The 72,089-nt window shown below is 38.2% G+C and overlaps 2 protein-coding genes across 2 annotated transcripts; one reads left to right on the top strand and one right to left on the bottom strand.

The window, feature by feature from the left end:
• Nucleotides 1-12,122: 12,122 nt before the first annotated feature.
• LOC121256286 lies at nt 12,123-21,286 on the top strand (the record flags this gene model as incomplete). Its single annotated transcript, XM_041157031.1, has 5 exons — nt 12,123-13,536; nt 18,456-19,360; nt 19,442-19,882; nt 20,099-20,141; nt 20,730-21,286. Coding segments are annotated over 5 exons (3,360 nt in total), but the record flags the coding sequence as incomplete, so codon positions are not given.
• A 13,005-nt stretch (nt 21,287-34,291) lies between these two features.
• LOC121256287 (protein MAK16 homolog) lies at nt 34,292-43,070 on the bottom strand. The gene is made up of 9 exons (XM_041157032.1): nt 42,878-43,070; nt 42,635-42,744; nt 42,037-42,155; nt 41,850-41,947; nt 41,206-41,293; nt 40,989-41,123; nt 40,748-40,856; nt 35,597-35,736; nt 34,292-34,678 (listed from the first exon to the last, which is right to left on the bottom strand). The coding sequence occupies exons 1-9, from the start codon at nt 42,937-42,939 to the stop codon at nt 34,634-34,636; spliced, it is 906 nt and encodes a 301-aa protein (XP_041012966.1). The 5' UTR covers nt 42,940-43,070; the 3' UTR covers nt 34,292-34,633.
• Nucleotides 43,071-72,089: the final 29,019 nt, after the last annotated feature.

The following is a 72,089-nucleotide window of genomic DNA, read 5'->3' as shown; positions in this document are numbered from 1 at the left end:
GAAACATAGGCATTTTCATTAATCCTAAGCCTAAACTATGAACCTAAAAGCCCAACTTCATTTCTAACTATTGATCTCAACATCTTCTAGTCCTAACTAGACTTCACCTTCCTTAACTTCATTTTCTTTAACTTCACAACCATGAATTAGAACCGCATCTCAACATATTACGTCCAACCTCATGGTCTTATACTTCCGTTGTATCCTTCTATATATATCACACTCCATTTCTAATTCATAAAGTGAGTTCTCATACTTCACTTTAACATCCAAAGCATTGCTCAAGTTTTACAACTTAATCCCAATACACCATGAGATCCAAACTACAATTACAATACCCTTCTTCCATAAACACACAATTTAATCCAAGCATAATTATGCAATTATAATCCTACTTTGATACTCATACATCATATGTTTATGGTTGAAGTCAACATCTACATAGCTTTACAAAAATCTGTCCAACACAATTAAACCAATGCATAAAATTAGGGCCATGATCTTAATTCTAAATCATGCAATGTGATGCCCTAGATTTTCACTAAAATTCCATTCGTAATGTTGACGGATATTATTTATCTATTTATTTATTTATTTGGGTTATTGGCTAAGTGTTGGAAAAATTCTTTCGGCCACTTTCTATTTTTTGTTCGATTGGATCTTGGAGTTCTAAGTTAAAAGCCCACAAGAGAAAAATAGAAGAAAAGGCCTATAGGAATTCGGCTCATTAAGGACTTTGGCTTTGAAAGCCTCAAGTATACCCACTAGGCAAGGAGATGGTGCTACTTGGCTTCGAGGAGTTTTTGGTCATTTTTAGAGCAGCACTTCTCATTTGAAACTTTGGGAAAAGACAAGGATGACACTTGTCAAGCATGCATTGGATTTCTAGAAGAAAAAGTGGAAGAAGCAAAGGAGGATTCGGCTTTCTAGAAGAGTTGGTCAAGTGTCATGCATGCAAATGAAAGGTGAAGAGTTTTGTCTTGGGAAAGGGCAAAATCTTGCATAAAGAAGTTGGAACCTAGGGAAGAAGCACCCAGGTTAGCACATTAGTGCCATTTGGCAAACATGCTTGAAGGTTTCTAGAAGAATCTAACGAAATGGAGGATGTAGGGTTTGGCACACACCTAGGGCACATGCCCATTTCACCTACCCACATGCCACATGTCTCACATGCACACCTCACATCTAAATACATTGAACCTAGATATAAAAATGGATGAGAAAGAATGAGGGGACATGGTTTCAGGAATCCCAATGGACTACACAAGCACCAACAAGATTTGTGAGTTCCAAAAAGATTTTGCATCGGGAAGACAATTTAACATCAATTCATAAGAACATCTTAAAATGTTTTCTTCGCGTCATTTAAAACATCAGTTCATAGGAAAATTTTAAAACACTTTCTTCAGGTCATTGAAAGCATCGCTTAAAGCATAAGGCATGAGACATTCATTTCCTTTCCTTTGTAATAAAAATATTTTCATCATCTTTCTTATTTCGATGCACATGCATTTTTATGAAAAATATACATTTTCATGCTATACTACATATAGGAATAATCAATAAGTTTATTGAGAGAGCATGTATGGAAATCTCATGACTTAGAACCTACGTGCATGCATTACCATATACACATACACACAATTATAATCGATAGGGTGCTTAACAGGGGCTATCAAGAAAGGGCTTGTACATACTATATTCGTTTACTCTTTTCTTTAGAAGAACATTTGCAATAAGAGAAACATTCTTTCTTTAAAGAGAACTTGGTGTAAGAAGCATGGTCATAGCTACTTACGTCTATGCTCCTCGATTCTTCAATCATCAATATAGGTCCTATTCCAATAAATGGCATAAGCGTGTTAATACTCATACAATATTCTTTACCCCTTCCTTTAAAAGAGAAAACCACGATACCACAATCTAACGTCCCTTCTATGCTTAGCATTAACCTAAATGACTATTCTTCATCTCAACTTACAAGAGAAATAACTTAAATATTAAGGCATGCTAGCTGTCGATGGAAATGCTATTTTAAAAGCTTACAAGAAAATGTGTTACGAATTCATAGGCTTCAAGCAAAGCTTCTCAATAATGGGCTTTGAAATAGATTTACGCATCTCAAGTAGGCTAAACAAGCTTAAGAAACATGCCCTTTAAATCACCTTATGGTCTCTCATTATAAAAATGTTAGCTTGTCAATATTTTGGACTCTTGGATTTGGTAGAATTTAACTAGCTCGTTTGTTTTCAGAGATGAGATGAGATTAAAGTTTAAGTTGAATAAAATATTGTTAGAATATATTTTTTAAAATTATTTTTGTTTTGGGATTTGAAAAAGTTGAATTGTTTATTTTATTTTGTGTGGGGATTTGAAAAAGTTGTAATGATGAAGTGAGATGAGATGAGATGTTTCCTGAAAACAAACGAGGCCTAAATGAGGGAACACAAATGGGTTGTTTTTACATCAAGACATGGCATGACATGGACTTAGGAAATACTTGGACAGTTTTACATATCCTAATACATCATGTACAATTAATCCCTTATATCTAAACTAACTAAACTATAACATATTCACCTAAGCAATATATTAATTAGTTTAGATAAAACCTCCCATTAAAATTTAAGTAGTATAAAGTATAGCAAAAGTTACCCATTAAGAAACTTTAAAACCTTTAAACACACAAGCTTATGTTTTACTCACTTAATACATTTTAAAAGCAAGACATAAAATTATAGGACCAAACAAAACCTTTAAACCGAACCTCTAGCATCCTAAAAGTAGATTACCAATACCTCAACACAAGGCACATGGTACCAATATATATAATTTAAAATCACTTTAATCATCACCTATGATTAAACCAAGTTTAATAACAATATAGTATTTTCGAAATATAGAAAAATACATAACAAAACAACTATAATACTATTCGGTTTGGGCCAAAAATAGGGCATACATATTTATTTGCAATATAGGAATTTAACTACACTTTAACATAAGCTAAAACAACTTAATAAGTTTCCAAAATCACATTAAAAATAAATAAGTCAAATTAGGATTTTTACCTTAAGCTCTTAGTTTCTTTCAAAACAAAAGTGGAAGACCAAATAGAGGTATAGCCGTGTGGATGAAGAGTAACACGATATCACTGTTTAAACCGAAACATAAAAAATAATCAAAAGAAAACCCACTTGATTAACCATGGCTAAATTCGAAATACACAAGGGAGAAGGATTAAGGATACTCTTACCTTGCCATTTTCCTCTTGAGAAGAGGGAAAAATGGATGCTTGCCTTGAAGGAGATGAGAGGAGTTTGGTTTGTTGAAGAACAAAAGAGAGGAAAAGAAGAGAGGATCGACTTTAGCTTAGATGAGAAGATGAAACTTTTCTTGCTTTTTCCTAAGTGTAGCCAACGGGTTTGGGGAAGGAATGCTTAGGATTAGTTTTATCTTTCTTTTCTCCTTTTGTGGCCTTAATCGATGGGTGCTAGGAAAAGTCAATTCAATAGATTCCTTACGAACCTTATGGGTCAAAAGATTAATGGCTTGCCTTAGAAGCCTAGTATGGGTGAAAAGGGATTTAGTTGTTTTAGTCAAAGCTTATCATATAAGCTTGGACGATAGATGGTGGAGATCTATCCACCTCAAGGATGCTTTTCACCTACCAATTAAATGGTAGAGAATACTTGGGCCATTTCTTAATTAAATAAAATTAAAGGGCTTAAGAGAAAATATTTCAAAGTCTTAAAAATGATACCCTTGATTTATTTTAATAATTCATATTTTAAAAAAATAAAACATACTCATCTTAAAATAAAATAATTAAAAGTAATAAAAATCTTTATCTCAAAATATTTAACTTAAAAAATTAATAAAATGACATAAGGACCTACGTAGTAGGACTCGGGTATTACAGAGAGCCACCTAGGAAACATGCATAGGAAGAAGAAGTTTCTTACTTAGGGACGAGTAAGAGACAAATGGGAAAAGGAAGAGACACATAGGAAAAGGAAAAGAGACATAGAAAAAGGAAGAGGTGCATGGGAAAAGGGAAGGATGCATGGGGAACACGTACCCACATCCTACATGCCTTTTGCCACTTGGCAAGCATGCACGAGTCTACAAAATTCAAGCCTAGGGTTAGGATTTATCAAATGGCAATTTTGCCCTAGAGATTTATTGAATCTGGACCATATGGGGGAGCATGCCCAAGGAGCCTCTTAGGATTTCGAATTTTGACAAGATACCACGCCACATGTCACTCATGCAGAGGATCTTTGGAATTTTCCAAGGAGAGACAATGGAGGGGCTTTGACACATGGCGTTCAAATTTCCAAGGAGCCACACCACTTGGCAAGATTATTCTTTTCAAGAATACTTTGTGTTTCCAATAGCCTAACAAAAGGCGCCACTTGTCCTACATGCATCAGAAAATACGTCACTTGTTCTACATACATCAAAAAAGACACCACTTGTCCTACATGCATCAGAAAAGACGTCATTTGTCCTACATGCATCAGAAAAGATACCACTCATCCTTCATGCAATAAGTCACTAGCAACCAATGGGATTTTGTTGGAGAACTTCTATATAAAGGGAGAGGAGTCACACACCCAAGGGCTTTTCTCCTTGGTCATTCTCAGATTTTACATGCTCTCATTCTCTCCACTGATATAAACCCACGGGAATGAAATCCCTTGAACCTACAATCAATTTGAAAACTCCCCAAGAAAGCCAAATTCAAGTCAATGGATGGAAAAATCTAGACCCGAAAAGAACTCGTTTCAAGAACCTAGATTATATCAAAATCTAGACCCGTTGAAGAACCCGTCTCAAGACCCTAGATTACAAAGGAGGAACGCCACAAAGGTTGTGATTTACCTTTGATAAGTTCAAGAGTTCAATCAAGAACAAAAGGAGAAACCTCAACTCACAAATGACATTTAATATTGTCTAACCTTCAAATGAGGCTACAAGGAGTATTTAAACTAAACCTAATTAAAACCCTAACCAAAATAAAGCCCATTTTTACCCAAAATGCCCTAATGAACAGTGTCATGCTACAGTACCTGTGGCTACAGTAACGCTACAGTACCTCTTGAAACCTAAATTCCTAAAAAGTAACTTTCCAAATAAGCCCTTGGCCAAAATACAAGAACTTCTTGAATCCTAGTTCATTGAAAATAAGACGCGTGGGTCAGGCATCTTTAAGCCCACTTATTCTAAACTAATAAAATAAATCATTTAACCAAATTGGAAGTCTCCAATAACAATAGGCTCTATTTCTAAGTCATGTCTTCCACAGCTTGAATCAAAGCTGGTTCTCCTTCTTTGAAGCTCATCTTGAGTGTTGGGCTCTTGCTAGCTTCATCCTAAATGGATTGCACCAATCCGTGCATTACTTCTTTGATCTTCTTGGCCCTTGATCTTGTAATTGGCCCATCTGGAATTTGCAAATGATCTTTAAGAGTAGGCCCAACTTGGTTTCCATCATCCACTCTCTTACATGACCATTTAGAGATTTCCTCCACTTCCTCACACTTTCCTTCATGCCAAACAAGGGAGGTGATATGAACCCGCAGGAATGAAATCCCTTAAACCGACAATCAATTTGAAAACTCCCCAAGAAAAGCCAGATTCAAGTCAATAGATGGAAAAACCTAGACCCAATGAGAACTCGTTCCAAGAACCTAGATTATATCAAAATCTACACCCGTCTCAAGAACCTAGATTACAAAGGAGGAACGCCATAAAGGTTGTGATTTACCTTTTATAAGTTCAAGAGTTCAATCAAGAACAATAGGAGAAACCTCAACTCACAAATAACATTCAATATTGTCTAACCTTCAAATGAGGCTACAAGGAGTATTTAAACTAAACCTAAATAAAACCCTAGCCAAAATAAAGCCCCTTTTTACCCAAAATGACCCTGACGAACAGTGTCACGCTACAGTCCGCACGGCTATAGTAAGGCTACAGTAATGCTACAGTACCTCTTGAAACCCTAATTCCTAAAAAGTGACTTTCCAAATAAGCCCTTGGCCAAAATACAAGGCCTTCTCAAAAACTCTAGTTTATTTAAAATAAGATGTGTGGGCCAGGCATCTTCAAGTCCACTTATTCTAAACTAATAAAATAAATCATTTAACCAAATTAGAAGTCTCTAGTAACAATTGGCCCTATCTCTAAGTTCTGTCTTCCACAGCTTGAATCAAGTGGATCAAAGCTGGTTCTCTTTCTTTCAAGCCCATCTTGAGTGTTTGGCTCTTGCTAGCTTCATTCTAAGTGGATTGCACCAATCCGTGCATTGCTTCCTTGATTTTCTTGGCCCTTGATCTTGTAATTGGCCCATCTGGAACTTGCAAATGATCTTTAAGAGTAGGCCCACCTTGGTTTCCATCATTCCCCCTCTCCTCAAAAGGATTCGACCTCGAATCTTCACCTACATCAAATGGAGAAAGATCAGAAACATTGAAAGTAGCAGAAACATTATACTCGCCTGGAAGATCCACTTTATATGCGTTGTCATTAATTTTCTCAAGAACTTGGAAAGGTCCATCTCCTCGAGGATGCAACTTTTTCCTTCTTTGGGCTGGGAATCTTTCTTTGCGCATGTGAACCCAAACCCAATCTCCCGATTGAAAGATGACACGCCTTCGCCCTTTATTGGCTTGGAAAGCAACCCTTTCATTCTTTTGGACAATTTGAAGTCGTACCCTCTCATAAAGTGACTTCACCAACTCCGCTTACTTTTGTCTATCCAAGCTACTCCTGCCATCAACAGATAAAAGCATCAAATCCAAAGGGATAAGTGGATTAAATCCATAAACAATTTCAAAAGGAGAATATGAAGTAGTAGTATGCATGGTCCTATTATATGCAAACTCTATAAATGGCAAACAATCCTCCCAAGTTTTTAAATTATTCTGAACAACAGTGTGTAAAAACTGAGTTAAAGTCCTATTAACTACTTCAGTCTGACCATCAGTCTGTCGATAACAAGTAGTGAAAAATAAGAACTTAATACCCAATTTCCCCCACAACACCTTCCAAAAGTAGCTAAGGAATTTAACATCCCTATCAAAAACAATACTCCTAGGTACACCATGGAGTCGCACTATCTTTCTAAAAAACAAGTCAGCTATGTTTGTAGCATCATCTGTTTTATGGCATGGAATGAAATGTGTCATCTTACTAAATCTATCCACAACTAAAAAAATAGAATCTCTACCCCTTTTTGTCCTAAGCAACCGAAAACAAAGTCCATATATATGTCTACCCATAGTTCACTAGGAACGGGTAAGGGTTGTGGGGCAAAACCTTAGATTTGGCCTTTCTACATGTAATGCACCTTCCACAAATACGATTAACATCTCTCTTCATCTTAAGTCAAAAGAAATGTTCATGCAAAATGTCTAAAGTTTTCTTGACACCAAAGTGTCCCATTAATCCCCAACCATGTGCCTCACGCACCAATAACTCACGCATAGAACAACTTGGCACACAAAGATTGTTTTCCTTAAATAAATAACCATCATGCTTGTAAAACATACCAAATGCCGCTTTATCACATGCCATATACACATCAGAAAAGTCAGCGTTATCGGCATACATTTCTTTCACATATTCTAACCCAAGCATTTTACTCCTCATATAAGTAAGAAGTACATACCTCCGGGATAGAGCATCAGTAACAATGTTCTCCTTACCTTGCTTGTAACGGATGATATAGGGAAAGGTCTTAATGTATTCCATCCATCTAGCATGCCTTTTATTCAACTTACCTTAACCCTTGAGATGCTTCAATGATTCATGATCGGTGTGGATCACAAATTCCCTTGGCCATAGGTACTGCAGCCAAGTCTCTAATGCACAAACAAGAGCATAAAGCTCTTTGTCATAAGTAGAGTACTTTAGGGATGCCCCACTTAGCTTTTCACTGAAGAAGGCTATGGGCCGCCTATCCTGCATCAAAACGGCTCCAATCCTTATTCCTAAGGCATCACATTCAATCTCAAAAGCTTTGTTAAAATCAGGTAATGCTAACACAGGTGGAGAGCACAACCTTTCTTTAATAGTGGCAAAAGCATTCTCTAGATTAGCCCCCCAATGAAACCCAACATTATTTTTAATTACCTCAGTGTGTGGTGCAGCAATAGTGCTAAAGTCTTTAACAAAACGCCGATAAAAGCTAGCTAAGCTATGAAAGCTTCTTACCTCAGTGATACTTGATGGCCATGACTTTCTCTTCATCCACCTCAATACCTTTTGTACCAACAACATAACCAGGAAAAACAAATTTTTCCATGCAAAAGACACATTTCTTGAAATTAGAATACAACTTTTCACATCTCAACACATCAAACACATAACTCAAATGCTCAATATGTTCATTTAAGTCCTTGTTGTACACTAAGATATCATCAAAGTACACAACCACAAACTTGCCTACGAATACACGTAGGACATGGTTCATTAATCTCATGAAAGTACTGGGTGCATTTGTAAGTCCAATTGGCATAATCAACCATTCATAAAACCCATACTTAGTCTTAAAAGCAGTTTTTCATTCATCACCCTCTTTTATTCTAATTTGATGGTACCCACTTTTAAGATCAATTTTACTGAAAATACATGAGCTATGCAATTCATCAAGCATATCATCCAATCTAGGAATGGGATGGCGATACTTTACCGTGATATTGTTGACCGCCCTGCAATTAACCCACATCCTCCACGTCTCATCCTTCTTTGGCACCAGTAGCACTGGTACTGCACAAGGGCTCATGCTCTCCCTCACATACCCCTTGCTCATCAAATCCTCAACTTGCTTCTAAAGCTCCTTTGTCTCCTCTGGATTACTCCTATAGGCTAGTCAGTTTGGAATAGCAGCCCCCGGCACAAAATCAATCTGGTGCTCAATGCTTCTAATGGGTGGCAACTCATTTGGCATCTCTTCCGGGAATGCATCCTCAAACTCCTGTAACAAAGAAACAGCCAAACTAGGAAGAGACTGGTCAGTTTCTTCAAGAGTAAGATAAGACTCTTTATAGACAAGAAAAATCATAGGGCGATCTGTGAAGAAAGCCCTCTTAACCTCACTCTCTCTTGCATAGAAACTCACTTTTACCTTTCCTTTTTCTCTCTGCAGACTCTCTTTCTTTTTTCTCTCGTGGCTCCACTCTTTTTTCTTTACTGTCAGCCACCTCTCTACTTTCTTTTTCACTCATTCTCTTGTGCTCATTTTCACTCTTACTCTTCCTTTTTTGCTCAATTACTTTTTCACTCTTTCTTTTTTGATCACTCTCATTTTCACTCTTTCTCTTTTGATCACTCTCATTTTCACTCTTTTTTTTTGAGCAACCTCACTTTTTAATTTCAGTTGGTCCTCATAGACCTGGCTTGGAGTTAAAGGAGCAAGCTTGATTCTTTTGCCCTCCTTTTCAAAGCTGTACATGTTCTTGAACCCATCATATGTCACCCTCCTATCATACTGCCACGGCCTCCCCAACAAAATATGGCCAGCATGCATAGGCACAACATCACAAAGTACTTCATCCTGATACATCCCAATAGAAAAAATAACTAACACTTGTTTGTCCACCCTAACCTCTCCACAATCATTCAACCACTGCAATTTGTATGGTCTATAGTGTTTTAAGGTTGGTAAATTCAATTTCTCAACCAAAGTAGTGCTACCCACATTAGTACAACTCCCCCCATCAATTATCATACTACATACCTTATTGTTGACATGGCATCTAGTATGAAAAATGTTCTCTCTGTTGCTTTGCATCATCCACCTTAATGTATGCATTGAGAGCACGCCTGGCAACAAGAGACTCACCTGTCATGGGGTATACCACTTCATCATCATCACTAGCATCAACCAACTCAGGCACCTCATCACTATCATCCTCACTCTCAGTTATCACCTCCTTATTGTCACGCATAATCATTACCCTCCTATTTGGACATTGAGAAGCAATGTGCCCTGAACCCAAACACTTAAAACACTTAATATCTCTATTCTGTGAAGGTTGGGATTCTCCCTTGGGTTTGTTGCTAGTTCCCTCATCTTTTCTCTTAGGTGGTTCGGTCTTTTTCTTTGCTTCAGCTTGATCATTCCTATCCAACTTTGATTTCCAAGTAGTGCTAGAAACCGAAGTGTACCTTGTTGTCCCTTTTCTACCTCTCCACCTTCATAGCCATGTGTACCATGTCCTCTATGATAGGAACCAAGGTGGGCCTACTCTTAAAGATCCTTTGCAAGTTCCAGATGGGCCAATTACAAGATCAAGGAAGCAATGCAAGGATTGGTGCAATCCACTTGGGATGAAGCCAGCAAGAGCCCAACACTGAAGATGGGTCTTAAAGAAGAAGAACCAGCTTTGATCCACTTTATTCATGCTGAGGAAGACATGATTTAGAGATACGGCCTATTGTTATTGGAGGCTTCTAATTTGGTTAAATGATTTATTTTACTAGTTTAGAATAAGTGGGATTGAAAATGCTTGGCTCACATGTCTTATTTCTTATGAACTATGTTTTTGGGAAGGCCTTGTATTTTGGCCAAGGCTTATTTGGAAAGTTACATTTTAGGAACTAGAGTTTCATCAATTTATTGTTGGGGTTACTGTAGCCGCGGGTACTGTAGCCGTACTGTTCATCAAGGGTAATTTTGGGAAAAAGGGGCTTTATTTTGGCTAGGGTTTTGATTAGGTTTGGGTTTAAAAACTCTTTGTAGCCTCATTTGAGAGATTAGACAATATTGAATTTTATTTGTGAGTTGAGTTTTCTCCTCTTGTTCTTGATTGAACTCTTGAACTTATCAAAGGTAAATCACAACCTTTGTGGCGTTCCTCCTTTGTAATCTGGGTTCTTGAGACGGGTTCTTCAACGGGTCTAGATTTTAATATAATCTAGGTTCTTGAAACGGGTTCTCATCGGGTCTAGATTCTCCATCCTTGACTTGATTTTTGGCTTTCTTGGGGAGTTTTCAAATTGATTGTGGGTTCAAGGGAGTTCATTCCCGCGGGTTCATATCATTTGGTATTCAGAGCAAGGTTTCCAATCAGGTCTTATTCTATCTTTTATTTCTTGCATATTTAATTCTAGGGCTTCATTGTTCTAGGATTGATTACAAAAAAAAAAAAATAGTGGTGGTTAGCAGACTTCTTCACTATTGTTAGGGTTGCTGAAAATCATTGTTCTAGGGTTTGTGTTGGCTGAAATCTCTTGTTCTAGGGGCTGCCGTATATCACTTGCCCAAGGGTTTCTGAGTTATTGTTAGGGTTTTCTCAACTGCTTATTCTTGTTTGTGATCAAATCAGTTGGTGAAAGGAAAAGAAAAGAAAAGAAAGGAAAAAAAAAAAAAAAATTCGAGGATTTTTTTCTTGAGCCTTATCATCAAAGGGGGTGATTCTAGTTGGTATCTTGTCTTATTGTTAACTGTTTCATTCGTATAATTTCCTTGATTCACGTGCCATTTTTTTTTCATTCCTTCCGTGTTTCTCTTGTTCTTGTTTCTTGGACCTAATTACTAGTTGGGATAAAACAAAGTTGCTTTGTCTTGATTGAGTCAATTAGTTCTTAAAGAACTGGAGTGGGAAAACTCTTGAGGTAAAAGGCAAGAGAGTGTGAGACTATTATCGAAAAAAGCCAATTAAGAGTGAAACACGAGTGGAGTGTCATTATTCGAGTGTAAACACGTGAGGGAGTGTGTGAGGTTTATTTTTTTTTTTTCCCACTAACATTCTTTTGTGTAGTGCCTGATAATGTCTCATCGGAGTAGCGCATCACCAAGGGGGAGAGCAGATAACTCATCCTTTGTGTTGCAAGCCATGCAACAACAGTTTGAGCGGTTGAACTTGGTGTTGGGTGAAGTGAGGGATAGGATGGATCATCAAGAAGCAGCGATTAGAAATCTACAAGGTGGGAGGGACAGGAGGCGACGTGAGCATAGAGTTGAAAATCAGTATGAGAATGAAGGAGATGGTGAGGATGAGGAAGACTTAGCATCTGACGTTGGGTCGGGTAGAAATAGAAGAGTTAGGCATGAAAGAGGATTTGAGGGGAATCTAAGGGGTCGGGATGGTGTAGATGGAGACCTTGGTAGCATCAAAATGAAAATACCACCTTTCCAAGGTAGAACTGACCCTGAGGTTTATCTAGAGTGGAAGAAAAAAATAGAGTTGGTGTTTGATTGCCATAATTACTCTGAGGAGAAGAAAGTGAAGTTGGCGGTAATTGAATTCACTGATTATGCTATTATTTGGTGGGATCAATTAGTGACCAATAGGAGGAGGAATTATGAGAGGCCTATAGAGACATGGGGAGAGTTGAAAGCTCTCATGAGGCGGAGATTTGTTCCTAGCCATTACTATAGAGACCTTTACCAGAAATTACAAAATCTTACACAGGGGTCTAGGAGTGTAGAGGATTACCATAAGGAGATGGAGGTGGCGATGATTCGGGCTAATGTAGAGGAGGACCGAGAGGCCACCATGGCTAGATTTTTGAGTGGGTTAAATAGGGACATAGCCAATGTAATTGAATTACAACATTATGTGGAGATAGAGGACATGGTGCACATGGCTATGAAGGTGGAGAGACAGTTAAAGAGAAAAGGGACAGCAAGGTACACTTCGGTTTCTAGCACTACTTGGAAATCAAAATGGGATAGGAATGATCCAGGTGAAGCAAAGAGAAAGACCGAACCACCTAAGGGAAAAGATGAGGGAACTAGCAACAAACCCAAGGTAGAATCCCAACCTTCACGGAATAGAGATATCAAATGTTTTAAGTGTTTGGGTTCAGGGCACATTGCTTCTCAATGTCCAAATAGGAGGGTGATGATTATGCGTGACAATGGAGAGGTGATGACTGAGAGTGAGGATGATAGTGATGAGGTGCCCGAGTTGGATGATGCTAGTGATGATGATGGAGTGGTATACCCTGTGACAGGTGAGTCTCTTGTTGCCAGGCGTGCTCTTAATGCACACATTAAGGTGGATGATGCAGAGCAACAGAGAGTGAACATTTTCCATACTAGATGCCATGTCAACAATAAGGTATGTAGTATGATCATTGATGGAGGGAGTTGTACTAATGTGGCTAGCACTACTTTGGTTGAGAAATTGAATTTACCAACCTTAAAACACTCTAGACCATACAAATTGCAGTGGTTGAATGATTGTGGAGAGGTTAGGGTGGATAAACAAGTGTTAGTTACTTTTTCTATTGGGAAGTATCAGGATGAGGTGCTTTGTGATGTTGTGCCTATGCATGCGGGCCATATTTTGTTGGAGAGGCCATGGCAGTATGATAGGAGGGTGACACATGATGGGTTCAAGAACATGTACAGCTTTGAAAAGGAGGGCAAAACAATTAAGCTTGCTCCTTTAACTCCAAGCCAGGTCTATGAGGACCAATTGAAATTGAAAAGTGAGGTTGCTCAAAAAAGAAAAAGTGAAAATGAGAGTGATCAGAAGAGAAAGAGTGAAAATGAGAGTGATCAAAAAAGGAAGAGTGAAAAAGAGATTGAGCAAAAAAGAAAGAGTGAGAGTGAAAAAGAGCATAAAAGAAAGAGTGAAAAAGAAAGTAGAGAGGTGGCTGAGAGTAAAGAAAAAAGAGTAGAGCCACTAGAGAAAAAAGAAAGAGTCTTCTGAGAGAAAAGGAAAGGCAAAAGTGAGTTTCTATGCAAGAGAGAGTGAGGTTAAGAGGGCTTTCTTCGCAGATCGCTGATGGGAACCAAGGTGGGCCTAGTCTTAAAGATCATTTGTAAATTCTAGATGGGCCAATTACAAGATCAAGGACCAAGAAGATCAAGGAAGCAATGCACGGATTGGTGCAATCCACTTGGGATGAAGCTAGCAAGAGCCCAACACTCAAGATGGGCTTGAAAGAAGGAGAACCAGCTTTGATCCACTTGATTCAAGCTGTGGAAGACATGGCTTAGAGATAGGGCCTATTGTTATTTGAGACTTCAAATTTGGTTAAATGATTTATTTTATTAGTTTAGAATAAGTGGGCTTGAAGATGTCTGGCCCACACGTCTTATTTTCAATGAACTAGAGTTTTCAAGAAGGCCTTGTATTTTGGCCAAGGACTTACTTGGAAAGTTACTTTTAGGAATTAGGGTTTTAAGAGGTACTGTAGCGTTACTGTAGCCGTACTGTAGCCGCGGTACTGTAGCGTGACACTGTTCATCAGGGGCATTTTGGGTAAAAGGGGGCTTTATTTTGGCTAGGGTTTTAATTAGGTTTAGTTTAAATACTCCTTGTAGCCTCATTTGAAGATCAGACAATATTGAATTTTATTTGTGAGTTGAGTTTTCTCCTCTTGTTCTTGATTGAACTCTTGAACTTATCAAAGGTAAATCACAACCTTTGTGGCGTTCCTCCTTTGTAATCTGGGTTCTTGAGACGGGTTCTTCAACGGGTCTAGATTTTAATATAATCTAGGTTCTTGAAACGGGTTCTCATCGGGTCTAGATTCTCCATCCTTGACTTGATTTTTGGCTTTCTTGGAGAGATTTCAAATTGATTGTGGGTTCAAGGGAATTCATTCCCACGGGTTCATATCATTTGGTATTCAGAGCAAGGTTTCCAATCAGGTCTTATTCTATCTTTTATTTCTTGCATATTTAATTCTAGGGCTTCATTGTTCTAGGGTTGATTACAAAAAAAAAAAAAAAAAAATAGTGGTGGTTAGCAGACTTCTTCCCTATTGTTAGGGTTGCTGAAATTCATTGTTCTAGGGTTTGTGTTGGCTGAAATCTCTTGTTCTAGGGGCTGCTGTATATCACTTGCCCAAGGGTTTCTGAGTTATTGTTAGGGTTTTCTCAACTGCTTATTCTTGTTTGTGATCAAATCAGTTGGTGAAAGGAAAAGAAAGGAAAAGAAAAGAAAGGAAAGGAAAAGAAAAGAAATCAAGAGAAAAGAAAAGAAAAGAAAAGAAAGGAAAGGAAAAGAAAAGAAAAGAAAAGAAAAGAAAAGAAAGGAAAGGAAAGGAAAAGAAAAGAAAAGAAAATTTGAAAAAAAAAAAAAAAAAAAAGAAGAAGAAGAAGAAGAAGAAGGAGAAGAAGATAAGGAGAGGTAGCATATTTAAAGGTTGCTACATAGTTACAACAAAGACAAAGAAAAACATTTGTTGATTGAGTTTTATCCTCAAAGGGGCTGAATACATATTTGTAGTTGGTATCTTGTTCTATAATTACTCTTTCCCTCATATAAATTCCTTGAGTCCCGTGTCGTTTTATTCCTTCCTTGTTTCTTGTTTCTTGGATCTATATTACTGGTTGGAATAATACAAGGTTGTATTATCTTGATTTAGTTCAACTAGTTCTTAAAGAACTTGAGCGGGAAAACTATTGAGGTAAAAGGCAAGAGAGTGTGAGACTATTATCGGGGAAAAGCCAATTAGGAGTGAAACACGAGTGGAATGCCATTATTCGAGCGTAAACACGTAAGGGAGTGTGTGAGGTTTTTCCACTAACATTCATTTGTGCAGTATTTTACAATGTCTCATCGGAGTGGCTCTTCACCAAAGGGGATGGTAGATAACTCATCATTTGTATTGCAATCCATGCAACAACAGTTTGAGCGGTTGAACTTGGTGTTAGGTGAAGTGAGGGATAGGATGGATCATCAAGAAGTGGTAATTAGAAATTTACAAGGCAGGAGAGATAGGAGGAGGAGTGAACCTTGTATTGAACATAACTGTAAGAATGAAGGGTATGGTGAGTCTCTTGTTGCTAGGCATGCTCTCAATATACAAATTAAGATGGATGATATAGAGAAGCAGAGCGAGAACATTTTTCATACTAGATGCCACATCAACAACAAGGTATGTAGTATGATCATTGATTTGCGGAGTTGTATTAATTTGGCAAGCACTACTTTAGTTGAGAAACTGAATTTACCTACCTTAAAACACCCTAGACCATACATGTTGCAGTGGTCGAGTGATTGTGGGGAGATTAGGGTCAATAAGCAAGTGCTAGTTACTTTTTCAATTGGAAAATACCAGGATATGGTCCTTTGTGATGTAGTGCCTATGCATGCTGGTCATATTTTGTTGGGGAAGCCATGGGAGTACGATAGGAAGGTGATCCATGATGGGTTAAGGAACATGTACAGTTTTGAAAATGATGGAAAAACAATCAAACTTGCTCCTTTAACTCCAACACAAGTCCATGGGGACCATTTGAAACTGAAAAGTGAGGTTGCTCAAAAAAGAATGAGTGAAAATGAGTGTGATCAAAAAAGAAAAAGTGAAAAGGAGATTGAGCTAAAAAGCAAGAGTGAAAGTGAGATTGAGAAAAAAGAAATAGTGAGGCCGAAAACGAGAGAGAGAGTAAAATGAGTGAGATAAAAGATGAGGGTGAGGCTGAAACCTCAAGAGAAAGAGAGAATGAGTTGAAAAACAGTTGTCAGGTCGAGAGTTCAAAACAAGATGAAGGAAAAGAGAGTGACAGAAAAAAAGAGAGTGAAAAGCAAAAAGAGAGTGAAAAAGAAAAGAATTGTGGAAAGAAAAGAGAGAGTGAAGAAAGTGAGAGAAAAACAAAAAGAAAAGTGAGTTTTTATGCTAAGGCGAGTCTTAATACTAACGAACTTGACGTATCTTTGCCTAGTGTTATTGTCTTTTTGTTGCAGGGATATGAGGTTATGTTTCCTAGAGGTGTGTTTAGTGGATTGCCACCTATTAGGGAGATAGAGTACTACATTGATTTTGTGTCAAGTGCGATAATTCCTAACCGACCTTTCTTTGAAGAACATGAGTCTTTTTCACACTTGAAGGGACAAGGTAAGTCGTTGACTATAATACATGCTAAGCGGGAGGACTGTGTTGAGACTTTTCCTCATGTATTCAAATACACACAAGGTATGGAAAATTTTGTGGTTGATGCTTTAGCAAGAAGGTACGTCCTTATCTTCATTTTAGATGTAAAATTGTTAAGACTTATATATAATAAGGAATTGCATGCTAATGATGATGACTTTGCTAGTGTCTATGGAACATGTGAAAAAGTATCGTTTGGTAAGTTCTATAAATTAGATTGGTACTTGTTTAGAGAGAATAGATTTTGTGTGCCAACTAGTTTTATGCTTAAGTTGCTTGTGTGTGATAGACATGGTGGTTTGTTGGGTAACTTTGGTGTAAGGAAAACTTTCAACATGTTGCATGAACATTTGTGGAAGTATATATTGCCATTCATTGAGTTTGCATATGATTGGAGTGGTGTAAGAAAAACTTCAGGTGTGTTTCATGAACGTTTGTGGGAGTATCTTTTGCCATTCATTGACTTGCTACATGAACATTTGCGGGAGTATCATTTGCCCTTATTAGAGTGTGCATATAAAACCTTGCATACTACTATTTCTTATTCTCCATTTGAGGTTGTTTATGGTTTTAATCCACTTACTCATTTACCTCTGATGGCTTTGCTTGTTGATGATAGGAGTAGCTTGGATGAACATTTTCAATTTCTTGAGAAAATTAATGAAAATACACGTGAAGTAGATCTTTCAAGTAAGTATCAAGTTTTTGCTATTTTCAATGTTACTAACATTTTTCCTTTTGATCCAGGTGGAGATTCGAGATCGAATCCTTTTGAGGAGAGGGGGAATGATGGGAACCAAGGTGGGCCTAGTCTTAAAGATCATTTGTAAATTCTAGATGGGCCAATTACAAGATCAAGGACCAAGAAGATCAAGGAAGCAATGCACGGATTGGTACAATCCACTTGGGATGAAGCTAGCAAGAGCCCAACACTCAAGATGGGCTTGAAAGAAGGAGAACCAGCTTTGATCCACTTGATTCAAGCTGTGGAAGACATGGCTTAGAGATAGGGCCTATTGTTATTTGAGACTTCAAATTTGGTTAAATGATTTATTTTATTAGTTTAGAATAAGTGGGCTTGAAGATGTCTGGCCCACACGTCTTATTTTCAATGAACTAGAGTTTTCAAGAAGGCCTTGTATTTTGGCCAAGGGCTTACTTGGAAAGTTACTTTTAGGAATTAGGGTTTTAAGAGGTACTGTAGCGTTACTGTAGCCGTACTGTAGCCGCGGTACTGTAGCGTGACACTGTTCATCAGGGGCATTTTGGGTAAAAGGGGGCTTTATTTTGGCTAGGGTTTTAATTAGGTTTAGTTTAAATACTCCTTGTAGCCTCATTTGAAGATCAGACAATATTGAATTTTATTTGTGAGTTGAGTTTTCTCCTCTTGTTCTTGATTGAACTCTTGAACTTATCAAAGGTAAATCACAACCTTTGTGGCGTTCCTCCTTTGTAATCTGGGTTCTTGAGACGGGTTCTTCAACGGGTCTAGATTTTAATATAATCTAGGTTCTTGAAACGGGTTCTCATCGGGTCTAGATTCTCCATCCTTGACTTGATTTTTGGCTTTCTTGGGGAGTTTTCAAATTGATTGTGGGTTCAAGGGAATTCATTCCCACGGGTTCATATCAATCGCCCTATGATTTTTCTTGTCTATAAAGAGTCTTATCTTACTCTTGATGAAACTAACCAGTTTCTTCCTAGTTTGGCTGTTTCTTTATTGCAGGAGTTTGAGGATGTATTCCCGGATGAGATGCCAAATGAGTTGCCACCCATTAGAGGCATTGAGCACCAGATTGATTTTGTGCCCGGGGCTGCTATTCCAAACCGACCAGCCTATAGGAGTAATCCAGAGGAGACACAGGAGCTTCAGAGGCAAGTTGAGGATTTGATGAGCAGGGAGTACGTGAGGGAGAGCATGAGCCCCTGTGCTGTACCAGTGCTACTGGTGCCAAAGAAGGATGGGACGTGGAGGATGTGCATTGATTGCAGGGCGGTCAACAATATCACGGTAAAGTATCGCCATCCCATTCCTAGATTGGATGATATGCTTGATGAATTGCATGGCTCATGTATTTTCAGTAAAATTGATCTTAAAAGTGGGTACCATCAAATTAGAATGAAAGAGGGTGATGAATGGAAAACTGCTTTTAAGACTAAATATGGGCTTTATGAATGGTTGGTTATGCCATTTGGACTTACAAATGCGCCCAGTACTTTCATGAGATTAATGAACCATGTCCTACGTGCATTCATAGGCAAGTTTGTGGTTGTGTACTTTGATGATATCTTAGTGTACAGCAAGAACTTAAATGAACATATTGACCATTTGAGATATGTGTTTGATGTGTTGAGATGTGAAAAGTTGTATGCTAATTTCAAGAAATGTGCCTTTTGCATGGAAAAAGTTGTTTTTCTTGGTTATGTTGTTAGTACGAAGGGTATTGAGGTGGATGAAGAGAAAGTCAAGGCCATCAAGGAGTGGCCAACGCCAAAAAGCATCACTGAGGTAAGAAGCTTTCATGGCTTAGCAAGCTTTTATCGGCGTTTTGTTAAAGACTTCAGCACCATTACTGCACCACTCACTGAGGTAATTAAAAAGAATGTTGGGTTTCATTGGGGGGCTAATCAAGAGAATGCTTTTGCCACTATTAAAGAAAGGTTGTGCTCTGCACCTGTGTTAGCATTACCTGATTTTAACAAAGCTTTTGAGATTGAATGTGATGCCTCAGGAATTGGGATTGGAGCCGTTTTGATGCAAGATAGGCGTCCCATAGCCTTCTTCAGTGAAAAGTTAAGTGGGGCATCCCTGAACTACCCTACTTATGACAAAGAGCTTTACGCTCTTGTTCGTGCATTAGAGACTTGGCAGCACTACCTATGGCCAAGGGAATTTGTGATCCACACCGATCATGAATCATTGAAGCATCTCAAGGGTCAAGGTAAGTTGAATAAAAGGCATGCTAGATGGATGGAATACATTGAGACATTTCCCTATGTCATCCGTTACAAGCAAGGTAAGGAGAACATTGTTGCTGATGCTCTATCCCGGAGGTATGTACTTCTTTCTTCTATGAGTGCTAAAATGCTTGGGTTTGAATATGTGAAAGACATGTATGCCAATGACGCTGATTTTTCTAATGTGTATGTGGCATGTGATAAGGCGGCATTTGGTAAGTTTTACAAGCATGATGGTTATTTGTTTAAAGAAAGCAAACTTTATCTGCCAAATTGTTCTATGCGTGAGTTATTGGTGCGTGAGGCACATGGTGGGGGATTAATGGGACACTTTGGTGTCAAGAAAACTTTAGACATTTTGCATGAACATTTCTTTTGGCCTAAGATGAAGAGAGATGTTAACCGTATTTGTGGAAGGTGCATTACATGTAGAAAGGCCAAATCTAAGGTTTTGCCACATGGGTTGTATACACCCTTACCCGTTCCTAGTGAGCCATGGGTAGACATATCTATGGACTTTGTTTTGGGGCTGCCTAGGACCAAAAGGGGTAGAGATTCTATTTTTGTGGTTGTGGATAGATTCAGTAAGATGGCACATTTCATTCCATGCCATAAAACAGATGATGCAACCAACATAGCTGACTTGTTTTTCCGGGAGATAGTGCGACTCCATGGTGTACCTAAGAGTATTGTTTCTGATAGGGATGTTAAATTCCTTAGCTACTTTTGGAAGGTGTTGTGGGGGAAATTGGGTACTAAGCTCTTATTTTCCACTACTTGTCATCCGCAGACTGATGGTCAGACTGAAGTAGTTAATAGGACTTTAACTCAACTTTTACGCACTGTTGTTCATAAGAATTTAAAAACTTGGGAGGATTGTTTGCCATTTATAGAGTTTGCATATAATAGGACGATGCATACTACTACTTCATACTCTCCTTTCGAAATTGTTTATGGATTTAATCCACTTACTCCTTTGGATTTGATGCCTTTACCTGTTGATGACAGAAGTAGTTTGGATGGACAAAAGAAGGCGGAGTTAGTGAAGTCACTTCATGAGAGGGTACGGCTTCAAATTGCCCAAAAGAATGAAAGGGTTGCGTCCCAAGCCAATAAAGGACGAAGGCGTGTCATCTTTGAACCAGGAGATTGGGTTTGGGTTCACATGCGCAAAGAAAGATTCCCAGCCCATAGAAGGACTAAGTTACATCCTCGAGGAGATGGACCTTTCCAAATTCTTGAGAAAATTAATGACAATGCATATAAAGTGGATCTTCCAGGTGAGTATAAAGTTTCTGCAACTTTCAATGTTTCTGATCTTTCTCCTTTTGATGTAGGTGAAGATTCGAGGTCGAATCCTTTTGAGGAGAGGGGGAATGATAGGAACCAAGGTGGGCCTACTCTTAAAGATCCTTTGCAAGTTCCAGATGGGCCAATTACAAGATCAAGGGCCAAGAAGATCAAGGAAGCAATGCAAGGATTGGTGCAATCCACTTGGGATGAAGCCAGCAAGAGCCCAACACTGAAGATGGGTCTTAAAGAAGAAGAACCAGCTTTGATCCACTTTATTCATGCTGAGGAAGACATGATTTAGAGATACGGCCTATTGTTATTGGAGGCTTCTAACTTGGTTAAATGATTTATTTTACTAGTTTAGAATAAGTGGGATTGAAAATGCTTGGCTCACATGTCTTATTTCTTATGAACTATGTTTTTGGGAAGGCCTTGTATTTTGGCCAAGGGCTTATTTGGAAAGTTACATTTTAGGAACTAGGGTTTCATCAATTTATTGTTGGGGTTACTGTAGCCGCGGGTACTGTAGCCGTACTGTTCATCAAGGGTAATTTTGGGAAAAAGGGGCTTTATTTTGGCTAGGGTTTTGATTAGGTTTGGGTTTAAAAACTCTTTGTAGCCTCATTTGAGAGATTAGACAATATTGAATTTTATTTGTGAGTTGAGTTTTCTCCTCTTGTTCTTGATTGAACTCTTGAACTTATCAAAGGTAAATCACAGCCTTTGTAGCGTTCCTCCTTTGTAATCTGGGTTCTTGAGACGGGTTCTTCAACGGGTCTAGATTTTAATATAATCTAGGTTCTTGAAACGGGTTCTCATCGGGTCTAGATTCTCCATCCTTGACTTGATTTTTGGCTTTCTTGGGGAGTTTTCAAATTGATTGTGGGTTCAAGGGAGTTCATTCCCGCGGGTTCATATCACTCTATCTCCACATAATGCTGCAATTCAATTACATTGGCTATGTCCCTATTCAAACCACTCAAAAATCTAGCCATGGTGGCCTCCCGGTCCTCCTCTACATTAGCTCGAATCATCGCCACCTCCATCTCCTTATGGTAATCCTCCACACTCCTAGACCCCTGTGTAAGATTTTGTAATTTTTGGTAAAGGTCTCTATAGTAATGGCTAGGTACAAATCTCCGCCTCATGAGAGTTTTCAGCTCTCCCCATGTCTCTACTGGCCTCTCATAATTCCTCTTCCTATTGGTCACTAATTGATCCCACCAAATAATAGCATAATCAGTTAACTCAATTACCACCAACTTCACTTTCTTCTCCTCAGAGTAATTATGGCAATCAAACACTAACTCTATTTTTTTCTCCCACTCTAGATAAACCTCAAGGTCAGCTCTATCTTGGAAAAATGGTCTTTTCATTTTGATGCTCCCAAGGTCTCTGTCTACACCATCTCGACCCCTGAGATTCCCCTCAAGTCGTCTTTCACGCCTAACTCTTCCATGTCTATTCGACCCAACTTCAGATGCTAAGTCCTTCTCATCCTCACCATCTCCCTCATTCTTATACTCATTTTCAACTTTATGCTCACGTCGCCTTCTATCTCTCCCACCTTGCAGATTTCTAATCGCTGCTTCTTGATGATCCATCCTATCTCTCACTTCACCCAACACAAAGTTCAACCGCTCAAACTGTTGTTGCATGGCTTGCAACACATAGGATGAGTTATCTGCTCTCCCCTTTGGTGATGCGCTACTCCTCTGAGCCATTATAAAGTGTTGCACAAAAGAATGTTAGTGGCAAAAAAGAAAACCTCACACACTCCCTTACGTGTTTACACTTGAATAATGGCACTCCACTCGTGTTTTACTTTTAATTGACTTTTTCCCGATAATAGTCTCACACTCTCTTGCCTTTTACCTCAAGAGTTTTCCCACTCAAGTTCTTTAAGAACTAATTGAACTCAATCAAAACAAAGCAATCTTGTTTTATCCCAACTAGTAATTAGGTTCAAGAAACAAGAACAAGAGAAACACAGAAGGAATAAAAACAAAATGGCACGTGAATCAAGAAAATTATACGAATGAAACAGTAACTATAACACAAGATACGAACTAGAATAATGTATGCTGCCCCTTTGATGATAAGGCTCCAGAAAAAATTTCGGATTGTTTTTTTTTTTTTTTTCCTGGGCGATTTTTTTTTTCTTTTCTTTTCACCAGCTGATTTGATTACAATCAAGAATAAGCAATTGAGAAAACCCTAACAATAACTCAAAAATCCTAAGACAAGTGATATACGGCAGCCCCTACAACAAGAGATTTTAGCCAGCACAAACTCTAGAACAATGAGAATCGGAAACCCTAACAATAGTGAAGAAATACAGCAGCCACCTCTATTTTTTTTTCTTTTTTTGTAATCAATCCTAGAACAATGAAATCCTAGAATTAAATATGCAAGAAAAAAAAGATAGAATCAGACCTTATTAGAAACCTTGCTCTGAATACCAAATGATATGAACCCGCGGGAATGAAATCCCTTGAACCCACAATCAATTTGAAAACTCCCCAAGAAAGTCAAATTCAAGTCGATGGATGGAAAAACCTAGACCCGATGAGAACTCGTTCCAAGAATTTAGACTATATCAAAATTTAGACTCATTGAAGAACTCGTCTCAAGAACCTAGATTACAAATGAGGAATGCCATAAAGGTTGTGATTTACCTTTGATAAGTTCAAGAGTTCAATCAAGAACAATAGGAGAAACCTCAACTCACAAATAACATTCAATATTGTCTAACCTTCAAATGAGGCTACAAGGAGTATTTAAACTAAACCTAATTAAAACCCTAGCCAAAATAAATCTCCTTTTTATCCAAAATGCCCCTGATGAACAGTGTCACGCTACAGTCCACGCGGCTATAGTACGGCTGTAGTAATGCTACAGTACCTCTTAAAACCCTGATTCCTAAAAAGTGACTTTCCAAATAAGCCCTTGGCCAAAATACAAGGCCTTTTTGAAAACCCTAGTTCATTAAAAATAAGACGTGTGGGCCAGACATCTTCAAGCCCACTTATTCTAAACTAATAAAATAAATCATTTAACCAAATTGGAAGTCTCCAATAACAATAGGCCATATCTCTAAGTCATGTCTTCCACAGCTTGAATCAAGTGGATCAAAGCTGGTTCTCCTTCTTTCAAGCCCATCTTGAGTGTTGGGCTCTTGCTAGCTTCATTCCAAGTGGATTGCACCAATCCGTGCATTGCTTCCTTGATCTTCTTGGCCCTTGATCTTGTAATTGGCCTATCTGGAACTTGCAAATGATCTTTAAGAGTAGGCCCACCTTTGTTTCCATCAGGAGGCTTGTTTCAAGAGGGGTATTTCGGCATTTACAAGGAGGAACTATAGTAAGTGATATGAACCCGTGGGAATGAATTCCCTTGAACCCACAATCAATTTGAAAACTCCCCAAGAAAGCCAAAAATCAAGTCAAGGATGGAGAATCTAGACCCGATGAGAACCCGTTTCAAGAACCTAGATTATATTAAAATCTAGACCCGTTGAAGAACCCGTCTCAAGAACCCAGATTACAAAGGAGGAACGCCACAAAGGTTGTGATTTACCTTTGATAAGTTCAAGAGTTCAATCAAGAACAAGAGGAGAAAACTCAACTCATAAATAAAATTCAATATTGTCTAATCTCTCAAATTAGGCTACAAAGAGTTTTTAAACCCAAACCTAATCAAAACCCTAGCCAAAATAAAGCCCCTTTTTCCCAAAATTACCCTTGATGAACAGTACCGGCTACAGTACCCGCGGCTACAGTAACCCCAACAATAAATTGATGAAACCCTAGTTCCTAAAATATAACTTTCCAAATAAGCCCTTGGCCAAAATACAAGGCCTTCTCAAAAACATAGTTCATAAGAAATAAGACATGTGAGCCAAGCATTTTCAATCCCACTTATTCTAAACTAGTAAAATAAATCATTTAACCAAATTAGAAGCCTCCAATAACAATAGGCCGTATCTCTAAGTCATGTCTTCCACAGCATGAATAAAGTGGATCAAAGCTGGTTCTTCTTCTTTCAGACCCATCTTCAGTGTTGGGCTCTTGCTGGCTTCATCCCAAGTGGATTGCACCAATCCTTGCATTGCTTCCTTGATCTTCTTGGCCCTTGATCTTGTAATTGGCCCATCTGGAACTTGCAAAGGATCTTTAAGAGTAGGCCCACCTTGGTTCCTATCAGTAAGAACTCAGTTTCCTTTTGTTTCTACACACACATAACACATATTCAACTCAAGATGTGATTTAAACCTCAAGGGAGTTCGAATATGGTGAAACACACAATTTCCACACTTGCTCATGGGAAACGAATTAGGATTTTCTAGAAAGTTTGAAGGAACAATCCTCTACACATTTGGCCACACGAAGATACAAGGAAGTTGAAGGGTTTCTTGATTCAAAACCCTAGAAGCTGATTGGTTTGGGACTTCTTAAGCCTTGGTGATAACCCTAGAAACTCTCACACACTCAAGAATACGGATTAGGGTTTTGGAACCCTTATTCTAATGAGTTATATTTTGTTTTACATCTTGCTATTTGTTTCATTTCGTGGATTTTTGTAAGTATAATCTCAACTTACTCTTGGTTAATATTTGTATACGATTGTGTAAATCCTTTCATTGTTATGTTTACTTTGTTTGCTATTTCTTGTTTGTTGGTTTGAATATGCTTATATGATCTTGGAATATGAATATTATATGAATGATATGATTCAGTTTTAAGATGAAAAAGGCAAGAATGTTCAATGCATGTTTCAGTTTTAAGGAAACATTGTGGTTGATTTGTGTTGCTTGATGATTCAGCTATACCATGTCTTAGAAGTTTAGGATTTTGGCCAAACACCATGATCTTATGCTTCATTTCGTTATGCTTTGATTTCTAAGCAAATATGTTTGAAGAAGAAGAAGCATGTTTAAGTGATGAATCTTCATGTTTTGCATCTACATGTTTCAGCCAAGGCCCTTTTTCATGGGTTCATGTATATGTTTTGATATCTCATATGGTTTATGTTATCATGCTATGAAATGAATATGTTATGCTTAGTTATCTCATGCACGGCATTTTACATGTCATATGTCAATTGTAAGTACACATGTTATAAGTCTCATATCACATGCATTTGGAGAAAAGTGTTTTCAAAAGAAAGTGTTTTCAAAGAAAATATTTTCAAAGAAAGTGTTCTCGAAGAAAATGGTTTAAAATTTTTATCACGACCCCAAGTGCTAAGGCGGGGGAATGTCCTAGTGGAACTCTTCTGTCCACTCTAGAGTGTTTAAGAATGCAGTAGTAACCCCTGGGTCGACAAAGTACCGTCGACAAGCCTCGAATGGATTCTTTTCAAATGATACCAGAGCGAGGAAGCGTCTAACACTAGTGGGTGCATAAGGCATGTAACCCGATGAAGTAAGGTCGAGTTAAATGAATCTCTGTTTATGACGTATTCATCACGGTGCACAAACGGTTGATGGTGCTGTAACTAGCAGGAACACGAGGTGCAAAGGGGAATCGTGTTGTGTCCACCCCCTAAACAAGGATAAGATAAGGATCACTTGATGAAAATCTCGTGATATGATAAGGATCACTCGATGCAAATCTTGTGATATGTTCTGAGAAGGCAATTTCTTATTAAGATCAACGTGAATAAGAAAGTTAAGAACTTTTTCTGAAAAGCTAAAGTCTCTGTTACAAGTTTTTTGTAAATGGTCAAGTGCATAAGCCAAGTTCTGGTCAAGTGCATAAGTCGAGTACATGTTTATGTAGGCATTTCACGATATACCTCTTGCATGCTTGTGTTAACTATTGTATATTGCGTGTTTACTTGTTGAGATTTCTTAAAATTTCATTATGGTAGTTTTCACTATCATTCCTAACCCAGAATAGTAGAACCTTTAGCAGGACTAGGAGTAGCGAGTCAGGATAATGATGAAGGCAAAGGATGAGCTCAATCCGGAGGAAAGAATGGATCTAGTCATGTACTTGGAGATAGCTGAGATTAGAAAGTTGCTTTAATAATTTATTTGTTAAGGCCTTTTTAGACAGTACTTGTTATGTTAAAGTGTAACCAAGGAATTTGATACTACATTACTAAGAAATGTGGTTTAAAGCTATCAATGAAGAAGTTGGGATATTAGTTTATTCTGGTACAACATTTAAATAGCTTATCCCGCTGCAATTTATTGCATACTACTAGAATACATATAGGTGCATTGCATCTTATATGTCATGTACGAAAGGTATGTAGTCTTGCTTTGCATGTCCCAGCGTTTCAGTCACCATCCAATTCCAACCGCGGGCTAGGGGCGCCACATGCAACTAATCAAAATTACACATGTACCCTATCCTTATATCATCTAAGGTAGGGATAATAATATGTGACATGATGGGAACCAAGGTGGTCCTAGTCTTAAAGATTACTTGCAAATTTCAGATGGGCCAATTACAAGATCAAGGGCCAAGAAGATCAAGGAAGCAATGCACAGATTGGTGCAATCCACTTGGGATGAAGCTAGCAAGAGCCCAACACTCAAGATGGGCTTCAAAGAAGGAGAACCAGTTTTGATCCACTTGATTCAAGCTGTGGAAGACATGACTTAGAGATAGGGCCTATTGTTATTGGAGACTTCCAATTTGGTTAAATGATTTATTTTATTAGTTTAGAATAAGTGGGCTTGAAGATGCCTAGCCCACACGTCTTATTTTTAATGAACTAGAGTTTTCAAGAAGGCCTTGTATTTTGGCCAAGGGCTTATTTGGAAAGTTACTTTTTAGGAATTAGGGTTTCAAGAGGTACTGTAGCGTTACGGTAGCCGTACTGTAGCCACGGTACTGTAGCGTGACACTGTTCATCAGGGCATTTTGGGTAAAAATGGGCTTTATTTTGGCTAGGGTTTTAATTAGGTTTAGTTTAAATACTTCTTGTAGCCTCATTTGAAGGTTAGACAATATTGAATTTTATTTGTGAGTTGAGTTTTCTCCTCTTGTTCTTGATTGAACTCTTGAACTTATCAAAGGTAAATCACAACCTTTGTGGCGTTCCTCCTTTGTAATCTGGGTTCTTGAGACGGGTTCTTCAACGGGTCTAGATTTTAATATAATCTAGGTTCTTGAAATGGGTTCTCATCGGGTCTAGATTCTCCATCCTTGACTTGATTTTTGGCTTTCTTGGGGAGTTTTCAAATTGATTGTGGGTTCAAGGGAATTCATTCCCACGGATTCATATCATGATATGACTTATGAACCTAACACGAACACGACCCGAGATTAATAAGTTTGGATTTGATGTTAACAGGTTCAAGCCAAAATGGCTTGATCCGTCAAAACACGATTTATAAATGGGTTAATAATGAGTCAACTCACTTAACCCAAAATTAACCCATTTTGACCCATTTAGATTTTGTTTCAAAATTACAATTTTATTATTGTTGAATTGTAATATTGATATTTCTCAGGATGCTTATGTTTTTATTATTGGGATGATAATTTTAGACCTATGCTCATATTTGTAATTGTAGGATATATGTTAAAATTTCAAAAATATTGATATTTTTTGTTAGTAGATAGTCTAATTTTTTTTAAAAGATGTGTCTACTAATAAATATAGATTTTAATTTTTATGTGAAATTGTGTTAATAAGGTCAAATGGATTGTGTTAGTTCAACTAATTTACATAAAACGGATTTAAATGAGTCATGTCATGTTGATCTATTTTTAATTAATTATTAAACGGGTTAAAACAAGTGACATGACATGACCCGTTATCTAAATAGGTTGGGTTAATGATATGAACCCGCGGGAATGAATTCCCTTGAACCCACAATCAATTTGAAAACTCCCCAAGAAAGCCAAAAATCAAGTCAAGGATGGAGAATCTAAACCCGATGAGAACCCGTTTCAAGAACCTAGATTATATTAAAATCTAGACCCGTTGAACAACCCGTCTCAAGAACCCAGATTACAAAGGAGGAACGCCACAAAGGTTGTGATTTACCTTTGATAAGTTCAAGAGTTCAATCAAGAACAAGAGGAGAAAACTCAACTCACAAATAAAATTCAATATTGTCTAACCTTCAAATGAGGCTACAAGGAGTATTTAAACTAAACCTAATTAAAACCCTAGCCAAAATAAAGCCCCTTTTTACCCAAAATGCCCCTGATGAACAGTGTCGCGCTACAGTACCGCGGCTACAGTAATACTACAGTACCTCTTAAAACCCTAATTCCTAAAATGTAACTTTCCAAATAAGCCCTTGGCCAAAATACAAGGCCTTCTTGAAAATCCTAGTTCATTGAAAATAAGACGTGTGGGCCAGGCATCTTCAAGCCCACTTATTCTAAACTAATAAAATAAATCATTTAACCAAATTTGAAGTCTTCAAAAACAATAGGCCCTATCTCTAAGTCATGTCTTCCACAGCTTGAATTAAGTGGATCAAAGCTGGTTCTCCTTCTTTCAAGCCCATCTTGAGTGTTGGGCTCTTGCTAGCTTCATCCCAAGTGGATTGCACCAATCCGTGCATTGCTTCCTTGATCTTCTTGGCCCTTGATCTTGTAATTGGCCCATCTGGAATTTGCAAATGATCTTTAAGACTAGGTCCACCTTGGTTCCCATCATTCCCCCTCTCCTCAAAATGTTTCGACCTCGAATCTCCACCTGGATCAAAAGGAAAAATGTTAGTAACATTGAAAATAGCAAAAACTTGATACTTACTTGAAAGATCTACTTCACGTGTATTTTCATTAATTTTCTCGAGAAATTGAAAATGTTCATCCAAGCTACTCCTATCATCAACAAGCAAAGCCATCAGAGGTAAATGAGTAAGTGGATTAAAACCATAAACAACCTCAAATGGAGAATAAGAAATAGTAGTATGCAAGGTTTTATATGCATACTCTAATAAGGGCAAATGATACTCCCGCAAATGTTCATGTAGCAATTCAATGAATGGCAAAAGATACTCCCACAAACGTTCATGAAACACACCTGAAGTTTTTCTTACACCACTCCAATTATATGCAAACTCAATGAATGGCAAGTAATACTTCCACAAATGTTCATGCAACATTTTGAAAGTCTTCCTTACACCAAAGTTACCCAACAAACCACCATGTCTATCACACACAAGCAACTTAAGCATAAAACTAGTTGGCACACAAAATCTATTCTCTCTAAACAAGTACCAATCTAATTTATAGAACTTACCAAACGATGCTTTTTCACATGTTCCATAAACACTAGCAAAGTCATCATCATTAGCATGCAATTCCTTATTATATTCAAGTCTCAACAATTTTACATCTAAAATGAAGATAAGGACGTACCTTCTTGCTAAAGCATCAACCACAAAATTTTCCATACCTTGTGTGTATTTGAATACATGAGGAAAAGTCTCAACACAGTCCTCCCGCTTAGCATGCATTATAGTCAACGACTTACCTTGTCCCTTCAAGTGTGAAAAAGACTCATGTTCTTCAAAGAAAGGTCGGTTAGGAATTGTCGCATCTGACACAAAATCAATGTAGTACTCTATCTCCCTAATAGGTGGCAATCCACTAAACACACCTCTAGGAAACATGACCTCATATCCCTGCAACAAAAAGACAATAACGCTAGGCAAAGATACGTCAAGTTTGTTAGTATTAAGACTCGCCTTAGCATAAAAACTCACTTTTCTTTTTGCTTTTCTCTCACTTTCTTCACTCTCTCTTTTCTTTCCACAATTCTTTTCTTTTTCACTCTCTTTTTGCTTTTCACTCTCTTTTTTTCTATCACTCTCTTTTCCTTCATCTTGTTTTGAACTCTCGACCTGACAACTGTTTTTCAACTCATTCTCTCTTTCTCTTGAGGTTTCAGCCTCACCCTTATCTTTTATCTCTCTCATTTTACTCTCTCTCTCATTTTCGTCCTCACTATTTCTTTTTTTCTCAATCTCACTTTCACTCTTGCTTTTTAGCTCAATCTCCTTTTCACTTTTTCTTTTTTTGATCACACTCATTTTCACTCTTTCTTTTTTGAGCAACCTCACTTTTCAGTTTCAAATGGTCCCCATGGACTTGTGTTGGAGTTAAAGGAGCAAGTTTGATTGTTTTTTCCATCCTTTTCAAAACTGTACATGTTCCTTAACCCATCATGGATCACCTTCCTATCATACTCTCATGGCTTCCCCAACAAAATATGACCAGCATGCATAGGCACTACATCACAAAGGACCATATCCTGGTATTTTCCAATTGAAAAAGTAACTAGCACTTGCTTATTGACCCTAACCTCCCCACAATCACTCGACCACTACAACATGTATGGTCTAGGGTGTTTTAAGGTAGGTAAATTCAATTTCTCAACTAAAGTAGTGCTAGCCAAATTAATACAACTCCGCAAATCAATGATCATACTACATACCTTGTTATTGATGTGACATCTAGTATGAAAAATGTTCTCGCTCTGCTTCTCTGTATCATCCATCTTAATTTGTATATTGAGAGCATGCCTGGCAACAAGAGACTCACCATACTCTTCATTCTTACAGTTATGTTCAATACAAGGTTCACTCCTCCTCCTATCTCTCCTGCCTTGTAAATTTCTAATTACCACTTCTTGATGATCCATCCTATCCCTCACTTCACCTAACACCAAGTTCAACCGCTCAAACTGTTGTTGCATGGATTGCAACACAAATGATGAGTTATCTACCATCCCCTTTGGTGAAGAGCCACTCCGATGAGACATTGTAAAGTGCTGCACAAATGAATGTTAGTGGAAAAACCTCACACACTCCCTTACGTGTTTACGCTCGAATAATGGCATTCCACTCGTGTTTCACCCCTAATTGGCTTTTCCCCGATAATAGTCTCACACTCTCTTGCCTTTTACCTGAATAGTTTTCCCGCTCAAGTTCTTTAAGAACTAGTTGAACTAAATCAAGACAATACAACCTTGTATTATTCCAACTAGTAATATAGATCCAAGAAACAAGAAACAAGGAAGGAATAAAACGACACGGGACTCAAGGAATTTATATGAGGGAAAGAGTAATAATAGAAGAAGATACCAACTACAAATATGTATTCAGCCCCTTTGAGCACAAAACTCAATCAACAAATGTTTTTCTTTGTCTTTGTTGTAACTATGTAGTAACCTTTAAATATGCTACCTCTCCTTATCTTCTTCTCCTTCTTCTTCTTCTTTTTTTTTTTTTTTTTTTTTCGAATTTTCTTTTCTTTTCTTTTCCTTTCCTTTCCTTTCCTTTCTTTTCTTTTCTTTTCTCTTCTTTTCTTCTCCTTTCCTTTCTTTTCTTTTCTTTTCTTTTTTCTAATTCAATCACAAACAGAAATACTCAATTGTAAAAATCAAGCAATTGAATTGAAGCACACAAGAATTGACAACGAAATAGAAGAGAATCAATGGAACGACATTCCAAGCAATTGACAAACTCAGATATGCATTAAACCCTAGAATTTTGAAACCCTAGGTGATGCAAATTTCAGCTAAATCCAAAACCCTTAGAATTTTGGCAGCCTACTTTTCGTCTCTGCAATTTCTTTTTTTTTTTTTTTGGCAACTCTAGAACAATGTAGCCCTAGAATTAAATTTAAGGATGCAAGATATTAAAAGATAGAATCAGACCTGATTGGAAACCTGGCTCTGATACCAAATGATATGAACCCGCGGGAATGAATTCCCTTGAACCCACAATCAATTTGAAAACTCCCCAAGAAAGCCAAAAATCAAGTCAATAATGGAGAATTTAGACCCGATGAGAACCCGTTTCAAGAACCTAGATTATATTAAAATCTAGACCCGTTGAAGAACCCGTCTCAAGAACCCAGATTACAAAGGAGGAACGCCACAAAGGTTGTGATTTACCTTTGATAAGTTCAAGAGTTCAATCAAGAACAAGAGGAGAAAACTCAACTCACAAATAAAATTCAATATTGTCTAACCTTCAAATGAGGCTACAAGGAGTATTTAAACTAAACCTAATTAAAACCCTAGCCAAAATAAAGCCCCTTTTTACCCAAAATGCCCCTGATGAAAAGTGTCACGCTACAGTAACGCTACAGTACCTCTTAAAACCCTAATTCCTAAAATGTAACTTTCCAAATAAGCCATTGGCCAAAATACAAGGCCTTCTTGAAAACCCTAGTTCATTGAAAATAAGACGTGTGGGCCAGGCATCTTCAAGCCCACTTATTCTAAACTAATAAAATAAATCATTTAACCAAATTTGAAGTCTCCAAAAACAATAGGCCCTATCTCTAAGTCATGTCTTCCACAGCTTGAATTAAGTGGATCAAAGCTGGTTCTCCTTCTTTCAAGCCCATCTTGAGTGTTGGGCTCTTGCTAGTTCATCCCAAGTGGATTGCACCAATCCGTGCATTGCTTCCTTGATCTTCTTGGCCCTTGATCTTGTAATTGGCCCATCTGGAATTTGCAAATGATCTTTAAGACTAGGCCCACCTTGGTTCCCATCAGTTAAGGTTTGAAAGTTTGACATGTTTAGCTTAACGGATCGGGTTCGGGTTGACCTATATAATCGAATATTCATGACTTGACATGACACGAGCACGATCTGAAAACATAAGTTGCCACCCTTGATCTAAGGTCAACATACAGTCCATCAAAGCACCCATATAGTTTACGTGTGAGGAGGGCAATATAGTTAGCAGAGAAACGGGAAGGTTCTTAAGAACACTGCCTGTGAGCTGAGATAAACAAGTTCTGTTTGATAGCCATAATGTCGTTGTGTCAATATGGCGTGGCAACATTGAGAGGGAAAGGAGAGATGCTGTTTGCCTCACTTTCATTGGCATGTATTTTTGAAAGTTTTAAGCCAACACGTAAGAGATCTTTTTCCAATAGTTACTCGTGAAGTTAGGTAAAAGGGAGGATTAGATTTTAAGTGCAGATTACTTAGAGCGTTGATTTAATTGCAGATTACTTAGGGCATGAGTGCTTCGTAGCTATTCCGGACTGTCCTCGAATAGTTTTGCCTTCAAATTGGACACATTTTATTTATTTACTTTATTTGTTTGAACAAATTACACCCCGTTTATCACACGGTACCGTAACCAGCACTCTGCAGACGTGCCACTCGCTCATTTTAAGGCTCATCTGCAAGTTTGCATTTGTAATCTTCCATTCAGGAATTATCAGAAATAATGGAGCCAGCTTTCACATAACCTCGTGCGAGAACTCATGTCATTTCTGAGCAGCAGTAAACAGAATAATCGAGTTTTGAGGCCGTAGAGACTAGAAAAGGCCATGAAATTCACTCTAGTACAGCCCCTTCTCCCAAAAATGGGAGAAAAGAAATCAAGAGAAACTATTATCTATCTAATAAATAAAAAATTTCAACCGTGATCAAGAGATAGCTATCAAAATTTCATCCGCTATAGTAACTTTCCCTCTTTTCCCAGTGAGGTTTTAAACATACTCTACAAGAAGCGAACAAGGTATCTCTGCCATTTGCCGGTTAACAAGCATAACAAGTGAAGCAATATGCTTTAAACACTCAGTGGGCAGCCTTTTGACTTTCATCAACATCTTCGTGCTCTACCTAACAAACAGAAACACAGTTGAAATATTTAAGATCCTTATAGCTACAAACAGAAATACAGAGTATTCAACAACTAATTATTTGTATTTAACGTGTCCCAGTTTCTGAGAAACAAATAGCGTATATTTGAGAGAGAAAGAGAGAGAGAGAGAGAGAGATTCTTCACAAATGAGCATCGTCTAAAAATGGGGAAAAAATTCGACAGTTCAGATAATTTATGAAGAAAATGCAGTAGGATACCATAATCTTCCTCCCACTGCATTCAATCAATTGTCCATCCCCACCCCACTTTTCCTTCCTTTTTTTTTTTTTTTTTTCCTTTTGATCAGAAAGTTTATTAAGCCAAGGGGGCAATGCCAAGATACAAAAGAGGACCACATCCACTTTTGATCAGGTAGAGCATCAACTAAAGTTTTTACTTATAAAAAAAAAAAAGCTTCAACTAAAGCAAGAAATAGAAAAGGAACCTAAGTGCCTCTATGAGGATTGCACATGTTTGAGGAATGGTAGACTGCTGGGTGGGGACCCAACTATGTAGTTTTGGATGTTCAGAGCAACAAAATACAGCAAAGAAATCATCTAGCTGACTCCAACTATAGGAGAACCTGTTTACCCGAGCAACATCATGTATGCTAACATTCTTATAAAAATCAGTTGCATATATGACTGTAAGTGCCGGCACAATCACCATAGTTTTAAGTGATGGTGCATGCTAAGTTTACAGTGAAATTTAGCCATCCATACCAAACCAATTAATGATGACACTATATTTGCATTAGCTAAACAACAAGAGGCTGTACATCTATACTGATAGAGAATTATTCGTATACAAACAGTTTCAAATTTGAATGAAAGACATGGCATATATATTTGAAAATGTAGCCCAATGTAAAAACACCAAATTTCATTGGCCATTACCTCAACAAGCACCCTCGCTCTCTTCTTCAATTTTGCACCAGGTTCATCTGTCTCAAAGTTTCTTAAACTTGAGGCTGCTTCCTTCCTCACTCTCTTGCCAGCAACTGGTTCAACCTCTTCCTCATCTCCATCCGTTTCAACTGCATCATTAAACTTTTTCTTACTCATTTGAGACAGACAGACAGACAAACAGACACCAAATAATCCTCTCACGCACTTTGCTTCCATTACTATATGCGCCAGCACACCTGAGAATTATCTGACACATGCTTTTTTCCAATGTTACACAATCACAATAAGAATTCTCTCGAGCACTTTTTTCCCATTATTTAACTTTTTTGTGACAAAGAACCTCGGAGACCGTACACACACAACATGTCTTTTACCTGGTTAAATCCCAAACTCATACAATGTGCCTGCATCACCCTAGGTAACTCATCTACTTTTCACCATGGGATGCGACCCCTAGAAATTGTTTGCGCCCAAGGGTTCAAATCTTGGATCTAAGGGGAGCATGCATACCCTCAAAACCAAGGCCCTTACCACTTGAGTCAACTCCTAGGAATTTCTCCCATTATTATATACAACAAATAACACAAAGCCCTATAACTCAGGGCTCATTTGGCCACTTGTAGTATTTCATAATTCTGTGAATGGTGGTGAAATGGTTTGAGTTAACATATTTTATGGGGTTTTGGGAAATGAGAGAAAAAAGTTGACTAAAAATATTATAAAGTGAAAAAATTGTTTGAATATAAATTTTTAATAATATTTTGTTTTATAGGTAATCAAGATATTTTATTCATAGAAGTAGACTAAGCCCAAGTACACAGAGTGTGTATACATGAGAAAAAACCTAATTAGAGTTTACAATCGAAAAAAGATCATGGACATTTAGCCCATTACAAAAATAGCCCCCCCGCCCATGAGAATAAAGTTTTAAAAAAGAAAACTTTAAGCTCATCCATTGTTCTCTCACGATCTTCGAAACTTCTATCATTTCTCTCCCGCCAAATGCACCAACACATGCATATAGGAACCATTTTCCAGATAGCTACCACTTGTGAGTTGCCTCGGAGGCCTCTCCAACTTCCAAGGAAATCCACCAGTCTAAGAGGCATGACCCATAACAATCCAGTTCTCGCGAAAAAATCATCACACATGGTCCTAGCCACCTTGTAGTATAAAAACAAATGATCTACTGATTCACCATTTCTTACACATACAAAACCAGTTCAACACCATTACTTGACATTTCCAATTATGTATGGTGAGGATCTTGTCCAAAGATGTTGTCCCTACGAGAAAAATTGCTTTTGAAGGAGCTTTCGTCTGATGCTCTTCCAAGGGAACATAGTCATTCTAGGGCTTGTTAGAACTTGGTAAAATGATCTGACCGTGAATTTACCTTTCCTGGAGGGACTCCAACTCATCTTATTTGTGGTACCTTCTGTCATGCTTATAGAATACAATGCCTTATAGAACTTTGAGATAGTCTCCATCTCCCAGTCATGGGCTTCCCTAATAAATTCTACATTCCATTAAGGGGAGTCACTAGAAAAGACCAAGAGATCGACTATCGCTGCATCCTTTTCTTGTGCGATCTCAAAAATGGTAGGGAAGGTGTCTTGTAGGCTACGTTCACTCCACCATTCGTCATAGCAAAATCTAACACGAGTCGTCACCCACCACAATATGTTCATGTCTTCAGAAGAACTCCAAGTGTCTCCTAATGTATTTCCACAACCCCACCCCATATGTGCCACGTACCTCATTCGAGCACCATCCTCCCCAAACTGTGAATCTACAACGGACTTCCATAGAGCCCCCCTTTCATTTTGGTACCTCCACAACCATTTACTCAAGAAGGCTTGGTTGAATTTCATCAAGTTATGAATCTCCAAGCCACCCTCAGAAATTGGGGTACATACAAGTGACCAATTAACCAAATGAAATTTGAATTCTTCCCCCAATCTGCTCCATAAGAGGTCTCGTTATAGCTTCTCTATACGGTTGGCAATGTTTATGGGGAGCAGGAGCAAGGACAGAAAATGGTGGGTAAATTAGAGAGAGTGCTTTTAATCAGATTAAGTCTGCCACCTTTAGACAAATATAGCTTCTTCCAATAAGCCAATCTGTGCTCCACCTTTTCAACCACGTTGGTCCAAATCCTTTCTGATTTAAAGGGAGCACCCAATGGTAAGCCAAGATATTTCAGGGGTAAAGATGAGACCTTACATCCCAATATAGAGGCTAAAGTCTCCGAGTCAAGAGCATCCCCCACTGGCACCAATACAGACTTTGAGACTTTGAGAGATTAATTCTCAAACCCGAGCCAGCTTCAAAGCTAAGAAGTAGAGTGCTCAAAGATTGGATATGCCCGATATTTGCTCCACAGAAGATAAGAGTGTCGTCAGCAAAAAGCAAGTGAGAAATATCCATGAAACCATAATCTCCATTCCTTACCTGAAAACCATTGAGAAAGCCGCCTTCCACAAGACCCACAATCATCTTACTAAAAGCTTCCACGACAAATAAAAATATAAAGGAGAGAGCAGATCTCCCTGTCTCAAACCACTGGAGGAGCCTAAGAAACCCATTGGAGAGCCATTCACCAAGATAGAGAATCGAACTTTAGAGATGCAAAACTCTACCCATTTATGTCATTTCTCCCCAAAACCACATCGTACAAGTATATAAAGTAAGAACTTCCAGTTGACGTGATCATGGGCTTTGTTCATGTCTAATTTGCAAAGTAACTCGGGTTCTCTAGATTTAAGTCGTCTATCCAAAACCTCATTTGCAATTAAAACTGAATCTAGGATTTGTCTACCTTTGGCAAAAGTGTTTTGCAGCTTCGAGATTACCTTTTCCATCATTGTACTCAATCAATTCACTCACTTTGGAGAGGATCTTGTAAATCCCATTAACAAGGCTAATGGGGCAGTAGTCTCTAACATCCACAGACCCCATCTTTTTGGGGATGAGTGCCTAGAAAGTAGCATTAAGGCTTTTTTCAAAGCGGACATTAGTATGAAAATCTTGAAAGACCCGCATCAAGTCTCCTTTAAGCACTTCCCAACAAGCTTGGAAGAAGCCCATGGTAAAACCGTTAGGGCCTACAGCCTTGTTGCGAGCCATGCCACGGATTACTTCATCCACTTCTTCCTCCTCAAAAGGCCTCTCTAGCCACCCTGCGCATTGCTAATCTAGTGCTAAGAAAGTCAAACCATCCACTCCCGGTTACCAATGTGTTGTATGGATAGGAGGTGTTGGCAATACTGCTCAATGTGATTCTTGATTCTTGATGAATGATTGATCTAAGGACACTGCATCATCGACCATCAACATATCAATAGCATTATTTCTCCTATGAGAATTAGCCACCCTATGAAAGTACTTCGTGCACTTAGCTCCCTCCTTGAGCCATAATGCCCTTGATTTTTTCTGCCAAGAAATCTCCTCCAGCAATGTTAATCTTTCAAGTTTTGTGGCTACCTAGGTCTTATGGGTTCTCTCAGATTCAGAGAGAGATCTTGCCTCCTCCTCGCCTTCCAATCCCTGTAGCTCCTCCAAAAGAGATCGCCTATGTTGTGTCACATTAACAAAAACTTGTTCATTCCATTGTTTCAGATTTTGTTTCAGCTCTTTTAACTTTCTTGCCATTATGAAGCTCGAAGAGCCTTGGAAATTGTAAGAGGTACCATTGTCTAATCCTATCTATAAAATCGTCTAATTTAAGCGCCACATATTCTCAAATTTAAAATATCTTCTACCCCCTTGAATGCCTCCATAGTCTAGGATGATGGGGAAGTGATCAGAGCATAATCTAGGTAATCTCCTTTTAAGTTACATCAGAATAATGTAACTCCCAATCAGGAGTTAACAAGAACCTATCAATCCTCAACCAAGATGGGAATTCTCGGTTGTTAGACCAAGTAAACGTACCTCCAGTTAATGGAATATCCATAAGCTCCTGTTTTGATATGAAAACAAAAAACTCTCTCATGGCAGGAGTGATGTGAGACACACCCGATCTTTCACTCGAGAAGCGGGTTACATTGAAGTCAATCCCTACGCAGATTGGTAACTCCCACCAACTAAGAAGTCCCGCCAATTCTTCCCACAATGACCTTCTCACCGAATCAACATTAAGGTCATAAATTCCAGCAAATGCCCATTGGAAACCGTCTTCTATATTCATAAAAGAGGAAGCCACAGTGAACTCACCCACACATTCCTCCACCCTCTCCACCACCCTTTTATCAAACATAATGAGAACACCACCGGATGCGCCTTTTGAAGGCAAGTAGGACCACCCGTTATGTTGACCTCGCCATAAGCTCCGAACTAATTCCCTTGTGATGAATTCCAATTTGGTTTCCTGTAAACAAACTATATCACCCTTCCACTGACGAAGTAAGTTTTTGACTTGGAGCCATTTATTATACTCATTCAGCCCCCTTATATTCCATGATATTATTTTTGGCTGCATAAAGCAACCATCTTACCCCTCCCCTTAAGACGCCCCTGGTTAAAGCTCTTCTCCCCACCACCTTCTTTCATGGCCTTAATAATATTTTTGTTTTGAAGTTTGAAAAAATTGTATTAATTTTTGTGTTTTGTTTTGAAGTTTGTAAAATTTTTATTGGTTTTTGTGTTTGGATAATGATTAGAGGAAAAAGTTGAAGATTTGAAATTGAAAAGTATTTTGTGTTTAAGTGATGTTTAGGAAGGAAATTACCGGAAGTTTGAGAATTTCATGTCGCATCTGTGTCCAAACGTCCCCTTAAACTTTAATTGTAACACTAAAATAGGACGTCCTACTTAGCACAAGTAATTACTCCATCTAGTCTAATTTAAATGCTTGATTGAAATGGCATGTTATTAATATCAATAACAATATAGCAATCTTCCTAATATGTCTTTTCCAATTCAAATATATTGCTTTCCTTTTTAGGACAACCAAAGACATATGTTTACCTTATAAAAGTGGATAGTAGGGAGCATATGAACTACATGTGCATGCCAAGACAAGAACAATGTAAACTTATAAGTGATTTTTAAGGAGATCTAGTCCATACAAAGTATCTATACAAAGTATCTAGTGACAGCTTCTATTTTTTGATAAGTAGTAAGTGACAGCGTTACCCTTATCATAATCCGCATGAGACTGGGAAATTGCAAGACCATCAAAATCTTCTATATCATCTTCCTCTTCAAGTTCATCATAACCCTCAACATATTCTATCTCTGGTTCCTGCCATTTCGAGAAAAAATGAAAGAGCGCTTAATTATCTAGGAGTAATATCTTCAGTGACCACAATAGTAAATCGTAAATATTCAAAATGATAAGTAAAAAGCTCAACAAAAAAGAATTTTACAAATATACCATCTCGTCTTCATCTTCGCTAGCAGCCTGCCCCTCTTCTATATCAAGAACTTTATTGTATTCCTTAACAGGATAGTTATATATGTCACCATAAACTCCTTGCTGAAGGCGTTCTAATAGTTCTTTTTCAATGCTCTGCAGAAAAACTAGAGTCTAAATGAGAGCTGTAAAGACATATACAGTCAATGTACACCAGTAACAAGAGCTCATATATAACCTTATCCAATGCTGCTGCCCTTTCGGCCTTTTCCTCTCTTCTAGCCTCTCTTTTCTTTTCCTTCCTTGGTGTTGTCATAATTTTCTCCCTGTTTAGCAACAGAAACAATTTGCAATATTACAAAGCCCATTAATAAGGAATGACACTACTTGACAAAGAAATATTACAACTAGACCCCCTTTCAGTATCAGAACACCTAGTCCAAAGGTTGCCAATTCTTAGCACAAGACTTACAAAGCAATTAACTTTTTATTCCATTGCCCTGTTTTTCTTATTGTAAACAATAAATAACAGTGATAGACTTTCTCACTCATAAAATCCAGCCCTCACTTCAATGTCACTTGTCTTAAAGCCATGTTTGCCTTACCTCCTAACTACAGGCACAAATTTAGATCTATTCCAATCCTGATTTGTCTATGAAACTAGTTGATTAGAAGAAAGAAGTTGGCTTTGATTAGATTAGCAAAGATTTAGCCATTAGATCAGTAAGTCATTGTCATCATAACTGTATAGCTCCAATAATTTGAGAACTAAACAAGCAGGCTATAAAAGACAATTTTGTACCTTTCAAAACGTTATTGTAACATGAGTAAGCATTTCTTGCGGCAAAATGAAAAAGATTGCAAGCATGAGAAGAAATAAACCTTGTTTTCAAAGCAAGCTTCCTCATGCGTATCCGCATTTGAGTCATCTTGGTCAACCGCTGCTTTGTTTTGTGTACAAGGAACTTAGGCCAATACATCTGTCAAGTTGAAAAGGTAGGGTAAATTAACCTATATCAAAATCACATTAAATAACAGAAAATTTTCAAAAAAATCTAATTTCCAATACCATATGTTTGTCTATTATCTCAAGTGCCTTCTCATAATTTCTGGGCAATTTCAGTCTCTCCCACAATTTGTTTGGCATGTGAGCTCTTTCTATAGTTTTCATATAAAGATAGAAGACTCCTGCAGCAGACCAAGACAGCAATATAAAAAAAAACAACACTCGTTGTCATTGGTTAATATACAAACACGTTAATTGACGTAAAACATCAATTAATGACAGCCGCATTTGAACAACAAAGGTAAAAAGCCTAACATCCAGTAAAATTAACTAAAATTCCATATTGTAGCATATTTTTCCAATTTCCTCAGCTTACACAAAGAAGCTACAAGGTTGAACCCTACCAACCCAAACAAATGTATTTTGTCCAAGTGGGTGGATATTTCTGCTTTTCCAAGGCCCATAACAAATATAAGACTCAATAAGTCAGTTCCTTTCTCCACCTGATTATTCTCATAGACCATACTGGGCAACATTTCAATGATTAGAATGCATATCTGTGAAGATCACAAGAAGAAAGGGGGGGGGGGGGGGGGTGGGGAACTGGCATGTCCAATCCATTGAAAAAGTAGAAGGGTAAGAAGAAAAGAGTGAAAATTACCGTCATGGTCGCGAATGGTGGCATAGCGACTATTGGCGAGAGGGCAGGAGCTCCGGTTACAAATCCCGGTCACGTTATAGGGGTTTCTACAGAAATTCCCAGTGGCAATTCTACAAGACCACAAACCGAACAAAATTGAAAACCCACAGCGATATTAACAGCCACAATAAACAAAAGTGAAGGAAGAACATTGGCATGTTAGTATAGAAGATGATATATTATTTGAGCAAAAGAAAGACTTACTTGGCCATGAAACTGCAGTGGTTATGCCTGATTACCTGCCATATCACCTCGTCGTGCTGCATCCTTAACCAGACTTTTCAGTTTTACTTTACAGCCAATTGGGCTCTTCGGACGAAAACGCAAGGACATAAGACGGGGAAGTTGGTGTTAGGGTTTTAGGACAGGTGGGGAAGTGGGTGTTAATGACGTCGGAGCTGGGGCTTCAAAGACTAAAAACTCGTTTGTTTTCAGAAAATATATCATCTCATTTCATCTAATCATTACAATTTTTTCAACTTTTAATATAATATAAAATAAAATAAATAATTTAACTTTTTTAAATCTCAAAATAAAAATAATATTAAAAAATATATTTTAACAATACTTTATTTAATATTTTAACTTTAATATCAACTCATCTCATCTCATTTTTTAAAACAAATGAGCCCTTAAGAGACATGAAATAGGGTTATATTACTGTTCCTCAGTTGAAGTGGGTCCCACCGTGTCACACCCCGGACCCGTGGTAAAACCTTCTAACTTGAAATTAACGAAATATAAAATTTAGGTCTGGTTTATTTTCAAGACTAAAACTTAAAATTTTGAAAATTTTAAAAATCTCACAACTTATCATTACAATTTTTTCACATTTCCATGTTAATGACTTCGGAGCTAGGGCTTCAAAGAGGCATGAAATAGGGTTATATCATTGTTCCTCAGCTGAAATGGGTCCCACCGTGTCACACCCCAGACCCGTGGTAAAACCTTCTAACTTGAAATTAACGAAACATAAAATTTAGGTCTAGTTTACTTTCAAGACTAAAACTTAAAATTTTGAAAATTTCACAACTTATCATTACAACTTTTTCACATTTCCACATAAAATAAAATAAACAATTCAACTTTTTTAAATTTCAAAACAAAAATAATATTAAAAAATATATTCTAACAATATTTTATTCAACTTTTTTACTTTAATATCAACTCATCTCATCTCATCTCTGAAAAAGACAAAGCCTAAACAACAATCTTCTTTATGTATTGGTAGCGTCTCATTCCGAGGAAACTGCAGAGGTAGTCTCAGGTGTGAAGGTGAGGTGATAGGAACCAAGGTGGGCCTACTCTTAAAGATCCTTTGCAAGTTCCAGATGGGCCACTTACAAGATCAAGGGCCAAGAAGATCAATGAAGCAATGCAAGGATTGGTGCAATCCACTTGGGATGAAGCCAGCAAGAGCCCAACACTGAAGATGGGTCTGAAAGAAGAAGAACCAGCTTTGATCCACTTTATTCATGCTGTGGAAGACATGACTTAGAGATACGGCCTATTGTTATTGAAGGCTTCTAATTTGGTTAAATGATTTATTTTACTAGTTTAGAATAAGTGGGATTGAAAATGCTTGGCTCACATGTCTTATTTCTTATGAACTATGTTTTTGGGAAGGCTTGTATTTTGGCCAAGGGCTTATTTGGAAAGTTACATTTTAGGAACTAGGGTTTCATCAATTTATTGTTGGGGTTACTGTAGCCGCGGGTACTGTAACAGGTACTGTTCATCAAGGGTAATTTCGGGAAAAAGGGGCTTTATTTTGGCTAGGGTTTTTATTAGGTTTGGGTTTAAAAACTATTTGTAGCCTCATTTGAGAGATCAGACAATATTGAATTTTATTTGTGAGTTGAGTTTTCTCCTCTTGTTCTTGATTGAACTCTTGAACTTATCAAAGGTAAATCACAACCTTTGTGGCGTTCCTCCTTTGTAATCTGGGTTCTTGAGACGGGTTCTTCAACCGGGTCTAGATTTTAATAGAATCTAGGTTCTTGAAACGGGTTCTCATCGGGTCTAGATTCTCCATCCTTGACTTGATTTTTGGCTTTCTTTGGGAGTTTTCAAATTGATTGTGGGTTCAAGGGAATTCATTCCCACGGGTTCATATCATGAGGAAGAGCCTTTCGGATGAATGACTTAGAGGAACAATGGGGGAGGTTTTGTCTAACGAATGAGGAAATGAAAGCTATAGCCATTGATGATGCTGTCAATGAGGAAATATGGCTCAATGGTGACTGCAGCTTAGTAGGGAAGCTATGTCTAGAAAAGAATATCGACAGGGTGGTTCTTGAGGATACAATGAAGAAAGTCTGGAGAGTTAGTAAACCTGCCAAGTTTGTTGAGATAAGGTGGTAACTTGTTCATCATAACTTTTGCTAACCAAGCAGTCAGCAGTGTGTTTGGAGTGGAAGACCATGGCTATTTGATACACATCTGCTAGCCTTGAAGCTTTTTGATGAATACACACCCCCATAGAGAATGAGGTTTGAGAAGGAAAGTTTCTGGATCCAAATGCATAGCATGTCCCTCGCATGCATGAATGAAGAACAAGAAAAATAGATAGGAATAGTAGAAGAGGTGGATGTGAAAGAGGATGGGAGTGGGTGGGGCAAGTTTCTAAGGGTCCTTATCAACATTGATCTTCTGAAACCTCTGGCCAAAGGTAGGACAATCACGATGAAAGGTGAAAAGTTGTGGATCCCTGTTAAATATTAAAAGTTGCCCAGAATCTGCTTGAATGTGGCTGCTTAATGCATGGTACAAAGAGATGTGCAAGGAAGGTGGGTGAGAAGATGCAGTATGGAGTGTGGCTAAGAGCTGAAACAAAAATGGGGTCTAAGTCGAAAATCAGAGAAGGTGGTTTAGATAGCACATAGAGAGTGAGGGAGTTGGTTGGGAAAGGGTAGACCAGAATAAGGCAGAGGGAGAGGATACTAAGAAGGATGAGGGAGAGCAAAACAATGAAGAGTAGTTAAATGTTAGGGAGAGTTCAGAGATTGTAGGCAGGGGAGAGGAAGAAAGCGATGAATGAGGGAGTAGTTACAATGAAGGCACAACTATAAAGGGAATGGAAGGGGTAGATGGAAGGTTGGTGGAAGCAAGTGGGGAAGATAGGTATTTGGAGTTAGAGGCAACTCTGAAAACATTCACAACTGATAAGGGCAGGAAAATGATAACACTCAAATGAAGGAAGGGTGGAAAAAGAGAGATAGGGAGAAAGGGGAGGACACAAACAAGGGTGGAGGGTATATCACCCAAAAAAGAAGGAAGGAAGAGGAGATGAGGGGAGAGACAGTGTTAAAGAAGATTAAAAAAAGGGAAGCTGTACAGTGAAGGAATAAAGGACAACTTTCAACAACTATTGGTGGAGGCTAGTCACCAACCCTGCCAATCTCAATGAAAATCTTAAGTTGGAACTGTCGAAGGTTTGGGAACCCTCAGACAGTTCAAGTCTCTACCAAATAGTGGAGGAGAAGAAACCTGATATAGTTTTCTTAATGGAAACTAGACTAAAAGTTGTTAAGTATAATGGTTTAAAGAAGAGACTCAAGTGTGAAGGATGCTTTGTGGTAGAACCAGTGGGACAAAAACGGGGTTTAGCACTTTTATGGAGCAGTAGGGTCCAGCTAGAAGTGATGAATTACACCAAAAGACACATAAATTCATGGATATCAGGTGAGGTGGATAGTTCGAGGTGGTTGCTGACTTGTTATTATGGCCACCCTGAAACTCACTAAAGGGCTGAAGTTTAGGATTTACTTTCATCTCTAAAACCAAGAGATTCTCATGGGTGGTGTGTGCTAGGAGATTTCAATGAAATCTTAACCCATGATGAGAAGGTAGGGAGCAGAACTAGACAAAAGAAACTTATGGAAAACTTCAAAAGGGTACTGGAGAAGGGGAACCTGTCAGACCTAAAATGGAAGGGTAGCAAGTTCACGTGGAGCAACAGACATGAGGATGCTTCTTTCACCAAAGAAAGGCTTGATAGGGCAATAGTTAATTCAATTTGGGCTTAGCTCTTTAAGGATTGCTGGGTGGAAGTGTTAACTAGCAGGAGTTCTGATCATAGGCCAATTTTGTTGACCATGAATAGAAGGGACAGAAACATATGGAAGGGATGCAAAGTCTTTAGATATGAAGCAAGTTAATTTAAAGAAGAGGGATGTGAAGATGTAATTCAAGGGGCATGGTTGAAAAATGAAGAAAGGAGAGGGCTACAAAAGACTATAACAAAACAACTAGAAAGTTGTAAAGGGGCACTTATGGGATGGAGTAAGCATATCATAATGGATAGAAGCTAGAAATTAAGGAAAAAATTTGAGGCATTGAAGAGGTTACAAGATGGAGAGAGCAGCCAAAACTCAGCTGAGATAAAGAGACTACAGAAAGAAGTTGGAGCTTTACTTGAGAAGGAGGATATCAAGTGGAAACAAAGAGCCAAAAGAAACTGGTATGCAATGGGGGAGAGAAACACAAAGTATTTCCATGCATGTGCAAACCAGAGGAGACAAAAGAACAACATTAAACAGATCGAGGATGGGCAAGGGAGGATTTACAAAGGTCAGGAAGGCCTTCAAATGTTACTTTGAGAATTTATTCTCTTCAACTCAACCAAGCACAGAAGAAATGGAGGACTATCTGAAACATATAGAACCTCCAATTTCAAGGGAAGTGAATGGCAAATTGCTCAGGCCATTTTGCAAGGTGGAGATTGAGGAAGCTATCAAGAGCATGGGACCATTGAAGTCACCAGGTCCCGATGGTTTTAGAGCTTGTTTCTACCAAAACCATTAGAAAACAGTTGGAGATGATGTGTGTGCAGCAGTGCTTGATCATCTAAATGGTAACACTCCTTTCCAACTTGTTAATTTTACCTATATTGATATAATCCCTAAGAAGAAAGATCCCAAAGTAGTTACTGAGTTCAGGCCCATTAGTCTTTGCAACGTATTCTATAAAATTGTTTCCAAAGTGCTAGTTAAAATATTCAGTGGAGTATTGTCAGAAATCATCTCAGGCAATCAAAGTGCCTTCTTACCTAGAAGAATCATTACTGACAACATCATGATTGCTTATGAGGTCTTGCATACTATGAATGATATGAACCCGTGGGAATGAATTCCCTTGAACCCACAATCAATTTGAAAACTCCCAAAGAAAGCCAAAAATCAAGTCAATGATGGAGAATTTAGACCCGATGAGAACCCGTTTCAAGAACCTAGATTATATTAAAATCTAGACCCGTTGAAGAACCCGTCTCAAGAACCCAGATTACAAAGGAGGAACGCCACAAAGGTTGTGATTTACCTTTGATAAATTCAAGAGTTCAATCAAGAACAAGAGGAGAAACCTCAACTCACAAATAATATTCAATATTGTCTAATCTCTCAAATGAGGCTACAAAGAGTTTTTAAACCCAAACCTAATCAAAACCCTAGCCAAAATAAAGCCCATTTTACCCAAAATTACCCTTGATGAACAGTACCGGCTACAGTACCCGCGGCTACAGTAACCCCAACAATAAATTGATGAAACCCTAGTTCCTAAAATGTAACTTTCCAAATAAGCCATTGGCCAAAATACAAGGTATTCCCAAAAACATAGTTCATAAGAAATAAGACATGTGAGCCAAGCATTTTCAATCCCACTTATTCTAACTAGTAAAATAAATCATTTAACCAAATTAGAAGCCTCCAATAACAATAGGCCGTATCTCTAAGTCATGTCTTCCACAGCATGAATAAAGTGGATCAAAGCTGGTTCTTCTTCTTTCAGACCCATCTCAGTGTTGGGCTCTTGCTGGCTTCATCCCAAGTGGATTGCACCAATCCTTGCATTGCTTCTTTGATCTTCTTGGCCCTTGATCTTGTAATTGGCCCATCTGGAACTTGCAAAAGATCTTTAAGAGTAGGCCCACCTTGGTTCCTATCATTCCCCCTGTCCTCAAAAGGATTCGACCTCGAATCTTCACCTACATCAAAAGGAGAAAGATCAGAAACATTGAAAGTTGCAGAAACTTTATACTCACCTGGAAGATCCACTTTATATGCATTGTCATTAATTTTCTCAAGAATTTGGAAAGGTCCATCTCCTCGAGGATGTAACTTAGTCCTTCTATGGGCTGGGAATCTTTCTTTACGCATGTGAACCCAAACCCAATCTCCTGGTTCAAAGATGACACGCCTTTGTCCTTTATTGGCTTGGGACGCAACCCTTTCATTCTTTTGGGCAATTTGAAGCCGTACCCTCTCATGAAGTGACTTCACCAACTCCGCCTTCTTTTGTCCATCCAAACTACTCCTGTCATCAACAGGTAAAGGCATCAAATCCAAAGGAGTAAGTGGATTAAATCCATAAACAATTTCAAAAGGAGAGTATGAAGTAGTAGTATGCATCGTCCTATTATATGCAAACTCTATAAATGGCAAACAATCCTCCCAAGTTTTTAAATTCTTATGAACAACAGTGCGTAAAAGCTGAGTTAAAGTCCTATTAACTACTTCAATCTGACCATCAGTCTGCGGATGACAAGTAGTGGAAAATAAGAGCTTAGTACCCAATTTCCCCCACAACACCTTCCAAAAGTAGCTAAGGAATTTAACATCCCTATCAGAAACAGTACACCATGGAGTCGCACTATCTCCCGGAAAAACAAGTCAGCTATGTTGGTTGCATCATCTGTTTTATGGCATGGAATGAAATGTGCCATCTTACTGAATCTATCCACAACCACAAAAATAGAATCTCTACCCCTTTTGGTCCTAGGTAGTCCCAAAACAAAGTCCATAGATATGTCTACCCATGGCTCACTAGGAACGGGTAAGGGTGTATACAACCCATGTGGCAAAACCTTAGATTTGGCCTTTCTACATGTAATGCACCTTCCACAAATACGGTTAACATCTCTCTTCATCTTAGGCCAAAAGAAATGTTCATGCAAAATGTCTAAAGTTTTCTTGACACCAAAGTGTCCCATTAATCCCCCACCATGCGCCTCACGCACCAATAACTCACGCATAGAACAATTTGGCAGACAAAGTTTGCTTTCTTTAAACAAATAACCATCATGCTTGTAAAACTTACCAAATGCCGCCTTATCACATGCCACATACACAGTAGAAAAATCAGCGTCATCGGCATACATGTCTTTCACATATTCAAACCCAAGCATTTTAGCACTCATAGAAGTAAGAAGTACATACCTCCGGGATAGAGCATCAGCAACAATGTTCTCCTTACCTTGCTTGTAACGGATGACATAGGGAAAGGTCTCAATGTATTCCATCCATCTAGCATGCCTTTTATTCAACTTACCTTGACCCTTGAGATGCTTCAATGATTCATGATCGGTGTGGATCACAAATTCCCTTGGCCATAGGTAGTGCTGCCAAGTCTTTAATGCACGAACAAGAGCGTAAAGCTCTTTGTCATAAGTAGGGTACTTCAGGGATGCCCCACTTAACTTTTCACTGAAGAAGGCTATGGGACGCCTATCCTGCATCAAAACGACTCCAATCCCTATTCCTGAGGCATCACATTCAATCTCAAAAGTTTTGTTAAAATCAGGTAATGCTAACACAGGTGTAGAGCACAACCTTTCTTTAATAGTGGCAAAAGCATTCTCTTGATTAGCCCCCAATGAAACCCAACATTCTTTTTAATTACCTCAGTGAGTGGTGCAGTAATGGTGCTGAAGTCTTTAACAAAACGCCGATAAAAGCTTGCTAAGCCATGAAAGCTTCTTACCTCAGTGATGCTTTTTGGCGTTGGCCACTCCTTGATGGCCTTGACTTTCTCTTCATCCACCTCAATACCCTTCGTGCTAACAACATAACCAAGAAAAACAACTTTTTCCATGCAAAAGGCACATTTCTTGAAATTAGCATACAACTTTTCACATCTCAACACATCAAACACATATCTCAAATGCTCAATATGTTCATTTAAGTTCTAGATGTACACTAAGATATCATCAAAGTACACAACCACAAACATGCCTATGAATGCATGTAGGACATGGTTCATTGATCTCATGAAAGTACTGGGCGCATTTGTAAGTCCAAATGGCATAACCAACCATTCATAAAGCCCATATTTAGTCTTAAAAGCAGTTTTTCATTCATCACCCTCTTTCATTCTAATTTGATGGTACCCACTTTTAAGATCAATTTTACTGAAAATACATGAGCCATGCAATTCATCAAGCATATCATCCAATCTAGGAATGGGATGGCGATACTTTACCGTGATATTGTTGACCGCCCTGCAATCAATGCACATCCTCCACGTCCCATCCTTCTTTGGCACTAGTAGCACTGGTACAGCACAAGGGCTCATGCTCTCCCTCACGTACCCCTTGCTCATCAAATCCTCAACTTGCCTCTGAAGCTCCTTTGTCTCATCTGGATTACTCCTATAGGCTGGTCGGTTTGGAATAGCAGCCCCGGGCACAAAATCAATCTGGTGCTCAATGCCTCTAATGGGTGGCAACTCATTTGGCATCTCATCCGGGAATACATCCTCAAACTCCTGCAACAAAGAAACAGCCAAACTAGGAAGAAACTGGTTAGTTTCATCAAGAGGCATTGAGCCCTCTTAACCTCAAGAAAAATCATAGGGCGATCTGCGAAGAAAGCCCTCTTAACCTCACTCTCTCTTGCATAGAAACTCACTTTTGCCTTTCCTTTTCTCTCAGAAGACTCTCTTTCTTTTTTCTCTAGTGGCTCTACTCTTTTTTCTTTACTCTCAGCCACCTCTCTACTTTCTTTTTCACTCTTTCTTTTATGCTCTTTTTCACTCTCACTCTCTCTTTTTTGCTCAATCTCTTTTTCACTCTTCCTTTTTTGATCACTCTCATTTTCACTCTTTCTCTTCTGATCACTCTCATTTTCACTTTTTCTTTTTTGAGCAACCTCACTTTTCAATTTCAATTGGTCCTCATAGACCTGGCTTGGAGTTAAAGGAGCAAGCTTAATTGTTTTGCCCTCCTTTTCAAAGCTGTACATGTTCTTGAACCCATCATGTGTCACTCTCCTATCATACTGCCACGGCCTCCCCAACAAAATATGGCCCGCATACATAGGCACAACATCACAAAGCACCTCATCCTGATACTTCCCAATAGAAAAAGTAACTAACACTTGTTTATCCACCCTAACCTCTCCACAATCATTCAACCACTGCAATTTGTATGGTCTAGAGTGTTTTAAGGTTGGTAAATTCAATTTCTCAACCAAAGTAGTGCTAGCCACATTAGTACAACTCCCTCCATCAATGATCATACTACATACCTTATTGTTGACATGGCATCTAGTATGGAAAATGTTCTCTCTCTGTTGCTCTGCATCATCCACCTTAATGTGTGCATTAAGAGCACGCCTGGCAACAAGAGACTCACCTGTCACAGGGTATACCACTCCATCATCATCACTAGCATCATCCAACTCGGGTACCTCATCACTATCATCCTCACTCTCAGTCATCACCTCCCCATTGTCACGCATAATCATCACCCTCCTATTTGGACATTGAGAAGCAATGTGCCCTGAACCCAAACACTTAAAACATTTGATATCTCTATTCCGTGAAGGTTGGGATTCTACCTTGGATTTGTTGCTAGTTCCCTCATCTTTTCCCTTAGGTGGTTCGGTCTTTCTCTTTGCTTCACCTGGATCATTCCTATCCCATTTTGATTTCCAAGTAGTGCTAGAAACCGAAGTGTACCTTGCTGTCCCTTTTCTCTTTAATTGTCTCTCCACCTTCATAGCCATGTGCACCATGTCCTCTATCTCCACATAATGTTGTAATTCAATTACATTGGCTATGTCCCTATTTAACCCACTCAAAAATCTAGCCATGGTGGCCTCTCGGTCCTCCTCTACATTAGCCCGAATCATCGCCACCTCCATCTCCTTATGGTAATCCTCCACACTCCTAGACCCCTGTGTAAGATTTTGTAATTTCTGGTAAAGGTCTCTATAGTAATGGCTAGGAACAAATCTCCGCCTCATGAGAGCTTTCAACTCTCCCCATGTCTCTATAGGCCTCTCATAATTCCTCCTCCTATTGGTCACTAATTGATCCCACCAAATAATAGCATAATCAGTGAATTCAATTACCGACAACTTCACTTTCTTCTCCTCAGAGTAATTATGGCAATCAAACACCAACTCTATTTTTTTCTCCCACTCTAGATAAACCTCAGGGTCAGTTCTACCTTGGAAATGTGGTATTTTCATTTTGATGCTACCAAGGTCTCCATCTACACCATCCCGACCCCTTAGATTCCCCTCAAATCCTCTTTCATGCCTAAGTCTTCTATTTTTACCCGACCCAACGTCAGATGCTAAGTCTTCCTCATCCTCACCATCTCCTTCATTCTCATACTGATTTTCAACTCTATGCTCACGTCGCCTCCTGTCCCTCCTACCTTGTAGATTTCTAATCACTGCTTCTTGATGATCCATCCTATCCCTCACTTCACCCAACACCAAGTTCAACTGCTCAAACTGTTGTTGCATGGCTTGCAACACAAAGGATGAGTTATCTGCTCTCCCCCTTGGTGATGCGCTACTCCGATGAGACATTATCAGGCGCTATACAAAAGAATGTTAGTGGGAAAAAAAACAGTAAACCTTACACACTCCCTCACGTGTTTACACTCGAATAATGACACTCCACTCGTGTTTCACTCTTAATTGGCTTTTTTCGATAATAGTCTCACACTCTCTTGCCTTTTACCTCAAGAGTTTTCCCACTCCAGTTCTTTAAGAACTAATTGACTCAATCAAGACAAAGCAACTTTGTTTTATCCCAACTAGTAATTAGGTCCAAGAAACAAGAACAAGAGAAACAAGGAAGGAATGAAAAAAAATGACACGTGAATCAAGGAAATTATACGAATGAAACAGTTAACAATAAGACAAGATACCAACTAAAATCACCCCCTTTGATGATAAGGCTCAAGAAAAAAAATCTCAAATTTTTTTTTTTCCTTTCTTTTCTTTTCTTTTCCTTTCACCAACTGATTTGATCACAAACAAGAATAAGCAGTTGAGAAAACCCTAACAATAACTCAGAAACCCTTGGGCAAGTGATATACGGCAGCCCCTAGAACAAGAGATTTCAGCCAACACAAACTCTAGAACAATGAATTTCAGCAACCCTAACAATAGTGAAGAAGTCTGCTAACCACCACTAGTTTTTTATTTTGTAATCAATCCTAGAACAATGAAGCCCTAGAATTAAATATGCAAGAAATAAAAAGATAGAATCAGACCTGATTGGAAACCTTGCTCTGAATACCAAATGATATGAACCCGTGGGAATGAATTCCCTTGAAACCACAATCAATTTGAAAACTCTCCAAGAAAGCCAAAAATCAAGTCAAGGATGGAGAATCTAGACCCGATGAGAACCCGTTTCAAGAACCTAGATTATATTAAAATCTAGACCCGTTGAAGAACCCGTCTCAAGAACCCAGATTACAAAGGAGGAACGCCACAAAGGTTGTGATTTACCTTTGATAAGTTCAAGAGTTCAATCAAGAACAAGAGGAGAAACCTCAACTCACAAATAATATTCAATATTGTCTAATCTCTCAAATGAGGCTACAAAGAGTTTTTAAACCCAAACCTAATCAAAACCCTAGCCAAAATAAAGCCCCTTTTACCCAAAATTATCCTTGATGAACAGTACCGGCTACAGTACCCGCGGCTACAGTAACCCCAACAATAAATTGATGAAACCTTAGTTCCTAAAATGTAACTTTTCAAATAAGCCCTTGGCCAAAATACAAGGCCTTCCCAAAAACATAGTTCATAAGAAATAAGACATGTGAGCCAAGCATTTTCAATCCCACTTATTCTAACTAGTAAAATAAATCATTTAACCAAATTAGAAGCCTCCAATAACAATAGGTCGTATCTCTAAGTCATGTCTTCCACAGCATGAATAAAGTGGATCAAAGCTGGTTCTTCTTCTTTCAGACCCATCTTCAGTATTGGGCTCTTGCTGGCTTCATTCCAAGTGGATTGCACCAATCCTTGCATTGCTTCTTTGATCTTCTTGGCCCTTGATCTTGTAATTGGCCCATCTGGAACTTGCAAAGGATCTTTAAGAGTAGGCCCACCTTGGTTCCTATCAATGAAGGTGGGGAAGAAGGATAAGGAAGGGAATATGGCCATTAAGCTTGACATGTCAAAAGCTTATGATAGAATAGAGTGGCCTTTTGTGAAATCAATTATGAAGAGGTTTGGTTTCTGTAATGAATGGACAGAATTAGTTATGAGTTGCATCACCACAGTTTCATACTCTGTGTTAATCAATGGAAAGCCAAGAGCAAAAATTCTTCCTTCAAGGGGTTTGAGACAAAGGGATCCCCTATCCCCTTACTTATTCATATTGTGCTGAAGGACTAAGCTCATTGCTTAACAATTCAAATTTGGTAGGGAACACTAAAGGGGTCACAGTTGTGAAAGGGGGCATAGAGTAATCAGGTCAGTTAACACTAAAGGGGTCGCTCTAAAGGGTTAAAGACATGATTGATGATGATTTAAAGGAATGGAATGAAGGGCTAATCAGGTCAATATTCAACAAAGAAGAAGCTGATCACATATGCAGTATTCCAATTAGCATAAGGGGTGTGGAGGAAAACTGATATAGGGTCCTTATAGAAAAATGTGTTTTCTCAGTTAAAAGTGCATACTTTTTGGAAGAAACTAGAAAGAAGGCAGTGATGGGAGAGTTTTCAAGGGAGGCTGAGATGGATAGCAGGTGGAATATCATATGGGACATGAAAATTTCTAGAAAGGTAAAAGTTTTTATATGGAAGGCAGGGAATAACCTTCTTGCTACTAGGGGTAACCTTTTTGCAAAAAAAGTTATTGAAAATCCTTTATGCCCATCTGTTTGAGAGGTGATGAGACAATTATGCATGTTCTTTGGCATTGCCCTGCTGCTAGTGATGTGTGGGCTGAGTCTCATAGAGCAATTCAGAAGTTGAGTGTTAATGAAGTTGATATGCTAAAGCTATGGTAAGATTTGTCAAGGAAGTTTAATAAGAATGAGTTAGAAAAAGTCGCAGTCATCATTAGGCGTGTGTGGTTGTGAAGGAACATATTCATTTTTGAAAATAAATTCTCTAGCCCGAGTCATGTCATCAGAACTGCCAAAGAATTACTGGAAGAATACCATTTAGTAGAGAGGGGACAGAAGATACAGGTATGCCTAACAATCAAATTTCAACTAAAGATTTCCATAAATGGTTACCACCAGGAGAAAATAATTTCAAAGCTAATTGGGATACAGCATGTGATATCAAGCATAGGCAAATGGGGATATGAGTCATCATCAGAGATGAAAAGGGGGAAGTAATAGCAGCTTACTGTGGAGCTAGAGGTAATGTGGATCAACTAGTAATGGCAGAGCGACTTGCACACAGAAAAGGCATGGGCCATGGAACTATGCAGTGACTTGGGACTCAATAAAGTGACATTTGAAGGGGAATGCTCAAAACATTGTTAAAGCCGTATATAACCCTGATGAAGATCTGTCTTGCTATGGAAGCATCATTGAAGACTTAAAGTCATTTATATTCACTGGGTCCAATTGGATAGTTCAGTATACACCCAGAAACACAAACACATTAGCACACAATTTGTCCAAGACAGCTATACAATCAAATGTAGAGAAAGTACGGATAGAAGAGGCACCAACTTTTATTTCTTCCTGTTTACAGAAAGACAAGGAAGGCTTTGTAGACATTGTTCTATGAATGAATGAAAGAATGAGGTATTATTCTAAAAAAAAAAAGAAGATACAACAATCTTCTTAATATCAAATACTTCACAAATTCATCCAGACAATTAAACTAAACACTAGCAAAAGCCCCTCTCAACTCGTAAATTCACTTACGCCACCTAATGGCTGTCTCATATTTCTTTTATAATCCTATTAAGTGTTATCTATACCAAATGTCACAACCACTAAAATCATCTAAAAATAATGGAGATAAACGGGTGAGTTATCAATAATTAGGTAAGCAGTGAACTTATACTAGTTTGTAAACATGAGTCAATTACAAAATACAGAAACTAACAGTAAAAAAAAAAGTAATGGCATTTTCAAAAGCATTTCATTGCAATAATAATATAGACAAAATATATTTGGCATAAGCATAACTAAAACAACATCATAAAGAATAGATGTCATGTCTACCCTCGTTGATGGGAACCAAGGTGGGCCTAGTCTTAAAGATCATTTGCAAATTGTAGATGGGCCAATTACAAGATCAAGGACCAAGAAGATTAAGGAAGCAATGCACGGATTGGTGCAATCGACTTGGGATGAAGCTAGTAAGAGCCCAACACTCAAGATGGGCTTGAAAGAAGGAAAACCAGCTTTGATCCACTTGATTCAAGCTGTGGAAGACATGGCTTAGAGATAGGGCCTATTGTTATTTGAGACTTCAAATTTGGTTGAATGATTTATTTTATTAGTTTAGAATAAGTGGGCTTGAAGATGCCTGACCCACACGTCTTATTTTCAATGAACTAGGGTTTTCAAGAAGGCCTTGTATTTTGGCCAAGGGCTTATTTGGAAAGTTACTTTTTAGGAATTAGGGTTTTAAGAGGTACCGTAGCGTTACTGTAGCCGTACTGTAGCCGCGGGTACTGTAGCACGACACTGTTCATCATGAGCATTTTGGGTAAAAAGGGGCTTTATTTTGGCTAGGGTTTTAATTAGGTTTAGTTTAAATACTCCTTGTAGCCTCATTTGAAGGGCTAGACAATATTGAATTTTATTTGTGAGTTGAGTTTTCTCCTCTTGTTCTTGATTGAACTCTTGAACTTATCAAAGGTAAATCACAACCTTTGTGGCGTTCCTCCTTTGTAATCTGGGTTCTTGAGACGGGTTCTTCATCGGGTCTAGAATTTTAATATAATCTAGGTTCTTGAAACGGGTTCTCATCGAGTCTAGATTCTCCATCCTTGACTTGATTTTTTGGCTTTCTTGGGGAGTTTTCAAATTGATTGTGGGTTCAAGGGAATTCATTCCCACGGGTTCATATCACTCGTGGAAAGGTTGTGCAAATTCCAATGGCCAACCGAGAAAAAACAGAAGTGAAATCTCCTTGATTGTCATGTGTTATCTATTCCAAATGTCACAACCACTAAAGTCATCTGAAAAATAATAGAAGTAAACAAGATGAGTTATCAACAACTAGGTAAGCAGTGAACATGTACTAGTCTGTAAACATGAGTCAGTTACAGAATGCGAAAACCAACAGTCTAAAAAAAGTATGGGTATTTTCATGAGCATTTCATTACAATAATAATATAGACAAAATATCTATGGCATAAGCATAACCGAAACAACATCATAAAGAATGGAGATCATGCTTATCCCGTGATAGGGTTGTGCAAATCATAGCGGCCAATCGAGAAAAAACAAAAGTGAAATCTCCCTGATTGTCACGTGTTATCTATTCCAAATGTCACAACCACTACAATCATATGAAAAATAATGGACATAAACTGATGAGTTATCAACAACTAGGTAAGTAATAAACTTGTACTAGTCCGTAAACATGAACTAGTTACAGAATGTAGAAACCAATAGTCTATAAAAAGGTAGTGGTATTTTCATAAGTATTTCATTACAATAATAGTATAGACAAAATATTTTTGGCATAAGCATAACTGAAACAACGTCATAAGGAAGAGAAGCCATGTTTACCCCGTGGTAGAGTTGTGCAAATTCCAGCAGCCAACTGAGAAGAAACAGAAGTGAAATCTTCCCGATTGTGTACACAAGAAAGACCCACACATAAACTACTTTATATCCAAAGTGTGTGTACTTAGAAATAAGGATGTTGGTACCAACATAATAACAGATGCCACAATTTTACACTTTGTGGTAAAGTCAAAATAGTAGCAGAAACAAAATATCATACGAAAGGGTTTTCAAGTGTAATATCATATCATAACATAGTACTAAGCAGATAAATATATCTGTCCACTTCTCCATTTGTCTCTTTGTTTATACTCTCCACTCATATTTCTCTCTTTCAAACTCCTCTCTCTCTTTTTGACCCTCTGTTTGTTACCTCTGTCAATCTCGTCGTCGTGACTAGTGGAGACCGCTACACCACACACACAATTGCACCTCACCACTACATTTTTGTTGCACTGCCCCATTACCAAATCCAGCTTGCCACCACCGCAAGATTGGTAAGACGCTCACTCTCTCTCTCTCTCTCTCTCTCTTCCCATGTACATGGTTAATTTGTATTGTGGAGTGACTAGATAGTTTCAGGAATGTTGTGGGTTTCGTTAATGGTGTTGGTAGATTGGTGGTAAGTTGAGTACTTTTTTAACATGTTTTTATATGCTTAAGATGCAAGCATGATGATTGTAACGCCCCGTCCCCGTAGGCCTAGAGAGTTAGCTCCTGTTACCTAAAATTATCTCCAATAACATATTTATAAGTAACCCAGAGACTCCATAAAATATTAATTTATTTGTTCAACACAAATATTCATGTTCCTCCATATATGGACACAAATGAAATACTTCAAAAAAATAAATTAAAATCTCTCTAAAAACTCAAAAATATCCATGACTCAAAATACCAAATCAACATAAAATAATAATACTACCAAATAACATTATCCAATAAGCCCTTGTATCCTATGACACTGATTCTTCTACGATCATCAAAACTTGATAGTACTTCATATTCTTGACTTCTAACTGATGCATTAAAATTATCTGAAAAATATTGTGGAGATAAGAGATGAGTTATCAACAACTCAGTAAGTAAATAATATATACTAGTATGTAAACATGAGTATTTACAAAGTTCAGAATGCAGAACAAAATATAATTATTTTCAAAATGCAGAATCAGAACATGATATCAAAAATAAGAGAGCGAAAGTTCAGAAATATTCTTATTTAAAAGTCATTTGGTATAGCATAACTGAAACATCACATCAAAACATAATTCCATGTTTATCCTTCGTGTTAGGGTTGTGTAAACCCCGACGGCCAACCGAGTAGAAACAGAATGTGAAATATTCCCCTTATTATTCTCGAAACCCCGAGTGTACGTACAGGAAAGACCACGCAAAAAACTATTTTGCTTCCAAAGTAGGTGCACTGAAAACAGAAAAGTCGGTACCAACCCGAACAAAGGCCACACTTTTACAACCGTGGTAAGGTCAGAACAAAACAAAAACAAAATGTCATGCCAGAGGTTTCAGAAATCACATCATATCATATTAGAGTACAGAACATCTTCAAAACATAATAGAATCAGATCACAAAAAATATAATTTATGCACAAATTTTCATATTCGCTCTTTTTTTTTACAGTTCAAAAATAAAATGCCAAAATAGCTCATATCTACACTAGTCATGCCAAAAAATACTTTATTCTTATATAGAATTTCATAAGCAATGCCGAACAAATAACATAGATTGTTTCAAATTTCTTTTCGTAACAAAACATGCATATTTTCCAAAAATAGCCTCAATTCATTTCTTTGATGCAAAGTTTAGCATAGGAACCCTGCTTACCTAATCTTTTTTAATTTTTTTGAATTTCCTCACAGCAGTGCCAAACGAAAATCAATAGTCACCTATAAGATAAACACATAACTTACTTAAATCTCTAATCAATACGTATTTTGATATTTAAGCCTAAATTACAAAATTAACCTATTTTTTCTAACAATCTAATATTTTCATAGCACTAAGCTAACATCACTTCTTAAATAAATAATAACCATTTACTTTTTCCAGCTAATACATTAAAAAAATCTAACTTATTTCTATAAAGTAACGTGTATGGCTACAAAAGTACTCAATTAAAACCGAGCTCATGTAAAATACATCTTCACTTAATATTCACTTAACATAAGTCCAATTTAAAATACCTGTCCAAATTTAAAAGTCAAGCCCGGCCCTTATTTTGTCAAGGCCTTCCTATTAAGGGCAAAAATGTAAAATCATTACCTAATAAGAGTTCTTTACAAAAACTCTCGTGATAAGAGGACTCATCTCTCTTTTGTTTTGACCCAGTGAAATGAAACCGTGCGATGGAGTCTTCGACTCACCAAGTGCAGCTTGCAACGATGGACCTAGGTGGTTGAATCTAGATCAACAGTGGTTGTGTGACAAAAAAGCACCGAGAGGAAGATAGAAAAATTAAAGTGAGAGAAATAACATGGAGGGAGAGAGAGCATGGCGTGAGGGAGAGAGAGAGACGTTACCAAGAGAGTGAGTAGTCGCTTGGGGTGGCATAAGGTGCCCAATGACACTTTCTTTTCAGGTAGAGATGTCGGGGTGGGGGGGGGGGGGGGGGGGGGGGGGGGGGGGGGGGGGGGGGGGGGGGGGGGGAGGGGGTTGACAACATGCGGTCGCTCTCGACTTGATGACCTCTCTGTTGTGGCATTGGAGGATGCTCTGCTTTGTAGTAGAAAAACAGAGGTGTCGTTTAGGTGACTGTGGTGTAGGGTAACAACGTGAGGGCGGGGGCTTGTCGTGGGAAGGGGAGAGAAAGAGCAGCAGTGCTTTGGTGTAGGCGAGGCTATGGGACGTGACAAGGGTTGTGTGGGATGTGGGGAGGTGGTTCAAGTGGTTGGCTTTCAGTTTTTTTTTTTCAAGAGTGGTTCATAACTTGGTAGTTACGCCTGTTTGTGGAGGAAGAGGCTCACAGTGATGGTGGTTTGCGGGTTGGGCTATTTCCATGGTGAAGAGGAGAGCTATGGTCGCTTTTGAGACGTGGACTGAAGGCTGTTGGTGCGTGCATGGGCTGTGCTGTGGGGTCTCTAGCTAGCTACGTGGTGGTCAAGGTTCACGGTGGCTAAGTACGGGCGTGTTAACGGAATAGCTTGGTGGTTGTAGTTTTTGTGTGGAGCTGAGCAGTGGGCTACCTCTCGGTGGTGGTATAGGGACAAGGACAGGGAGAGGCTTAGTTTGGAGCTTGGCTAGCGGTAGTAACAAGGGCTTGGGCAGTTTCTCCATGCATGAGATAACATATGTATATATATAGGTGATTGGAAAAACCTTGGAGATGAGGGAATGAGACATGCATCATGCATGCCGTGGAAAACGGACGTGACGAAGCCGTGCATGAAGAGGAGTCAATGGGGATTATGCGTGAACTTATGTAACATATGAATATAAAGTGTTGTCGTTTACCCGAGCAGAAACAAACTTGCATGCAAAAGAAACGGATATGCATGCCGTGGGGGGCCGATACCAGATCTCATGGGCGTGGGCTTGGACTTGGGCTTTTGGCCCATTTCAACTATTTGGCCCATGTTTCGTAGTGAACAAAAAAAATTAATAAATGGGCTCTTCCCTGAGTTTTGGACCTCGATTCATCCTTAAAAAAAATTGCACTTGTTCCATAAATTTTCTTGTCCCATTTCCATCCGACCCAAAGTATTTAAGGAAATTACTAAAATAGCAAGTCCATTAAAAAAATTTGATATCCTCCAAAATACAACTTGGACCCGCAATCAATTAAAAAAAATACTTGAAAATTAACTGGGCTCTTTATACGTATAAATCTAAAGACAAAAATTTTAGAAAGCGGCTTGGTGCTGGACCCGGGTGTTATAATGATGATGATATGCTTTTATAACTTGGGGCTATTTTGTGATACTAATTTATTATATTTTAACATATTAATGTAGAATTAACCATTAGTATGGCGAGCATACTACATAAAGATGATTGAGGTTGGAGGTGCATTAGCGTAATTGTGTAACTGTTGTTTGTTCAATTTTATTTCATTCTTTCTATAATTTTATGTGGACCTATCTTATTTCCTCACTAATCTTGTCATCTTCTCTTTAGGCACAACTTAAAATGGAAACAAGTAAAGGCTGCCTAATATTTGTTTTTATCTTGTTGGTCATGTAATTGATTTCAATTTGTGTTGTTTTCGTTTTGTTGCTTATTGGTTGTAGTTGGGAACAATATTTGGCTTGTATTTTAGTGGTTGGTTGTGTTTCTTATTTCTAATTTATTAAGTAGTGGGTGATTGGATGATGGACATTGCCATTGGACCATAATGGCTCATTGTAACTCTTAGTTGTTAGTTATTATTTAGGGTCTTGGTCATTGTTACTCTTACTTGTTAGTTATTATTTAGGGTCTTGGGTGTTAGCTTTTGGGCCTTGACTATATGGTTGAATATTCATTTTATTGTTTTTAGTTGATTTGGGAGTCTAAAACTCTAATATGAAATTATGAAAGATAGTATATCAAGAATAGCCTAAAAGGCCTACTGTATATTTTTATTCTCTTTAAAAAAATTTATTTTTCAGGTCCACATAACATAGGAAATATTTTTAGTTATATTTTTTATTTTTGCAAATCTAACATCTGTTGCCTTTTTTTTTTTTTTTTTTTTTTTTTTTTGTAATGTTTTTCATAAACTTGAAATTTGAAAGCCCACAAAAAAATGATCTATTAATATATGAAGTCTTGTTTAAAAATTGGCTAAATATGAAGCAAAAAGAAAAGCCCAAATCCAACTCTAGACCGACTTCGATTCGTTTTATTGGAGTCGGATAGGAGCCTATGTGTAACACCCCGTTCCCGAAAAGACATTTTAGAATTTTCGAGGAGCCAGTGTACTACTACTAAACTTGAACTTAAAACTTTTTTCTTTTTAACAATGCACCAGATGCGAAAAATTTCCATAAAATAACAAACTTCAATAAATACTGAAAATCCAAAATAAGGTCTGTGGAAGCACTTATGAAAAATAAGGAAGTCTCATGTGCTTATCAAAATAATTTATTTAAAACTTAGAACCATAAAAATAATCATAACATAATCTGTCTAGGCCATTGTCTTGCCTTCCTGGGTCAAGTTCTGTCCTGCAGTCTCGTCTTCATAAATGTCATCACCTGGGATGGTTTAAAAACATAAAAACAAACTAAAATGAGTCGAATACTCAATAAGCAACACATCATACAGTAAACATAATAAACATAAGGTTTCTTAAAAAGCGTGCATATTCATAAATACATTCATAAATAACATGAACATAAATATTAACTTATCTTTCACTTGTCATAGGTCGTTACCCACTGTTGACCCCCGTGAGTTAGGGTTAGCGAATCTAAATAGATTCTGATTCCGCCCGTGGCCGCGGGTTGTGGAATCCATACATAAGGAAGACAATACTGGGTGCACTACCAGCATGCACGACCTGGCAATGCAATATGCCCATAACATAGGTACGGTTTTCATATCATAACATAGGCCGTTACATATTTTATCAAATCATACTTGCATACTTGTCATTTCATAGATTTCAAAAGAAATCACATACATATCATATCATAGATTTCAAAAGAAATCACATACATACTTGTCATATCGTATCATAGATTTCAAACGAAATCGCATTCTTTCATAAACGTCGTGATACATGTTTCATCGCATTGAATCATGATTTTTCATAAATATTTTACGAAATAACTCTCTCATGAAATCATGCATTTCCTAAATAATTGTATGAATAATCTTTCACATAAAATCATGCATTTAATAAATAATTTCATGAATAATCTTCCACAAATAATCTTTCACATAAAATCATGACTTTTTATAAATCTCATAAAATTATGATTTGTCATAAATAACTTAATGCATAATACTTCAAATAAAATCATAGATTTTTCATAATTTTATCATGTGTTGGGTACGTAAAAAGGGGCTTCCAATGAAGGGAATACACGCATAATATCTTTTATAAAAAGACAAGTAGTTCACCGTACATACGTGTAAAGATATGATCATGCTACTTACCTTGCAACGCTAAATCACTATTATTGGCACGAAAACGGTCGCTTATAAAAATAAACACATAATTTACATAAATTTCTAATTAAACAAGAGATTTTATTGAAAATCTAAACTAGAAAAAAATATCCTATATTTTCTAAACCTAAAATCCTAATTATTCTAAACTGTTAATCTTTATAACAAAAAGATTTAAAGCCCGTAAATAAGAGTCCACGTAAAAATAAAATTAAAGCTCAATATAAACTATAAGTTCAATACGTATGATGTTCGGTGTATAACTAAGGGACAAAAATGTAATTAACAAGAATCTACCCTTCTGTAATTGAAACGGACAGAAACTTAAGAATTCATTTCAACTTGAAGACAGGTATTTTTCTTGAGGGGAAATCTAAGCCGTGCGATATCCTTACCAAGAGAGGAAACACGCGACGAAGTGGAGGCTGAGGAGAGGGTGGCGAGTGAGGCGGCAAAGCTGAGAGAGAGAGAGAGAGAGAGAGACGAAAGGTGAGAGAGAGTTATGAGAGAGGGAGAGTTTACGGGATGAAAGAGAAGGAGTTCTGTCAAACCGAAAACAACCGAGGGAAAGAGGGGGACGAAGACGGTCGTGGCTTACCGGGACGGAGTGGGTGCCACTGGGTTGTGCTGGTCGGCGGTTTTTGTGTCGTTGGAGAGGGGGTTCGGCGCCTCTTGAGGTGGCTACCGTGGAGAAGGTGACTGCATGCTCTGTTTCGGACGTGCAAAAATAGTGGTGCGTCCGTGGCTACTACGGCGTGCCTTGGCGGCTGAGGGTGGTCCGATGTATTCTATGGTGGCCAGTGGTGGCGTCGGCGTGTTCTGTGGCTGAGGGTGGCTGGGCTGTGGCTCATGGTCGGAGAGCTCAGTGCTCTATTTTTGGGTGTGGAAAACAGGGTGCCGCAAGTGGTTGACGTGCGTGTGCAGTGGCTATCACACGGTGGCTGAGCAACTGGAAGGGGTTGCGGCGGGATGGCGCAAGTGAAGGCTTGGCTGAGCGACGGTGGTGGAGGGCAGCGACGAGGGCTTGTTGTCTGGGTTTGCGTGGGGATATCGTGAGTTTGCTGTGTTTAAAGGGGCTGAGTGTGGTTGTTCACGCTGGAAAGAAATTGGCTCCGGTTGGACGTAATGAGCCTAGCTCTATATATAGACCAAAGAAAACCCTAGTGACGAAGGAGAAGAAATGTACGTGCATGGAAGTGGATTAAATTTTGTGAGTGTTTGAATTTTAAAGAATCGAAAACCGGTAGCTAGGAGTTTGACTATGAAGAGGAAATAAGAATAGGAATAATGTGTGGACTCTAACACACACGTGCTTGGAGGGAATAATAATAATAATAATAATAATAATGGAGACTTAACTCTAGGTTTAAAAAAAATCATCAGATAATTTGCTTTAACTCATAAAATTTTTTTATCTATAATCTTATTTGTAACTACAAGATCGGGTCGTTACAATCTCCCCTTCTTATAAAAATTCCGTCCTCGGAATTTGCTAGACCTCAACAACCAACGTACTTATTTTCCACATTCTTTCGTTGTCTTTATTCTAAATCCTTGATCAATATGTCGAGCCTATTATTCCCAGACTTTTTTGACTGATCAAACTGTCTTATTGAAAAAAAAAAAAAAAAAAAAAAAGAAGGGCTAGCTGGAAAAAGAGAGCAAGAGACAAATTTTTTGATGAGTTTGTTAATGAATCTAGTAAGAAGGTGGAGGGCATTGAGGATAGGAAAAGTGGCCTTGAATGCTTGATGACCATTATATTGATATTGGTTCTAAAAAAACAAAAATTTGAGACTATGATTGAAATGGACTCAAATTGTGAAGAGTTGGTGGTGGTTGGTGTACAACCCCACCAACAGTCATGAATTGCTTAAGTTGGAACTGTCGAGAGCTTGAGAACCCTCGAACAGTTAGAGACCTTCATCTCATGGTGAAGACTAAGATCTCAAGCTTTGTTTTCCTCATTGAACAAAGTGTAGAAGAAATAAGGTGAAGATGGTTAAAAAAAGATTGAATTTTGATCGTAGCTTTGTAGTTTATTGTAGAGGACTTAGTGGGAGTCTTACTTTCCTATGGAAGAGTGATGTTGAAACTGAATTGTTTTTTTTTTTTAAAAAAAAGAGTTAGGGTCCCAGGTCCAAGAGGGACCTCCCTAAATTTATTGAGAACCCTCACTTTTGGTGGAGGAAAACCTTGATTATTACAAAAAGACACTTGGGGTTACAAATAGAACTAGAAAAACCACCCAAATATCCAAAAAAACTAACCTAAATAAACAATACACACCAAAAAAATAAACAAAACAAACAAATGACCCTAACAACCAAAACCCGAAATAAATAACAACGTAGCACCAAACAAATAAAAAGACTATGAACGCTGCATTCACAACGCATTAGAACTCCAGAATAAAAACTTTCTCAACACCTCAAATAAGGTAGACCTAATCTATCTGTTCTCAAAATTCCTTTGAGCAAGTAGGGTACTTCATTAAAATGTAGCCACACTCTTGAACAATTTTCAGCAGCCATCCGAGCAAGAAAATTTGCTTTAGAGTTACCCTATCGAAAGTATATTTAAACGTCACCTGCATTCTGTCAATCATATCAACACTATCATCCCAATAATCCTCCAAATACCAAATACCATATCTCCCCTTCTCAAACCATTTTATGATGAGAAGCGTATCCATCTCCACTTCTACCATAAGGATTTCCAAATCCTTGCAATGCTTTAAACCATGATAAAGTGCCAAAAATTCAGCCAAGTTATTCGTCCCTTGTTCTAAATATTTCACAAAAGCCAACAATAAACTTTTGTCACCCCTCCGAACAATTCCACCAGCTCCCGAAACACCCGGATTTTCCCAGCATTTGCCATCGACATTTAATTTAACCCAGCCAGAAGCTGGTTTTTTTCAGCTAATCAAGGTTGCTTGCTTCCTTTTCAACGGCTTAAAAGGAATATCCAAATCTTGCAATACACGTTCATCTCCCACCTTATAATTTTTTCCAGCACGAATTTGAAAACCCACCCAAGCAGTTGCCGTTTTAATAGGCAACCATAAGGACTCAACATATTTTTTTATACAATCCATATGTGCATTACATCGCCATACCCAGAGAGACCAACTTAAAATCACAGGAATTACCCCAATAAGTTGACCAGCTTGAGATGTATTAGAGGCTCTTCCCATCCATAATTCCATTCTTTCTCTTCACGATCGACTTGAATCAAAAGGAATTCCAAGGTACATAGAGGCACGATACCATACTTCATTTGCTAAAGGTCCATGTACAAGCACGTGATCCTGATCTTCTACACTGCCATCTACACAACATTCACACTTCGAGACAATTGGGATACCCAACTCTCGAATTCGGCTATCCACACTAAGACAATAATTCAAAGCTTTCCTACAAGTAATAAAGTACTTTTTGGGTTAGGCTGAATTCCACAACCAATCATTCCAAACCATACGAGGTCCTTTTATACAACAACACTCCCAAGCTGACTTCAAACTAAAAGCTCCATCTACATTTGGTTTCCATATACTGCACCACTTTCATACTTGCCAAGACCTTCAATGATTTCCTCCAAATTACTGTCCCCCACCAGGTTTCTTAGAAGTCGAATGTCCCAGGCATTGTGATATGAACCCATGAGAATGAAATCTCTTGAACCCACTACATACACCACTAGGAATCATGACCTCATATCCCTGTAACAAAGAAACAACAACATTAGGCAAAGAGTCGTTAAATTTGTTAGTATAAAAGCTTGTCTTAGTATCAAAACTTTAAGACTATGCCCACTTTGGTTCCCATCACATCGTTTATCCTACTTTCTTTTACTAACAATTCCGGACAGCCATTAATAGGGAGCACCTCAGCCAATACAACAGACTTCAACCACTTAACTCTCCAAAAAGAGACATTTCCCTCTCTAAGACGCCAAATAGACTTATCTATAATTTTCGGAATCACTTCCATAATACCACGCCAGAACATTGAACCTTTCTTTAGGTCCTCCACTAAAATATGCTGGTCTTTTAAATATTTTCCTTTGACAAAAGAAGACCAAAGAGAATGCGGAGTTAAAAGCTTCCAACCAAGCTTCATAAATAAAGCTCCTTGCACATCATCTAGCTACCGCAACCCAATACCCCATTCCTTGATTGGTTTACAAGGCTTATGCCAAGCTATCCATTTACATTTTGGATTGCCATTCGTACATCCCCAAAAAAAAGAGCTAAAAATCTTATTGAGATAACTAATAACTTTCTTGGGAACTCGCATAACCGCAAGTAAATGAATAGGGATACTAGCCAATACATGCCGTAATAACAAAAATCTTGCACCAAGAACCATGAGGATCAAGGGAAAAGACAAAGGGTGCCCTGTCATTATCTTGGTAGATACTGGCAGCACTCATAACTTCCTTGACCCAATGGTGGCCAAGAAAGTTGAGATGTATGCAGATATGAAGGAGCAGATCAAGGTTCGAGTTGCAAATGGGGAGAGGGTAAGAAGTGAAGGGTTGTTACAAAAGGTTCAGTTTCAGATGCAACGCACTGAATTTGTGAGTGATTTTTTTCTACTTTCATTGGGTGGCTGTGATGCAGTTGTGGGAATGCAATGGTTATTACTTTGGGGTCTGTTTTGTGGGATTTTAATAATCTCACTATGACTTTTGAGGTTGATAAAAAGGCTGTGATGTTGAAGGGTTTAAGCCCTAATAGCCCTGAGTTGGTGGAGGAAGTCCAATTTTGTTAACTATCTGCAGTTGAGAGGAATGGACTTTTTTTATAGATTGTTCCTTAGGATTCTGTTAAGAAATTGCAGGCTGTGGATCCTAAAATTGAAGAGGTGTTGCTGAAGTTTCCAGAAGTTTTTGAGGAACCTAAAGGGTTGCCTCCTAAAAGGAGTAAGGACCACCAGATTAATTTGAAAAAGGGAACTCAACCTATATCTGTAAGACCATACATATATCCCTTTTATCAAAAGTCTGAAATTGAGAAAATAGTGCATGAGTTGAGACTACTTGGGTGATTCGAAATAGCCTGTCTCCTTTTTCTTCTCCTGTACTTTTGGTGAGGAAGTCAGATGGAACATGGCGTATGTGCATGGACTATAGGGCTCTCAACAAAGAAACTGTTAAAGATAAGTTTCCCATCCCTGTGATAGATGAACTCTTGGATGAACTGTTTGGGGCTACAATTTTCTCAAAATTGGACCTCAGATCAGGTTACCATCAAATTAGAGTGAGGGAAGAAGATATAGAGAAGACAGCTTTCAGAACACACCAAGGGCATTATGAGTTTTTGTTATGCCTTTTGATTAACCAATGCTCCAACAACTTTTCAAGGTCTCATGAATGGGGTATTTCAGCCTTACCTTCGAAAATTTGTTATAGTTTTCTTTGATGACATTCTTGTCTATAGCAAAACTGAGAAGGATCATTTACAGCACTTGTTTTTGGTGTTGGAAACCTTAGCAAAAAACACATTGTTTGCTAAGAGGAGTAAGTGCCATTTTCGTTGTAAGGAGATTGATTATTTGGGTCATTTGGTCTCTGCAGAGGGGGTTAAAGCAGATCCCTCTAAGATTAAAGCCATGATTGAATGGCCATTGCCCAAAAACATTAAGTCCTTGAGGGGTTTCTTGGACTAACTGGTTACTACAGAAAGTTTGTGAAGGGATATGGTATTGTACCTGTCCCACTCACTCAGTTGTTAAGAAAGGATTCTTCTGTATGGGGACCCGAGGCTTCTAAGGCATTTGAAGCTTTAAAGTTGGCTATGACTAATCCTCCTGTGTTAGCCATGCCTAATTTTTCTAAAGAGTTTTTAATTGAATGTGATGCATGTGGTAATTGAGTGGGTGTTGTATTAATGCAAGATGGGAAACCCTTAGCTTATATTTGAGTCAAGCTTTGAAGGGTAAGGCATTAGATTTGTCTACCTATGAGAAAGAACTTTTGGCATTGGTATTGGAAGTTCAAAAATGGAGGCCTTATTTGCTTAGGGGCACCTTTGTGATTAAAACAAACTAGAAAAGTTTGAAGTTCCTGCTTGAGCAGAAAATTGGAACTCCTTCACAATAGAAATGGATTAGCAAGCTTCTTGGTTATGACTTCAGGATTGAATACAAGAAGGGGAAGGATAATGTAATTGTTGATGCTTTATCTAGAAGAGAAGAGAGCTCTGAATCAGAGTTTTTTTTTTGGCTACTATAACAGTACTCGATCCCATTTGGTTAGAGGAATTGAAATCTTCTTATTTGCTGGACAAGGAAAATATCTTACATTTGTGAGAAGCTACAGAAGGGTTCCTTATCCACTTATGTGTTTGACGTGAAGAATGGCTTGTTGTTTAAGAAGGGGAGGTTATTTTTGTCTGCTTCTTCTCTACTTAAAAATTAGATTCTCCATTTTGTTCACAACAGTGCTGTGGGAGGTCATTCAGGCTATCAAAATTCCTTGCAGAGGCTTAAAGCAGATTTCATATGGACTGGTATGAGGAAGGATGTGAAGAAATTTATTAGAGAATGTTCTATATGTCAGAAGTGCGAAACAGAAAACTTGCTTCCAGCAGGTTTATTATAGCCATTGCCAATACCAACTTCTTCATGGAGTAATATCTCCATGGATTTCATTGAGGCCTTGCCACCATCAAAGGGTTTTTCTGTAATCTTAGTAGTGGTGGATAGGTTTACTAAGTATGCTCATTTTTTGCCCTTATCTCTCACCCCTATACAGCTGCAACGGTTGCTCAGTTATTCATTAACCAAATTTTCAAGTTGCATGGCATGCCAAGTACCATTGTAAATGATAGGGATGTGGTATTCACTAGCTTCTTAAAAAGAATTTATTAGCTGCTCAGTCAAGAATGAAGCAGTACTATGATAACAAGAGAATATTGATAGACAATTTGTTGTAGGAGATATGGTCTATTAGAAATTACAAAAGTACAAACAGAAAAGTGTTGCAGCCATTCCATATCCTAAGTTGGCTCCTAGATTTTATGGGTCATTTAAAGTTTTGGAGAAAATTGGTGAAGTTGCTTATAAACTGGAATTGCCTTCAGATGCTATGGTACATCCAGTTTTTCATCTTTCTAGACTCAAGAAGCATGTGGGTCCTGAGGGGAAGGTGTCTCTCCTTCGATTCCTTTTGCTGATGTTCATAGACATGCTAGAGTGGAACCAGAATGTATCCTGCAAAGAACAATGACACCAGTTAACAACCAGCCTTTCATTGAGTTGCTTGTGAAGTGGAGAGGAGCGCACTTCAAGAAGATTCTTCATGGGTACCAGTAGAGTAACTTAGATTCCAATATCCTGACCTTGTGGGCAAGGTCTTTTGAAGGGGAGGGAATTGTTAGGATGGTTCAGTGCATGAGCTTAAGAGTGGAAGGTTGGCATGTTATGAAGAAAAATGTATTACAGTGTTGAGAATAATCGAGTTAGGAAGCAGAAGTAAATACGCCATCGTATAGTTAGAATCATTTGTTGTGCACGCGTTCATTAATAGTTGATAAGTCTGTTTTAG

This window comes from Juglans microcarpa x Juglans regia, chromosome 3D, assembly GCF_004785595.1.
Source record: "Juglans microcarpa x Juglans regia isolate MS1-56 chromosome 3D, Jm3101_v1.0, whole genome shotgun sequence".
NCBI classification, from domain to species: Eukaryota; Viridiplantae; Streptophyta; class Magnoliopsida; order Fagales; family Juglandaceae; genus Juglans; species Juglans microcarpa x Juglans regia.
This window is presented reverse-complemented; position numbering and strand designations above follow the sequence as displayed.

What these genes read in the sequence shown, in the direction of transcription:
- LOC121256287 (XM_041157032.1), bottom strand. Translation starts at nt 42,939, where the DNA reads ATGCAGCACGACGAGGTGATATGGCAGGTAATCAGGCATAACCACTGC. An exon ending in CACTGCAGTTTCATGGCCAA is followed by an intron (nt 42,745 to 42,877) that starts GTAAGTCTTTCT and finishes GTGGTCTTGTAG; the next exon opens with AATTGCCACTGGGAATTTCT. An exon ending in GAGCGAGGGTGCTTGTTGAG is followed by an intron (nt 34,679 to 35,596) that starts GTAATGGCCAAT and finishes TCTGTTTGTTAG; the next exon opens with GTAGAGCACGAAGATGTTGA.